Raw genomic sequence first — 72,089 nt, forward strand, 5'->3', positions numbered from 1 at the left:
TCCTGTTCTGTCTCCTTCCCTCCCTTCCTCCTCACTCCCTTCCTTTCATTCTTCTGCCATCCCTCCCTCCCTCCCTCCCTCCCTTTCTCCTTTTTCTCTTCCCTCCCTCCCTCTTTCCTCCCCCCCTTTCCTCCCTTTCTTTCTTCCTCCCTCCCTCTGACCCTCCATTTCTCCTTTGCTTTCTCCCTCCTTCTCTCTCTTGCTGTCCTCTCCCTTCCTTCCTCACTTCCTGTCCTCTCTCCCTGCCTTCCTTCCTCCCTACCTTGCTGAGACTCCTCTGGAAGCGAGGTGAAGCTCTTTGAGCCCAGTCTTGGCCAGAGCTCGTCATGACAGAAGCTGACCTTTAAAGCCATGCTGTTTTCAACGGGTGTATTATCAACACAGTTTTCATCACAAATTCAAAACATAGCACCATACCAACTACTATGAAGAAAATTAACTCTATCCCAGCCAAAACCAGTATAAGAAGGAAGATTCAGAAATTACAATATGCCTATGAAGACATTTCCTTTTATTTTCTTGTAGGCTGGTTGAATCAGTGTTGGTAGCCATATGCTTTGTAGGCTGCTCTTGGTGAATACGTGTCTCGCTGCACAGGGCAGCATGCAACTGGCCCATCACTGGATGAGAACAAACACTGTGCCTCTGAGAGGCATTGTCACCTCTTTGCCTCCTTCCTTCCCAGGGAAGCATCAGGAGGGTAGTGAGTAGGAGTGATGTTAGGACACTCAACAATTAACCATAATGTAAAGCCCTGGTCCCTGACCTTTACTTTCACCACTGTACAGGTACACTGACTTCCTTGTTCTGCACAGTCCAGTCTGGGGAGCTGAAGAGGAGCCACCCTCCAAAATGCTTGTGGGAGAAGAGTTGAGTGGGACTTCTACCTTTTAATGTGTGAACTATAATAGCACAATATTTTAAGTGTTAATAAAACCAAACCCTGTAAGATGTACAAGACATTACCAAGATAATGCATATACCACTTTCCATCTGAGGAAATAATGAACTACGTACATTAGATGTTAGTCATACCATTTAATGTACACTGCATTAAGGTACTATGCTGCTGCAGTGATGAAAGTGCCATAAGAACCTCTATAGGTTATTGCTCAAATGATGCAATGCATTTATATTTTATCGTCCAATCTAGTTGTGAGACTAAGTGCCAGAATCCCAATTTCCTAGGATGTCTTTAAGCCATCTCACATCTTCCATTTAGCTGTTGGCAGGACGACGTTTCTACACAGATCTACCAAGACTAGAGAGAAAAAACTGTGGGAACAGACATGTAAAACAGTCTTAGCAAAATACTTAATATTCTTCTTTTCTGTATATGAAATAATAAAAAGTTACAGAAAGCAAACTTCCTAATCAAAATGGTATATCTGCATTTGTTTATAATAGTCTTTGATTTTTCCTATTAATTTCTTTAATCACTTTTTTAACCTAATTGTATTTTAGGCATCTCTTTAGGCAATATCTTGTGGCAATGAGTTCCATAGTTAAATTGTGTGTTGCAAAAAAGGTAGTTCCTCTTGCTAGTTTTAAATGTATGTCATGGTTTAACCCGAGCCAGCAACTAAGCACCACACAGCCACTCGCTCACACTCCCCCTACCCCGATGGGATGGGGGAGAGAATCGGAGGAGTAAGAGTGAGAAACACTCCTGGGCTGAGATAAGAACAGTTTAATAATTGAAATAAGGTAAAATAGTAATGATAATAATAACAAAATAATAATAATCATATACAAAGCAAGTGATGCACAATGCAATTGCTCACCACCTGCCGACTGATACCCAGACAGCTCCCGAGCAGCGATCGCTCCTCCCCGGCCAACCCCCCCCCAGTTTATATACTGAGCATGACGTCATATGGTATGGAATAGCCCTTTGGTCAGTTTGGATCAACTATTCTGGCTGTGCCCCCTCCCAGTTTGTTGTGCACCTGGCAGAGCATGGGAAGCTGAAAAGTCCTTGACTAGCATAAGCAGTACTTAGCAACAACTAAACCATCAGTGTGTTATCAGCATTATTCTCATAGTAAATCCAAAACACAGCACTGTGCCCACTACTAGGAAGAAAATTAACTCTGTCCCAGCTGAAACCAGGACACGTATTATTTGAAAATTTCATAAGGTTTTCCTGGTTCTTGTATAATGAGAAATAATACATAATCATACTTTAGATACATTGTCCATGCATTAATTTTATCAAACTCTATAATAATGTCCTGTCTCCTGCATCTTTTCAAAAATGGCCTAATTTATTTTTGTTGTCTCATGAGGACACATCTCACATCTTTGATCACCTTTACCATCCTTCTCTGTGTCATTTCCAATTCTACTATCTGCTTCCAAGGACCAGAACCACTCTCTGTATTCAACATGTGACCTTGCCATGGATTTATAAAAATGTTTTCTATTTTCTATTCATTTCCTAATATTCCCAACATTTTATTTGCTTATTTCATTCATGCAGAGCACTGAATTGACATTTTCAGAGAATTACCCAGAATGACACTGAGTGTTAACAGTCAATTCAGAGGTCATCACTATGTAAGAGCTCATCACTGTGCCCATCATTCTTTATTTCAGATGGAAAGACTTAAAAAACTAAAAGTGGTCACAAATATTTGGAAATTTTGTACTAAAATGATCAATGCCCCTGAAAATGATGGCAATTAGAAAGTTAAGACTTTAATTTAAAATTATTCTCTGCTACTAAAAGCAATTTAAAATATTTTTCTTGGAGTAATCAAAAGGTTGTTACACTGAAAAAGTACAAGCTAACAAGCTTATAATCTATTTTACACGGAGGTTGTTTTTAATTTCATGACTGGAAATGAAGTGCTAAATTTGTGTTGACAGTGTTAACTCAGGCAAAAAAAATCTTTATTCAGGTGTGTATCTTTCTTTTCACTTGTTCTTCTCAGGAGCAACAACATTTTGGCTTTTCCTATGTCAGGATTAATATTACTGTTAAAGAACATCAGGCATATTTTTGGTAAGGAGAGATAAACTGCTGATTTAAGCAGAATCTAATGCACCACATCAATATGAAAGAACATGCCAATATGCATTGCAGGCTGTCCTCCACATCTGGTCTTAAATTATTTATCAGATATTTGTCTCTGTTTTTTTCCTCTCAGTCCCAGCAGGAAGATCTCTAGAAAGTTCCTTGCTGTCTACAGTATATTTTTCCAGATAAATGATCACATAAAAAGTCACACAAGGGACTGTGTTTTTCCTCTGCCCAGTACCCTCTTGACTGGGACTTCTGGAGATTGCTATGATGGAAAGTCCCAATCCTGCAGAGGTTGTAGGAATAGTATAGTTAATTTCAGTGGGCTAACTTGGCAGAAGTGAACTTATGCACATGCACCAAGTTGTTGTTGGACTGGGGCCTGCATACTAAAGAACAAAAGACAGTGTGGACCAGAAAGCTGTAGAGGTGTTAAAACCTGAAAATATTCATTTCTTCCCTTGTGAAAAAATCAATTTGCATGAATCTTTCCACACAATCTTGTTGCTCTGCTCTGTGATCCAAATCATGTTGTCAGCTGGCCTATTTAATGCAACACAAGCTTAAACACATTTGACTACGTATGTATCTCTTGCATTTAGCCATAGCAAATGAAAATTCAGCATATGGTAAGACCAAAACTAAAAATAAAATTATTAAAGAAAGAATATGATAAATTCAAAGAAATATGATGGATACATAAATTGAAGCTATACTACAATTAAAATATGTGTAGCAGATTAAACCTTATCTGGCAATTACTATTATATGACATCCAAAGGAATTTAATTGTGGGCTTGACTGTCTAGACTTTGACTCAGGCTATAGTTTGGGGATTTGGGGCAAATTCTTCTAACATTACAGGAAAAAAAGTTCTGAGAAAATCAGAATGTTCAGTGATTCTGTGAAATGGCATCTAAAGAACAAATTGCCTCCTTTGTCTGAAGCCTGCTTGATCACAGTGGGGGGTCTTGATCTGAAAAAAACTGAAAATGTCAGGCTATATAAAAAGTCAGGAAAAAATAAGTTTCATAAAGGTTCCCACTCTGAAAAATTATATGCTACTTTCAAAATGCTTTGCCATATTTAAAATTGTAGTTATACTCTTCTCCTTAATGATTTACACAGCATATGTTTACACATTTTAGCTGACATATGACAGTACACAGAACATCGTACATTTGGTAATGACAGCTAAAAAACGATGGCAACAACATCTGAACTTGACTGTTAACATTGCCCAAGTATTTTAGAATACAAAGTGCACCTTGTGCCAGTGGTGGTCCCCTCCCTTTCTCCATATAATAAATTAAATTGGCTTTTTTTTTCCTCTAGTCTGCAATCTCAATTAGTTCAGCCCTCCTGATTTTTTTCTTTTTTTTTTTTTGTTGTTGTTTTGTTTTACTTGTCATTTTCCCTAGATATTTTCTTAATGGGGGGGACAATCTTATTAGTAGAAATGTTGTATACATATTGTAGGTTGAGTTTCAGCCCAGAGTGTCTTTTAATAGTTTGGTTTTAAAGAACTGTAATGGAACAGAGGTTTAGCAACAAGATTATGGAGCCTTTCAACCTTAGGCCTGTGGCTGAATATGAGACCACATCTGTAGTGGCTGAAATTTATTATACTTTAATAGCTGTTTTATGAGTATATAAAATGATGTGGTGGCCACAGCCTGCCTGTCAGTGACCAAACATCACTGCCTCCTTGGCAGTTTCAAGGAGTAATTCAAGACCTGAATGTAAATGGAAAGGATTTGTCCTTTTTGATCTTTTAAGATCAAGGCAGACATGAGGGAAACACATTCATGGATTACTAACAAGTTGTTGTCAAGTTGTTCTGCCCAAAAAGTGAATGAAAGCAAGTTTTCAGCACGCTGCTGAGGAGCACAGGCACAACAAATGCAGAGCATTGTCTAAGCCACCGCTGCCAAGAAGCTTTTAAGATGCAAACATAAGTGGAACGGGACACTCATTTGATACTTTGTGAAAAAGACACTAAACAAATATAGGACCATATGGTCTCTCACCCTCTGGGCCTCCAGGGTTAGGAGACCTACTGAGAAAGGGAGTTTAATGTCCTGAGGGAGAAATTGCTTAACGGCTGTTCCTCTGGCATTTCTGAAGAACGCACTAGAGAAAGTAAAAAAAAAAAAAAAAAAAAAAAAAAAAATCTCGTGAAAAGTTTTGGTCTTGCTGAAGTGACATTACTGACAAAAAATGTTGTACAGAAATATTTATGATCATCTCTGCTGCTGATACACATGTTCACTAGACCATCTTCTCCAGCTAACATTCTCCCAACAGAAGAACTTCTGTTTCTTATTGACAATTCACACACATGGGCAGTTGCTTAGAACCAAAGAAGCAAATAATTACCTAAACTGACAAAGCTGACAGTGCACATCTAAGTATAAGTAAGACAGGACATTAGTTTAACTGGCAGAATCAATGCACTTACTTTCTTATGCATAGTTGTTACACAGTGTTCTTTTAAAGGTTAGTTATAAAGTTTTGATATCTTCTATCCCCCAACCATGGATTCTGTCCTTTCTTTATAATGTCCACCCTAATGAAATGCAAAACCCTTTGTTTCCTAATGATAATTCAAATCTCATGAAAGACAAAGACCTATTAAGAGATAACCTGGCACAAATTCCTTCAGGATATAAGTATTCTCCAGCAAACTATGAGGACACAGCCATGCAATGATTCCCCTTTCATCAGTGTAATTGTCAGGAAATATTCAACCCAGGAACACAAAAAGATAATTTGGTGCCTCAGGAAACAGGGTTAGATCCAGAGTTGGTGTGGGGTTGTATAGCTCCACTGAAATAAATCAGAAAGAATACTCTTCAGGATAACTTGTTAAAACAAAATTATATATCATTTATACTAGCTTTTGCATAAGCAATATAGCATCAGTGAAGTTGCCTCTCATAGCCCTTTGAGAACAGAAAACCAGGAAGTGTGGATAGGAGTAACAGAAAAAGTGATTATTTGCTTGGACAAACCAATCAATCAGTAGAATGCATTTAACTCCTTTCTAAGGTAGAACTGGGAAGTTTTGCATTCTCAGTTTTCAGTGGCCACAAACTATTCCAGAACAGCCTTCTGGGGTCAATCTTATTTTGTTTACTGTCCATGCCATGCAAGAAGTCAAACAAAATTAATGCTGCCCACTAACAACATTCCACTGCTCAGAGAACAGGGATTCTCTAAGATATGTTAATTTGTCTATGGTTTTCACTAACCTTAGTGGAGTTAAAGCAGTAGAGTATCTATTTTAATATCTCTGATCAGCTCATAGATAATTAAAAATGCCCATGAGAAAATTACCTTTTCCTTTCAACATGAGTATCCATCTGAAGCAGTAAATGGGAAAAAAAATCACAAATAAGGTCCAGTTTAGTTAGAAAGAATCAGAATTCATTTTATTGCAGCATGTGCCTCAGTTAGTGCACATCTTTAGATGACAAGGTAATTTCCTATGAAAGATGCTTTATTATAAGAATTCTTCAGTTGTAGAAAAGAATTTGGGTTATTTTATACTTTTTATACTCTTGGTATTGTATTTTTAAAGCACTTTAAAACACACTGATTTAGAAATAATATTGTTGTGGATATGTAGGTAAATGGGAGAAGTATAATTCATATGGAGCTCTTAAAATAAAATGAGTAACAGGTAGACAGTATTTAGGATTTTCTCCAGGGCATACTGAAAATACTACATGAGATCAGTTTGCATATGAGATAGTGGCCTGGCCTTCTTTTGTGTTTTTCTGACACCTTGCATCGCTTTAGCAATGCAGTAATGCAAACAGCAAACTCAGGTCCATTCCTGTGCTGCTCTATTGGCCTATTTAGTTGGTACCCAGCAAGCTCTCCATGTCTAAGATAAAGATAAGGACAGCTGATGCTTGATTTATCATGGATCAGAAATGTCAAATTCCAGTCGCTTAATGGTATGGGTTTGTTTTTTGCCTAGGTATTTAGTATTTAACCAATATTTGACTTAATCTAGACAGATTCAAAAGAATTTAACTGTGGATGAAGCTGTTTGTCATGGCATTCTGAGACATTTCTATGTGCTAAAAGAACACACTGGCTATGCTACAGGTAGAGGGTTAGATCCTATTTTAGGGATCTCAGTACAAGGCCAAAAAACGCAAATCCACATGACACAGTGCTGAATCAGTGCAAACTCCCTCTGTTCCTTTAATCTCATTTGAAATATTTTTGAAGGGGTGATTTTCTCCTACTAGACTTTAGGGTAACTTCAGTATCATCTGTCTTGCCCTCGCTAGCATATAAAACTGGAATAAACACCAGAGTGTGCTCTTGCAAAAGCGACAGGAATGTGAGCATGTGTTCACATTAATGCAGGTCAGATCTGTTCCACAGAGAGATTGGTAGCACACAGGTGCAGCACTAATGATCATGGAAAAAGGGCCTCATCTCATCTCATCTTAGCATAGTTTTCATGAGACATTTGCAAGTCAGCTTTAGAAGAGCATACAAGCATGCTGAAAGCAATAATTAACACTCCCCAACACAATTGATTTAATGTACACTTTACTACTTCGGTTTAAAGAACACAGTCAAGATTTTTAAAGAGATTCCCTTGAAGAACTAATATGGTCTTTCTCCTCTGTGAGGACAAGGTTCTGAGATTTCGGTCTTTTCCACCACAAATGCCTGTCACTCTCCAGCAAGCATTGGAAAACATCACACCCTATCATATTACATATAAGATGATTCTTCACACCCTTATTCCATTAGTTCTGAATATTTCTCTTCTATTGCATTCATTTTCAGATGTTTTAAAACCTGAGCTTTCACATCAGACAGTTCCATCCGGAGTATCTAGTGAAGAGGAGCTTTCCTCCCCTGCACCTACCATCCCTTTTGGCACAGTCTCTTCCTTTTATATCAAGAGCTGGTAGGGGAAGAAATTAAGTGGAAGAATAGAGACCATAGCTATATAGAACAATGTCAAAGGAAGGCTTGTCCTATAACAACACTTTAATAATCACAATAATCTGTGAAAATGTCATCTATACAAGTATCCCTTTCTCAGTTTTTTTTGTTGGTTTTGTTTTTTTAATGGTGTGATGAGCATCTATTAATGCTCAGGCAAACCTCAGCCATCTGAAGCCAGATACATATATAGACAGATATTTATATCTATCTATCTCTATATATGTATATTTACAATTCACATTCAGACATCTAAAAATACGTCTGATATTCCCAGGTGATGAACACTACATCTGTGGGAGCTGAAGTTACTTAGTATCTCTGAAATCCAGGTCACTTACTGGGCTGCCTAAATATTGATTTATATGCTTTGCTTTAGATACTCAAGTTTGAACAACTTTGTCCTTAACTGGTTCTTTCTTCTCTATACATCCAGTGCTAAATACGTCAGTAAGAATAATCTTTTGCTTTATTTTTCTCCCTCTTAACTTCCTCCTCAACTAGTTTCTCATGTTTCCCTTATGTCCTATTTCCTTCGCACTCTCACTTATCAGTTTCCACTCTGCAGCATATTGTTGTAAATATCAAATGAAGATTATCCCTCATTTGAAGTGTTTATGGTTCCCCAAACCAAATACATTTTCCCTATGTTAACCCCAGCCGGCAACCAAGCAACACACAGCCTCTCGCTCACCCTCCCCCGCCCCCCAGTGGGATGGGGGAGAGAATCGGAAGGGCAAAAGTAAGAAAACTCGTGGGTTGAGATAACAACAGTTTAATAATTGAAATAAAATAAAAAAAATAATGATGATAATGATAATAAAAGATTGTAGTGAAAAGGAAAACAACAACAGAAAAGGAAAAAAACCCAGGACAAACAAGCAATGTAACCACTCACCACCCGCTGACTGACGCCCAGCCAGTCCCCAAGCAGTGGTCACTGCCCCCCTGGCCAACCCCCCCCAGTTTATATACTGAGCATGACGTCATATGGTATGGAATAGCCCTTTGGCCAGTTTGGGTCAGATGTCTTGGCTGTGCCCCCTCCCAGCTTCTTGTACACCTGGCAGAGCATGGGAAGCTGAAAAGTCCTTGACTAGCATAAGCAGTACTGAGCAACAACTAAACCATCAGTGTGTTATCAGCATTCTTCTCCTACTAAATCCAAAACACAGCACTGGGCCTGCTACTAGGAAGAAAATTAACTCTATCCCAGCCGAAACCAGGACACAGCTGTAGAGACTGGAATTTCAAGATGAACTTTGAATCACAGCAGCACTGTCATTGCCATGTAAATGAAGCAAAAAGCTTTTCTGTGTGCAACTGATTAGTCATGTGTTGTGCACCAAGAATAAGCCTGAAATAAACGCAAGATGAAGAGTGATCAGACTGTTAATATAGCTCTTATGATTTTGTAGCATGTCAAAATTATTCTCCATATCCTTTATTAGATATAGCCTTTTAATAGTCACACTAGATCTCTCAAACTGCAGGCTGCATATATCCTATTTATGTTACACTCAAAGGGAATTTGTCTTGTCAGTAAATAGACATCGCCAAAGCTGAAATTCATTGTATTGCAGAGAATCTGTTACAAGTTTCTCCCTGCCAAGCTCCTTTTCTCTACAAAATAGTGCTGAGTGACCCTTTTCCTCTATGTTTGATTCATTGTATTTGCTTTGCATTATACTTACTCCTCTAAATTTTAAGATTTTTTTGCATCTCTTTTTTTTTTTTTTAAATCAAGTTTTGGTACACGTGGCACAGATCTACCAAAAATGCTGGGTGCTGAGTAAGTGCCAAAAGTGCTCCTGTGTATGTGAATCATTGTGTCGGCTCTACATGCAGGCTTTATGAACTAGGCAATAGCAATATGTGTAATGATGAATCTACAGTTGATGTCTTATTCCAGATACCAATATTTCATCTGTGGGATTTTCACAGTCTACAAACTGAAGTAATCCTCTTTTATGGCCACTGTATGCTTTGAAAATGGCATAAAGGCTTGCTGATAATTTAATAAAAGATTTAATAAAATATTATCATTCACAAACATTTCTAGATGTCCAGGGGGAAAAAACAGACATGGTCAAGCATTGACCACTTCAACAGTATTATGTGAGCTGGGTATGCTACAATCTCACTTGTTTTGCAAATGATAAAATAAGCCATATTATCTTCCTGTCATATAAAAGTATTCTATAGTCTTTCATAGTCACAGGGTTCCATAAAGTTATGCTAGTCTCTCATATTTGATGTAGAAACAGCAAATATAAGACAGAATATAAACAAATGCATTGGAGAATTAAAATTTGCAGCATTTGAGACTTAAAAAATGCTTATTCAAGATACTAGAAAAGGAGCTGAATTTTTGCATACACTTTTTGTGATTGACAAGATACTGACACTAATATTGCATTTTATAATAGTTTTTTCTGTATTTCTTTCATTTCTTCATTGGTATATATAGGAGCCAAACTCATCAGCAATAAAGAATTCTTTTTTTTACTTTTTAATACCTATCCACACAGTTCAGTAATATTTAAATATATTAAGCCTGTAATATATATAATAGCCTTGTAAAAACATATATTTTAGGGTATTTGGGTCTTGGAGAAAGCCATTTTGCTGTATTTCTTTTATTCACATTCAGTAATTGCCAGCGTAGCACTTCTGACAATATTCTGACCACATTGCACATTGTGAAGGCTATTTAGTTAATTTTGTCTCATTAAAGCATTAAAAATCGAGACTTGGAATTTTTACTGTAGTATTTTGCGTTTTCTCTTTGACTAGATTTCTTATTTTTATTTAAAATGTCCTATATTTTATAATTGTGACTATAACCTGTGGCCAAACTCCCAACCCTGCTGCTCTCTCACTACCCCTCCTCAACAGGATGGGGCAGAAATAGGATTTACAGGGATACCGCTTACCAGTTACCATCACGGGCAAAACAGACTTGACTTGGGGAAAATTAACTTATTGCCAATTAAGATAGATTTGGCTAGTGAGAAACAAAGACAAAAATTAAAACATTGCCTTCCCCACCACCACCTTTTCCCAGACTCAGCTTCACTCCTTCACTCCCAACACCTCTACTAAGGGGGGCTTCATCTGTTACAGTAAACAAACTCACATGACTCACTGAGGATTCTGCAATACTGCTTGAACTTTCTCAAGCTTATGGTTATATAGGAAATTGGAAAACAAGGACTTCAGTGATTAACTGTAGCGTATATATGGTTGATGGAATTTAAAAAACACTAAGAGAAACATCCTGATGTGTCTGCTCAAAAAGTCATATTTTTCAAAACTGTAGCCAAGGACAAGCACACTTTCACAACAGGAGCATGTAAAGACAAAATCACATTTGCCTGCCTCAGAAAAAAGTAGTGTGGCAGTGTGCTAGTTAACCTTGGCTGGCTGCCAGACACCCACCAAGCCACTCTCTCACTCCCCCTCCTCAATAGGAAGGGGGATAAAATAAGACGGACAAGCTTGCGGGTTGAGATAAGGACAGGGAGATCACTTACCAATTACTGTCATGGGCAAAACAGACCAGAATTAACAGAATTAAATTAACAGAAACTAATTTAATTTCTTGGTAATTAAAAATAGAGTATGATAGTGAAAAACAAAACCAAAACTAAAAACACCTTTCCCCCACCCTTCTTCCCAGGCTCACCTTCACTCCTGACTCCCCCCCACACTGAGCAGCCCAGGGGAATGGGGAACGGGGAATGGGGGCTGCAGTCAGTTCGTAACACTTCCTCTCTGCTGCTCCTTCCTCACACTGTTCCCCTGCTCCAGCATGGGGTCCCTCTCACGGGATACAGTCCTTCATGAACTGCTCCAGCATGGGTCCTTTCCACGGGGTACAGTCCTTCAGGAATGGACTGTTCCAGCATGGGTGCCCCACGAGGTCACAGAACCTGACAGAAAACCTGCTCCTGCATGGGCTCTTCTCCACGGGCTGCAGTTCCTGCCAGGAGTCTGCTCCAGCATGGACTCTCCATGGGCTGCAGCTTCCTTCAGGGCACATCCACCTTCTCAGGTGTGGGGTCCTCCACAGGCTGCAGCGTGGCTATCTGCTCTGGGACCTCCATGTGGACCTCCATGGGCCGCAGGGGAACAACCTGCTTCACTATGGTCTTCTCCACAGGCTGCATGGAAATCTCTGATCTTGAATCTGGAGCGCTTCCCCCCTCCTTCATTGACCTTGGTGTCTGCAGGATTGTTTCTATCACATTTTTCTCATTCCTCTCTCTCAGAGCTGCTGCTGGTTTTTACCCTTTCTTAAATATGTTATCACAGAGGCACTACCAGCTTTACTGATTGTCTCAGCTTTGGCTAGTGGTAGGTCTGTTTTGGAGCCAGCTGGAACTGCCTCTGTCCAACATGGGGGCAGCCCCTGTTCTCTCCTTACAGAGGCCTTCCCTGTATCACCCCCCCGCTACCAAAACCTTGCCACGTAAACCCAAAACAAATATTTTCTATGTTGGCCAGTTTTCAAAAACAGTTGCTCAACTGTCCGGGATAGAGTTAATTTTCTTCCTAGTAGCAGGCATAGTGCTGTGTTTTGGATTTAGTAGGAGAAGAATGTTGATAACACACTGATGCTTTAGTTGTTGCTAAGTACTGCTTATGCTAGTCAAGGACTTTTCAGCTTCCCATGCTCTGCCAGGTGCACAACAAACTGGGAGGGGGCACAGCCAGAATAGTTGATCCAAACTGACCAAAGGGCTATTCCATACAATGTGACGTCATGCTCAGTATATAAACTGGGGGGGGTTGGCCGGGGAGCAGTGATCGCGGCTCGGGAACTGTCTGGGTATCGGTCGGTGGGTGGTGAGCAATTGCATTGTGCATCACTTGCTTTGTATATTAGTATTATTATTATTTTGTAATTATTATCATTACTATTTTACTTTATTTCAATTATTAAACTGTTGTTATCTCAACCGAGGAGTGTTTCTCACTCTTACTCCTCCGATTCCCTCCCCCATCCCATCGGGGTAGGGGGAGTGAGCGAGCGGCTGCATCGTGCTTAGTTGCTGGCTGGGACTAAACCACGACATCAACCAATAGGTTTTTCCCTTTTTTCTGTATTAGCATGGATAGTTTGATATTTCAGAGTTTCATAAATGTTCAGAAACATGTCCACTGCAAACAAAAAAATACAGCCTTTAAATTGATAATCTACATTAATGCAGGTCATAAAAAGAATGTGTTTTTTCGCCCACTAAGAGCAAAGTCCAATCACTATCTCTATTTAGAAATCCTATCTACTGCTTAAGTAACAATAAATAATGAATAGCAGCATACATTTATTTTAAATATTAATATGTAAATGTGTGAGGAGTTCAGTATCAACTGAACAGTGTAACCGTTACAGTATGCCTGTTAGATATATTATTCTGTGCATATTTGCAGCATGGCTGAAGTTTTCTCTGAACGCAGTTTGTACTCCTGTCTAGGCAGTATAGATGTATACAGATATATGGAGGAAATGTATCCATCGAGAAAACATGTATCCTGAGTTTTGTTGAAATACCTACATTGGCACATGGGGATTCACATATATATTTGTATTACAACTACTAACAATTAGGACTGCAATCCCAATGTACTAGATACTAAACAGAATTCCTGAAAAAAAAAAAGAAATCCACTCCTAAACTATTGATTGCTGTCTATCCACATAGGTTATAAAGTAGATCCGGACTTCCAGAGGGCAGACTTTGGCCTGTTCAGGACACTGGTTGGGAAAGTCCCTTGGGAGGCAGTCCTGAAGGGCAAAGGGGTCCAGGAAGGCTGGGCCTTCTTCAAGAAGGAAGTCTTAAGGGTGCAGGAGTGGACTGTCCCCGTGTGCTGTAAGACCAACCGGCGGGGAAAATGACCAGCCTGGCTGAACAGGGAGCTTTGCTGAGACTCAGGGAAAAAAGGAGAGTCTACCGCCTTTGGAAGAAGCGGCAGGCAACTCAGGAAGAGTACAGGGATATTGTCAGGTCATGCAGTGAGGAAATTAGAAAACCAAAAGCCCAGCAAGAACTCAATCTGGCCACTGTTGTAAAAGATAATAAATAATTGTCGTGGATTAGTCCCAGCCAGCAACTAAGCACCACGCAGCCGCTCGTTCACTCCCCCTACCCCGATGGGATGGGGGAGAGAATTGGAGGAGTAAGAGTGAGAAACACTCCTGGGTTGAGAGAAGAACAGTTTAATAATTGAAATAAAGTAAAATAGTAATGCTAATAGTAACAGTATAATAATTATAATAATAATAATGATATACGAAGCAAGCGATGCACAATGCAATTGCTCACCACCCGCCGACCGATACCCAGACAGTTCCCGAGCAGCGATCGCTGCTCCCTGGCCACCCCCCCCCAGTTTATATACTGAGCATGACGTCATATGGTATGGAATAGCCCTTTGGTCAGTTTGGATCAACTATTCTGGCTGTGCCCCCTCCCAGTTTCTTGTGCGCCTGGCAGAGCATGGGAAGCTGAAAAAGTCCTTGACTGGCATAAGCAGTACTCAGCAACAACTAAAAACATCAGCATGTTATCAACATTCTTCTCCTACTAAATCCAAAACACAGCACTATGCCTGCTGCTAGGAAGAAAATTAACTCTATCCCAGCCGAAACCAGGACAGTATCCACCCCTTATTCTATACCATCTACATCATGCACAGGCCCTCCCCTTTCCAATGTGTTCCAATTAATCACCACCCCTTTCCCTATCTTGATATACACACAGATATCATTCCCTTCGTCTATGGCCCATCCCTCTAAAATGTCCATTGAGTTCATTTAGCCCATGACTTTGGGTTCCATCTGTCATCACAGTCTTTCAGAGCAGGAGAGGTGGTGTGCGGTGTTGGACGGTTGCATGCTGAAGTCAGTTCTCATTCCAACATGGTTTCATCAAAGTTCATTTTCATTAAGCTGGGCAATTCTTACTGCAATACCATTGATGCGGCATATAGCAATCATAATATACAGCATTATATACTTAATATTAACCTACTATATTATTATATTAACATGCAGTTAAGAGATAACATACAGTTAAGAGATAACATACAGTATTATAAAGCAATTAATATACAATTCAGTTCATTGGCTATTTTCACCCAAAATCAAATTCCCTTGAGGTACACATTGGGCTTCCCCATCCTTTCGCATCACCCACCAAGTGCACCCAGGTCCTTGAGCAAAATCAATCCCACGAATGGGTTTGCCTTTGCCAGAGGGGGAAGTAACCCAGACTGTCTTCCCCAGCATATTTTTCATGTGCACTACAGGAACTTTATCTCCTTCTACAGTACGTAGAAGTTTTGATTGGGCAGGGCCAGCTCGATTGGCAGATCCCCTGGTGTTGACTAACCAGGTGGCTTTTGCTAAATGCGTATCCCAATGTTTAAATGTCCCACCACCCATTGCTCTCAGGGTAGTCTTTAACAATCCATCGTATCGCTCAATTTTCCCGGAGGCTGGTGCATGGTAAGGGATGTGATACACCCACTCAATGCCATGCTCTTTGGCCCAGGTGTCTATGAGGTTGTTTCGGAAATGAGTCCCGTTGTCTGACTCAATTCTTTCTGGGGTGCCATGTCGCCACAGGACTTGCTTTTCAAGGCCCAGGATGGTGTTCCGGGCGGTGGCATGGGGCACGGGATATGTTTCCAGCCATCCAGTGGTTGCTTCCACCATGGTGAGCACATAGTGCTTGCCTTGGCGGGTCTGTGGGAGCGTGATGTAATCAATCTGCCAGGCCTCCCCATATTTATATTTCAGCCATCGTTCACTATACCTGAGGGGCTTGAACTGCATGGCTTGCTTGATTGCAGCGCATGTTTCACACTCATGAATAACCTGTGCAATACTGTCCATAGTTAAGTCCACCCCTCGATCACGAGCCCATTTATACGTTGCATCCCTTCCTTGATGGCCTGAGGCGTCATGGGCCCACCGAGCTATAAATAATTCACCCTTATGATGCCAGTCCAAATCCACCTGATCCACTTCAATCTTAGCAGCCTGATCTACTTGCTGGTTGTTTTGATGTTCTTCAGTGGCCCGACTCTTAGGTACATGAGCATCTACATGACGAACTTTTACAACCAGGTTCTCTACCCGGGCAGCAATATCTTGCCACAATGCGGCAGCCCAGATGGGTTTCCCTCTGCGCTGCCAGTTGCTCTGCTTCCATTACTGCAGCCACCCCCACAGGGCATTTGCCACCATCCATGAGTCAGTATAGAGATAAAGGACTGGCCACTTTTCTCTTTCAGCAATATCTAAAGCCAGCTGGATGGCTTTCACCTCTGCAAACTGACTCGACTCCCCTTCTCCTTCAGCACTTTCTGCGACTTGTCCTATAGGACTCCATACAGCAGCTTTCCACCTCCGATGCTTTCCCACAAGACGACAGGACCCATCAGTGAACAGGGCATAGTGCTTCTCATTTTCTGGCAATTTATTATACAGTGGGGCCTCTTCAGCACGTGTCACCTCCTCCTCTGGTGATATTCTGAAGTTTTTTCCTTCTGGCCAGTCCATGATCACTTCCAAGATTCCTGGGTGACTGGGGTTTCCTATTCGAGCCCGTTGTGTGATCAATGAAACCCACTTACTCCATGTAGCATCAGTTGCATGATGTGTAGAGGGGACCCTCCCTTTGAACATCCAGCCCAACACCGGCAGTCGGGGTGCCAGCAGGAGCTGGGCTTCAGGACCAACCACTTCTGAAGCAGCTCGAACCCCTTCATATGCTGCCAGTATCTCTTTCTCAGTTGGAAGACAGCGGGCTTCGGATCCTCTGTATCCCCGACTCCAAAACCCTAGGGGTCGACCTCAAGTCTCCCCTGCTGCTTTCTGCCAGAGGCTCCAGGTAGGGCCATTCTCCCCGGCTGCGGTGTAGAGCACATTTTTAATATCCTGCCCTGCCCGGACTGGCCCAAGGGCTACTGCATGAACTATCTCCCGTTTAATTTGTTCAAAGGCTTGTTGTTGCTCAGGGCCCCATTTGAATTCGTTCTTCTTCTGGGTCACTTGATAGAGAGGGCTTACGATCTGGCTGTAATTTGGAATATGCATTATGCAAAACCCCACAACGCCTAAGAAAGCTTGTGTTGCCTTTTTGCTATTTGGTGGGGACATAGCTGTTATTTTGTTGATCACATCCATTGGGATCTGACGACGTCCATCTTGCCATTTTATTCCTAAAAACTGGATCTCCTGTGCAGGTCCCTTGACCTTACTCTGTTGTTATCTCAAACCCTTCGTGCCCCACGTTGGGCACCAAAAAGGACTGTCATGGTTTAACCCCAGCCAGCAAGTAAGCACCACGCAGCCACTCGCTCACTCCCCCTACCCCGATGGGATGGGGGAGAGAATTGGAGGAGTAAGAGTGAGAAACACTCCTGGGTTGAGAGAAGAACAGTTTAATAATTGAAATAAAGTAAAATAGTAATGATAATAGTAACAGTATAATAATTATAATAATAATAATGATATACGAAGCAAGCGATGCACAATGCAATTGCTCACCACCCGCCGACCGATACCCAGACAGTTCCCGAGCAGCGATCGCTGCTCCCTGGCCACCCCCCCCCAGTTTATATACTGAGCATGACGTCATATGGTATGGAATAGCCCTTTGGTCAGTTTGGATCAACTATTCTGGCTGTGCCCCCTCCCAGTTTCTTGTGCGCCTGGCAGAGCATGGGAAGCTGAAAAAGTCCTTGACTGGCATAAGCAGTACTCAGCAACAACTAAAAACATCAGCATGTTATCAACATTCTTCTCCTACTAAATCCAAAATACAGCACTATGCCTGCTGCTAGGAAGAAAATTAACTCTATCCCAGCCGAAACCAGGACAATAATGTTTTTACAGATACGTTAACAACAAAAAGAGAGCCAAGGAGAATCCTTTGCTGGATGTGGGGCGGAACATTGTCACCGAGGACAAGGAAAAGGCTGAGGTATTTAACGCCTTCTTTGCCTCAGTCTTTAATAACCAGACCAGTCATCCCCAGGGTACTCAGGCCCCTGAGCTGGAAGACAGGGACGGGGAGCAGAATGGAGCCCTCATAGTCCAGGAGGAAGCAGTTAATGACCTGCTACGCCACCTGGATGCTCACAAGTCTATGGGGCCAGATGGGATCCACCCGAGAGTACTGAGGGAGCTGGCAGAGGAGCTTGCCAAGCCACTTTCCATCATCTATCAGCAGTCCTGGTTAACAGGGGAGGTCCCTGATGACTGGAGGTTTGCCAATGTAATGCCCATCTACAAGAAGGGTTGGAAGGAGGGCCTGGGGAACTACAGGCCTGTCAGCCTGACCTCGGTGCCGGGAAAGATTATGGAGCGTTTCATATTGAGTGAACTCAACAGGCAAGTGCAGGTCAACCAGGGGATCAGGCCCAGCCAGCATGGGTTCATGAAAGGCAGGTCCTGCCTGACCAACCTGATCTCCTTCTATGACCTGGTGACCCACCTAGTGGATGAAGGAAAGACTGTACATGTCATCTGTCTGGACTTTAGCAAAGCCTTTGACACAGTCTCCCAGAGCATTCTACTTGGGAAGCTGGCAGCTCATGGCTTGGACGGGCGTACTCTTCGCTGGGTAAAAAACTGGTTGGGTGGCTGAGCCCAGAGAGTAGTGGTTGTGGAGTAATTGCTGGAGGTGACTTAGACATCAGTCTTAGATTTATGATTTCAAGAAAGGCACAGCACTGAAGAAGCTTTCCGGGTGGAATGCAGCTAGATGCAAGGAATCTATCCCACAGGAAGTTCCCTAAGCCTGCAACCTTGGGTGTCAGCAACATCAGGGGAGCCTGGTGTGCTGACTCTAAGGAGAGTTGTCCAGAGGAAGGAGTGGTGTGGAGATACCACGGCCCAGCTCTGAGATAAGGAACTCAGAAGAGCACCATGGCACTGATAAGCTGCATAATTGATGCCCTGAGCCAACAAGCTGTCATGATTTTGACAAAATGCTCTCCTTTTCGTAAATTTTGCTCATTATAATGTCATTATAATACTAGAACACACTCCCATCTCAAAACCTACCCGCCTCCAAGGTGAGACCACTCCTCACTGAGCCTGCGCTCTGAATTTTTCTGAGCATGTACCTTTAAAACAAAGCGAGAAAGTTTTACACCAATCGTAACAAAAGTATGTATGACTAGAGTCCCTCAAGCTCCACCTGAAAGGTAAAAGTACTATAAATTGGCCTAAGAGAGAGGGGATGTTAGGGAAGATACCATCGTGTACTACTCTGACCTCTGGGATCAGTCGACGGGCTGAGCCTCTCTTCCCCCTAATCGGGACGCCTTTGGGTAAGAATCTAACAGTTCGTTATACCAAGTGCACACCCCCCCCCATCATCGTGCGAAACTTAGAAACCTCTATAGAGTCACTTTTAGGTCCTTTGATGCATCTGTGTTATCCAAAGCTTTGGTATTTGCATGTGCCTTGAAGTCAGTGAAATTATCACCAGTAATCCAAAGAACCTGTGTGTCTGTTGCTTTAATAAATTTCTTTGATTTATTGGTCTAGCGTGATAGTGGTCACTGAATGCGACCAGAAACTTTAAGTGTGGCTGTGATAGTTCATGCAGCACGACTAGATGAAAGGTGCCTACGTTATTTGTGAATCCGTAATCGTGATAGTTCAGTGCACTGAACGTGACCGGACTTATAACGATAAATTGGGTACCTTCCAAAGCCTCTCTTGACGCAACAGAAAATTGGCGTATTCGGCAGGATTACCATGGATAAACTGCTGCAAAGATTTAAATGTGCCCCTTCCCAGGCTGGGAAGGAGTGGGCTCAGAAATTTTGGAAGGATGAAGAGAAAGTGGTAGAACGTATTGAACAGTGTCAGGCGGCGCAGAAGTTTGGAGTGAAAAGGGGTAAAGGTGTGATTTGTGCAGTGTTAGGAGCTTGTTTGTCTTATTCTCAGCAAGAGGCTAAAGAAACCCCTGCTCCCAAACTCGTTTCCAATGTAGAATATACAACCTTAAAATCAGAAAATGAGGTGTTGAAGTCATCATTGGTTTTTGAGAGGGAGACAGGAAAAATGCTAGGAACCCGAGTTGATAAACTCGTGAAAGAGAATAATCATCTCAAACAATTGCTGGAAAGGGTTAATCGGCTGTTAGATCAACCTTCCGCTACGGTTAAGCAGATCCGCAGATTGATGCATAGTGCAAGCTCTGAAACTTGGGATGGTGATATTTGGTTTGACAGTGATGATGATGAGGTCGAAGGGACCTCCGACCCTGAGCCTCAGTTGGTTTCTTTACAACCTTTGGTTAAAAATGAGACCACTGTTGGTGATGATGATGAAACCCACACTACTGTGCGAACAATCCCATGGTCACCAACAGAGCTGATGAAAATACAAGAGAAATTCTCAAGGCGGTCAGGAGAATCGGAAGTCGAGTATGTGTGTCGAGTTTCTCTAGAATGAGGAGATCGGATTATGTTAAGTGAAGAAGAAGCAGGAGGCTTTTGGGGACCAGGAGTATTTTTAACTACCATGCCGGGGGAGCATAATTACTCCTTAACAGCATGGGCTGCATACTGGGCTGGTGGCATAGATCCGCAGGAGAGAGGGGAACCCCTGGAGATTAAAGCCACAGGCTATTCTGACCTGGCTGCAGCAGTACAGAAAGCAGCCTGCATACAAGCAATATATGAAAGAGATGGGTTAAGGAAATCTCCGATGTCAGCCCCCATTGACCCGGCAAGATTAACTCCTCTTATTCGTGGTCTCCCTGATTGTCTCAAAATGTTTGTAGCAAATACCCAAGATCGTATGCAAGCAGCTTATAGAGATAGTAGTCACGGCCGTAGACTAAATCAACACACCCCCACACCTACCTGGAGCGAATTCTTACAAGACATAGATAAATACGGACGCCGAATGGGCTGGATTAGTTCGTCCAGTATGAAGCCCCCAGATCACGCCCGGCGAGTCTGCCAAGTCCACGCACAGAATCCTAAATTTAATGGGAGGTTCAAACCTAATAAGGAACGGGGTGAGTTGTGGCGCAAAGCCCTAGATTTGGGTATACCTCGACAAATTTTGCGTGGCGTCTCTACAGAGGACCTCCGTACATTGATCCAATCTCTGGGTAAAAGGAATAACTCAGCCTGGGAGAACTGCCCAACTGGGAAACCTCCAGCCCATAAAGAAAGTGCCCCCCCTGCACCAAGCTTGATTGATGAGGGGAGATCCCAGCAAAAAAACTTCCATCCCCGGGGAGAGCAGTGAGCCACCCTGCCCGGCGGGTATTAGCAATTCAGTGGCTCTCAAATGAATATGCTGATCCTATTATTGCTATTCCTGTTGGACCCTGAAAAATATTAGTAGATTTTCTCATTGACACCGGGGCCCAAATGTCAGTAATCACAAATGAAACAGCACGAACCCTGGGCATAAGACCTGGCCGACATAGGGTTAAATTCACCAGAATTAATGGTGTGGAACAGGAATGCGCTACTGCAAAGATTTCACTCTGGCTGCCAGAGGAACAAAGATTAACCAGAGCAGAGGTGTTAGTTGGTGCCTCAAATACTAACATTCTAGGATTTGATATATTGTGTGGACGTATGTGGAGACTCCCTGACGGAACTGTGTGGAGTTTTGCAAGAAATGAATAGGAATCAGTCATAGTGAAATTGAGTCTGTTGCAAACATCCATACCCCTACCCCCCTCTAAAATCACTAATGTTCGGCAATATCCGCTGCCAGCAGCAGCACTTATGGGGATTGACGGGGTGGTAACGGACTTAGAAAAAAGAGGCATTATTAAAAGGACTCATTTGCCTTACAATTCCCCGGTGTGGCCAGTAAAAAAACCAACCGGGCAATGGCGTTTTACAGTGGATTACCGACAGTTAAATGCCAATACTGCCCCTTTGACTGCCGCAGTCCCAAACCTAGCAGAAATAGTAACACTGATACAAGGAGCCGCCCATCCTTGGATGGCTGCCTTAGATGTTAAAGATATGTTATTTATGATTCTTTTCCTTGAACAGGATAAAGCACAGTTTGCTTTCACATGGAAAGGGATCCAATACACCTTTAACAGGCTGCCACAAGGATATAAACATTCCCCCACTATTGCTCACAATGCTCTGGCTAAGATCTTAGCAGAGATTCCTATCTCATCTGATAGTACCGTATATCAGTATATTGATGACATCTTGATGGGGGGAAGAGCCAAGACAGTGTAAGAGACGCAATGGAAAGCATTCGGGGAGCACTGCTCGACTTAGGACTGGAAATCCCAGACTCAAAGTGCCAGGGACCTGCACAGGAAGTTAAATTCCTGGGAGTCTGGTGGGTTAAAGGAGCCACTTCTGTTCCTCCGGACACCCTAGAAACAATAGAGCATGGACAAAAGCCATCTAGCGTAAAGGAATTACAACAAGTCCTGGGCGCTTTAAGTTACTGGCGCAAACATATTCCCGGCTTTGCTATTATTGCACGTCCCCTGTACAATTTGTTAAGAAAAGGAAAATCCTGGGAATGGACCGAACAGCATACAAGTGCATTAGAATTATTAATAAAAGAACTGAGGATATTCCAGCAACTTGGTCCTATACATCCAACTGACCCTATCCATGTGGAATGGGGGTTCAGTGAACATGGTTCCCATTGTAACCTGTGGCAAAGGGGGCCAGAGGGACCGGAAAGACCATTGGAATTTAGCTCCCACTCTTTTAATGATACTGAAAGGAGATATTCGGATCTTGAGAAGGGTTTGCTGTCCCTGGTGCGAGCAGTGAAGCAGACAGAACAAATAAGGAGAAAACAGAATGTGGTCATTCGAGGACCTTTCCGCCTCCTGGATATAGTCCGTAAGGGAACAATACCGCCTGCCGGCATTGCCCAGAAGCCCACAGTTCGTAAGTGGTATGCCTATCTAGAGGGCATTAATGAAATTATGCCAATTACTGAGGGTAACATTAAAGTATCTAAACTGCAAAAAGACATAGATAGTACTCTCTTGTTTCAGGCCCCACCAAACAAACCATCCCCAATTCGGGAAGCACCCCCTTTAAAGGAAGGTGGTGGTCTTACAGGAGTATGGTTTACTGATGCATCATCCTATAGGGAGAACAATGAGTGGAAATACAAAGCCGTAGCACTAGAAGTAGCAACAGGAGAAAAACTGATTGAAACTGGTGAAGGTAGTGCACAGGTAGGGGAACTTGGAGCAGTCCTTTTAGCCGCGCAACAGGGTGCTAGCCACATCTACACTGACTCATATGCCGTCTTTAAAGGAGCTACTGAATGGATAGGTCACTGGGCAGCAAATGATTGGCAAGTGAACAGGGTTTCAGTCTGGCAAACCGACAGCTGGAAGCAATTGTTAGAGATAGGAGAGCAGTGAATGCTACATGTTGGATGGGTAAAAGGACATGATCAATCAAATTCTATCTCTGCTCAGTTCAATCAACAGGTAGACAGCCTTACGCGGCTGCGACAGATTGATGTTGTAAATGATAACCGAGAATGGGAGCGTTTACTCAAATGGCTGCATGTTAAGCGTGGTCACACCGGACGGGCCGACTTATATCGGGAAGGGATAGCCCGAGGATGGCCCGTATCAGTTAAACTATGTGAACAAGTAGTAACTGCCTGTTCGCAGTGCCATTTACGACTTAACAAAGACCATCCGAGTAAAGCGCCGCCCCTGCATATTCGGGACAGGAAAACATTGTGGCACTCTTGGCAGATTGACTATATCGGCCCATTGCGACCTTCAGGTGGGAAAAGATATGTCCTGGTGGGAGTAGAAATTATATCTGGTCTCACCATGGCTGCTGACTTCCCATCAGCTACTGGGGAAAACACTGTGAAGGGCCTTAAAGGATGGTTCAGTACACTTCCCCTACCAGAAGAGATTCAAAGTGATAATGGCTCACACTTTACAGCTACGGTGGTACAAGACTGGGCCAAGGAAGAAGGGATTCGGTGGGTATTTCACACCCCCTACTATCCTCAGGCGAATGGCATTGTGGAACTCACCAATGGATTGGTTAAGCGTTTCGCAAACACTCATAAGCCTGGGTGGCATTTGCGGTTGTATGATGCCATCTACCAGTTAAATAACCGATGGAGCGGAGATGGTTGCCCCAAAATGAAAGCCTTTTGTGCATCTGCTAATACAATCACCCCAAGAGTTCATACTAAACCAGAGGGACCTTCTACAGAATTTTACTCTGGACAACCTGTACTAGTGAAAATGCCTCAGATTGGAATGGTACCAATGGTATTAACTACCCCTAAAAACCCCTATGCATGGGAAGCTAAAGATTGTTCTGGAAAAGTACACCGGATTAGCATCCGGTGGATCTCACCCTCTTTTTAACCCTGCCGGTTAAATACAACCAAGCACGCTTTGTTTCTTCTTGTGTTCACAGGAATCTCAAAGAAGACTCCGACTGAAGTAGATGCCCTGGCGACTGAAGTAGATGCCCTGGCGTACTGCTGAATCATTGTATATTATGATTGTTGATTTTGTCAATGTGTGAATATATGATGTGGGGTTTCATTTTGATTCTAATACAACTCCCTTTGATGTGTAGCCAAAAAGACCCAGGATGGCCGTGGTCCCAAGCCCATATCCAATACACTGGAATTATGGGAACACGTGCCACCAAAGAAAATTTAAACATAGCTACTGTAGTTATGCATGGAGCTGAGGTATTCTCAAAGCACGAGTGGGGCTGGGACAGTAGATGGCTTCCACTCCTGAAAGGAAAAGCAGGAAGAAAAATCCAAGTAGGGTGTAGAATGATCAACGGATCAGCCCATGAAAAGGTCACATCCATGATAATATCCGACACTTCTGGAGACCCAATAACAGAAAAATCTTGTGCCACTGACAAGTGGGATTGCTGGTACAATTTTACTCTGGTGGAGCCCACTGTTGTGGCTTGTATATGGCAACAATACTGTAAAGGGCCAAGGCTGTCAAAACAACACTGTACAGGGATGTCATTCCAGTTCAAAATAGACATGATTGAAAATGATGATCCTTGGAGCCATGCATTGTCACAATATAGTGTAAGCTTTGGAACACTACAAAACAGAAGGAATTTAAATTTATCCACTCTAGTTATACATGGAAATGAGGTATATTCCAGAGATGAGTGGAGTTGGGATGACTCTCTTCAGATGGCTAAACTTCAGGCCATCCCAGGACAGACAATACAAATTGGCTGCCGAGTGACTAATGGATCTACTTATCGTCGGCCGACCAAAATTAGAACAATCTACACTGACTCTTCCAGACTGAAAAATTATAATACCGAGTGTTACAAAATAACTGAACCCAATTCGGATTGTTGGTATAATCTCACCTATACCAAACCTATAATTGTGTACTGTCTTTGGGGTTTCAGAGGCACTGAATTACTCTTTGAATTTATGATTGACACGAAGTCTCTGCCCCCACAAATGTCTGGAAATGCACCGACTTGGCCTCCCATTAGTCTAACTCCTTTCATCTTCAACGCAGGCCCCTACATAATTAAAAAAACAGGTCAGCAACAAATGCTGTTTAATCCATCATACTCCCTCAAACGAGTGGAATTAGCAGTGCAGACTAATATTTCTGCAATTAAACCTACCTGCTCACCATTCCTGAATACATCTTATGCAGGATGGTCAGCATGGTTACGCAAACGGACTCCCATCTCTCCAACACAATCAAGGAGAGATGTGACCGGTGCCTTGGGAACAGGACTAGGAGTCTTAAACAGCATAGATGCTGAAATATTTGCTAATAAATTAGCCACAGTAACCAGTGACTTAAGTGCATTGAAACACCCGTTACAATCTTCCCTTTCAGCTCTGGGAACTAACCAATTGCTCTTATCAGACATGCTGCCTCAGTGGGGAGAGGTAAATAAGAAAGACCACCAGTTGATTGCAAATGCACTCGGCGCTGCCCAAAATAATGTTTCTCTAGCTCTTAGTTGTATCCAAGCCCAACTGTGGATGCAATCAATAGTAGCTGCAATAATACGGGAAGGTGAGGCAGGCACCTTGCCCACTGAAATCCGAAAAGTCATTTGGGATAATGCAACTGAATTTGAGAGAAAATTCCAGTCCTGGTGGCATCCAGTTAATTTCACTTATAACCCCACTGACGGCAGAGTCACCGCTTTTGTTTTAACAATACACAATGCTTCGGTATACACCATATACCCAATCATCGCGTTAGGGTTGAATCACAATGGTACCATACTCTATCCTTTAGAGCATAGAGTATGGGCCCAACGAAATGGGAACAAATGGCAAACTGTTGATGTCAATGCATGCATTGTACGAGAACAGCAAGGATTCATTTGTGAGAGTAATACTATCAAGGCTCAAGACATTTGTCTTGACACTGAACGAAATGTTTGTCATTTTGAAATACAACCCAATGAAGCCCCTGAAACCGTACTAGTATATATTGGGAAAGGATGTGTTTGTATGAGAACCCTCTGTGATTTTTTATTAGTAGATGACATTATTGTAGATATGAGCAATTACTCAAATATTTGTGTTTGTAACTTCACTAAAATTGTAGGATGTGACTTCAATTATTCAGCTCCTGTTACGTCTTATGAACTGCTACGATCTAACTATACATTGTATCAAGATTTACTACCTACTCGTATTGGAATGAATCTCACATTGGTGAGGAAACTGTTGCAACACGATGACCTGGACCAACTGCTAAAACACATCTGAAGAAATGGACACAGAACTCTCATCAGTGTTCATCATGATGCTGAGGAGATCTACCATGTTTTGGAAAGAGTGAAGAAAGACGGAGAGAGAACACCATTGGTGGGACACCCTATTTGGATGGTCACCAACAGCAACAGGAGTTCTATATAGGATGCTTCACCCTGTAGTTGTTTTACTAATGCTTGCTGTATCGTGTCTTATTTTAACCATTGTTTATATTTTAAGCTTTGGATTATGATGAGAAATTTGTCTCATCTAGTATCCCCACAAGATATGTGTATACTCGACGATCCTCATTACCAAAAACATATGTGATGCACCCAACACATTGCAAATATCGTGAAGCTTGAGTGACTATAGTCACGAGGTGGATTATGTGGAGTAATTGCTGGAGGTGACTTAGACATTAGACTTAGATTTACGATTTCAAGAAAGGCACAGCACTGAAGAAGCTTTCCGGGTGGAATGCAGCTAGATGCAAGGAATCTATCCCACAGGAAGTTCCCTAAGCCTGCAACCTTGGATGTCGGCAACATCAGGGGAGCCTGGTGCGCTGACTCTAAGGAGAGTTGTCCAGAGGAAGGAGTGGTGTGGAGATACCACGGCCCAGCTCTGAGATAAGGAACTCAGAAGAGCACCATGGCACTGATAAGCTGCATAATTGATGCCCTGAGCCAACAAGCTGTCATGATTTTGACAAAATGCTCTCCTTTTCGTAAATTTTGCTCATTATAATGTCATTATAATACTAGAACACACTCCCATCTCAAAACCTACCCGCCTCCAAGGTGAGACCACTCCTCACTGAGCCTGCGCTCTGAATTTTTCTGAGCATGTACCTTTAAAACAAAGCGAGAAAGTTTTACACCAATCGTAACAAAAGTATGTATGACTAGAGTCCCTCAAGCTCCACCTGAAAGGTAAAAGTACTATAAATTGGCCTAAGAGAGAGGGGATGTTAGGGAAGATACCATCGTGTACTACTCTGACCTCTGGGATCAGTCGACGGGCTGAGCCTCTCTTCCCCCTAATCGGGACACCTTTGGGTAAGAATCTAACAGTTCGTTATACCAAGTGCACACCCCCCCCCATCATCGTGCGAAACTTAGAAACCTCTATAGAGTCACTTTTAGGTCCTTTGATGCATCTGTGTTATCCAAAGCTTTGGTATTTGCATGTGCCTTGAAGTCAGTGAAATTATCACCAGTAATCCAAAGAACCTGTGTGTCTGTTGCTTTAATAAATTTCTTTGATTTATTGGTCTAGCGTGATAGTGGTCACTGAATGCGACCAGAAACTTTAAGTGTGGCCGTGATAGTTCATGCAGCACGACTAGATGAAAGGTGCCTACGTTATTTGTGAATCCGTAATCGTGATAGTTCAGTGCACTGAACGCGACCGCACCACGCAGCCGCTCGCTCACTCCCCCCTACCCCGATGGGATGGGGGAGAGAACCAGAGGAGTAAGAGTGGAAGAAAAAAAAAAAACCACTCCTGGGTTGAGATAAAAACAGTTTAAGAATTGAAATAAGGTAAAATGATAATAATATAATAATGATAATAATAATAACAATATATAAAGCAAGTGATGCACAATGCAATTTCTCACCATCAGCCAACCGATACCCAGACAGTTCCCGAGCAGCGATCGCTGCTCCCCAGCCAACCCCCCCCAGTTTCAGCTGGATGGCTTTCACCTCTGCAAACTGACTCGACTCCCCTTCTCCTTCAGCACTTTCTGCGACTTGTCCTATAGGACTCCATACAGCAGCTTTCCACCTCCAATGCTTTCCCACAAGACGACAGGACCCATCAGTGAACAGGGCATATTGCTTCTCATTTTCTGGCAATTTATTATACAGTGGGGCCTCTTCAGCACGTGTCACCTCCTCCTCTGGTGATATTCTGAAGTTTTTCCCTTCTAGCCAGTCCATGATCACTTCCAAGATTCCTGGGCGACTGGGGTTTCTTATTCGAGCCCGTTGTGTGATCAATGCAACCCACTTACTCCACGTAGCATCAGTTGCATGATGTGTAGAGGGGACCCTCCCTTTGAACATCCAGCCCAGCACTGGCAGTCAGGGTGCAAGCAGGAGCTGGGCTTCATGACCAACCACTTCTGAAGCAGCTAGAAAGCCTTCATATGCTGCCAATATCTCTTTCTCAGTTGGAAGACAGCGGGCTTCGGATCCTCTGTATCCCCGACTCCAAAACCCTAGGGGTCGACCTCAAGTCTCCCCTGGTACTTTCTGCCAGAGGCTCCAGGTAGGGCCATTCTCCCCGGCTGCGGTGTAGGGCACATTTTTAATATCCTGCCCTGTCCGGACTGGCCCAAGGGCTACTGCATGAACTATCTCCCGTTTAATTTGTTCAAAGGCTTGTTGTTGCTCAGGGCCCCATTTGAATTCGTTCTTCTTCTGGGTCACTTGGTAGAGAGGGCTTATGATCTGACTGTAATTTGGAATATGCATTCTCCAAAAACCCACAACGCCTAAGAAAGCTTGTGTTGCCTTTTTGCTATTTGGTGGGGACATAGCTGTTATTTTGTTGATCACATCCATTGGGATCGGACGACGTCCATCTTGCCATTTTATTCCTTAAAACTGGATCTCCTGTGCAGGTCCCTTGACCTTACTCTGTTTTATGGCAAAACCAGCCTTCAGAAGGATTTGGACTATTTTCTTTCCCTTCTCAAAAACGTCTTCTGCTGTGTTGCCCCACACAATGATGTCATCAATGTACTGCAGATGTTCTGGAGCTTCACCCTGTTCCAGTGCCATCTGGGTCAGTCCATGGCAAATGGTGGGGCTGTGCTTCCACCCCTGGGGCAGTCGGTTCCAGGTGTACTGAACACCCCTCCAGGTAAAAGCAAACTGGGGCCTGCACTCTGCTGCCAAAGGGATGGAGAAAAATGCATTAGCAATGTCACTTGTGGCATACCACTTGGCTGCCTTTGACTCCAGTTCATATTGAAGTTCTAGCATGTCTGGCACGGCAGCACTCAGCGGCGGTGTAACTTCGTTCAGGCCACGATAGTCCACTGTTAGTCTCCACTCCCCATTAGACTTTCGCACTGGCCATATGGGACTGTTAAAGGGTGAGCGAGTCTTGCTGATCACTCCCTGGCTCTCCAGTCGACGAATCAGGTTATGGATGGGAATCAGGGAGTCTCGGTTGGTGCGATATTGCTGCCGGTGCACTGTTGTGGTAGCGATTGGCACCTGTTGTTCCTCAACCTTCAGCAACCCTACAATCGAAGGGTCCTCCGAGAGACCGGGCAAGGTGGACAACTGTTTAATTTCCTCCGTCTCCAAGGCAGCTATACCAAAAGCCCACCGGTACCCTTTTGGGTCCTTGAAATACCCTCTCCTGAGGTAGTCTATGCCAAGGATGCACGGAGCGTCTGGGCCAGTCACAATGGGGTGCTTCTGCCACTCATTCCTGGTTAGGCTCACTTCAGCTTCCAGTACAGTTAGCTGTTGGGATCCCCCTGTCACTCCAGACATACAGATGGGTTCTGCCCCTCTATAATTTGATGGCATTAGGGTACACTGTGCACCAGTGTCCACCAGAGCCTTCTACTCCTGTGGGTCTGACGTTCCAGGCCATCGAATCCACACAGTCCACTAAACCCGATTGTCCCTTTCCTCCACCTGGCTGGAGGCAGGGTCCCTCTAGTCCTGGTCATAGAATTCGTTGTTCACTTCCTGTAAATGTGAATCAAAAGTCCCTTGATTAAGATCGGAAGTAAACTTAGCCCTCTTACTCTGTCTGGGGAACTGCTCACTGGAAACTGGAGCTGCAATTTTCCTGGGAGAACTGCCTTTTGTAATAGTTTTTCCTTGCAACTCATACACCCGTGCCTCTAGGGTCGAGGTGGGTTTTCCATCCCACTTCCTCATGTCCTCTCCATAATCACGCAGGTAAAACCACACGGTGCCCCGTGGTGTGTACCCTCTCCATCCTCTCTCTTGAGCATAAGGACGTTGACTCCTAATGGCTGAGACACTGGTCCGTACAGGTGGGGAGTAGGACAGATCCTCTCTGAGTTGCTGGAACTCTCGGCACAGTTTTTCAGACAGTTTTTCCACAGCCGAGACACAGGCCCGTAGGGAGGAAGAGATACTTTCCTCATATTCCCGGAGTCAGCCAGCCACTTCATCCACCGTTGGTGCCTCGTCATCTTTCCAGGCCAGTATTGCCAACGAGTTGGAATATGATGCTGGTGCGCTCCGTACCACCTTCCGCCACATGGGTCGTGTGCACCTCACTTCATCTGGGTCTTTGGGTAACTGCTCATTGTTCAGGCCACTATAAATCACCTCCAGCACACCTAATTCCCTCAGGTACTGGATACCTTTCTCTACGGTGGTCCATTTGCCTGGGCGATATATAACATCTTCCTTGAAGGGATACCTTTCCTTCACACTTGACAGAAGTCGCCTCCAGAGGCTGAGCGTTTTTGCCCCTTTTCCAGTTGTTTGTCAATGCCCCCTTCCCTGGAAAGGGATCCCAGCTGCTTGGCTTCCTTACCCTCTAAATCCAGGCTACTGGCCCCGTTATCCCAGCATCGGAGCAGCCAGGTGATGATGTGCTCGCCTGGATGACGACCGAAATCTTTTCGCATATCTCGCAGCTCACTCAGGGATAGGGATCGGGTGGTTACCATCTCATTTATGGGTTCTTCCTCCTCTGTTTCTCGTGATGGCCCTGATTCATCTTCATCCCTTACTAAACGAGCCGATTTTCTCCTGTTTTTTTTCTTCTGTATAGGGGCAACTGATACCGGCGCAGGTTGATTCTCTGGTTTAGCCACGGTGCCTGTCACTGGGGTTGGAGTGGCTGCAGTACCTGTGGTGGGGGGTTGAGTAGCCGCAGTGTCTGTAGCTGTGGTTGGAGTAGCCGCAGTGCCCGTGGCTGTGGTTGGAGTAGCCGCAGTGCCTGTTGTTTTGTCTTCAGATCCAGAGACCCTCTCTTTCCCTTGACGGTACTGAATAGTGTTGAACAGGGCTCTATAAGCATGGGCCAGTCCCCAGCATGTTGCAATGAGTTGTGTCTCTCTGGAGTTGCCAGGGTGACAACATGCTCTTTCCAAATACTTTACTAGTTCTTCAGGATTCTGCACTTGTTCAGGGGTGAAGTTCCAAAACATGGGAGGTGCCCACTGCCCTAGGTACTTGCCCATACTATCCCACACACCCTGCCACTCATAACTCTCCAGCCTTGGGGCAGATCTCTGGATGATATTCTTAAATTGCTTACTAACCTTTGTCAAAACCAAAACAATATTCCCAAGAAGTATCAGTAGAAGTATCTTAACTGCCCAGGGATGTTCAAAATACTGAAAACTTTCTGTAATGAGGGAGGAAACATTATAGAAGAAGGTAGTGAAGGTGCCATTCTGTATTTCCTCCACAACAAACGTCTCCGAGGAAAAGATATAATTGCTAACACTCTCCATGAGGTGGTACCCGAAGTACAGTGAGGACTTGTGTATGAAACCCAGATACAAAACAATGCTCAAGGTCAGGATTTTGATAAGGAACCTCCCAAGCAAAACATCCTTAATCACTGCAGAGCATAGCACAATGCACAGACCAACACCAAGCTTTAACATGCACAGCCAAGAAAAGAACATGGTACAGATCAGATGAACTAATATCATGACCAGCAACTGTTAACAGATTCCTTAATACACTCTAGTTAATCTGTTATTATCTCAAACCCTTTGAGCCCCACGTTGGGCGCCAAAAAAGACTGTCATGGTTCAACCCCAGCCAGCAACTAAGCACCACGCAGCCGCTCGCTCACTCCCCCCTACCCTGATGGGATGGGGGAGAGAATCGTAGGAGTAAGATTGGAAGAAAAAAAAAACCACTCCTGGGTTGAGATAAGAACAGTTTAAGAATTGAAATAAGGTAAAATGATAATAATATAATAATGATAATAATAATAATAATATACAAAGCAAGTGATGCACAATGCAATTGCTCACCACCCGCCAACCGATACCCAGACAGTTCCCGAGCAGCAATCGCTCCCCCCGGCCAACTCCCTCCAGCTTATATACTGAGCATGACATCATATGGTATGGAATAGCCCTTTGGTCAGTTTGGATCAACTATTCTGGCTGTGCCCCCTCCCAGTTCCTTGTGTACCTGGCAGAGCATGGGAAGCTGAAAAGTCCTTGACTAACATAAGCAGTACTTAGCAACAGCTAAAAACATCAGTGTGTTATCAACATTCTTCTCCTACTAAATCCAAACCACAGCACTGTGCCTGCTACTAGGAAGAAAATTAACTCTATTCCAGCTGAAACCAGGACAATCCCTCTGCAAGGCCTCTTGTCCTTCAAGAGAGTCAGCAGCACTTCCCAGTTTAGTATCGTCAGCAAACTTGCTAATGGTGCATTCAACTCCTGCATCCAGATCATTGATAAAAATATTGAGCAGAACTGGCTCTAGATTTGAGCCCTGAGGAACACCACTGGTGACCAGTTGCCAGCCAGATGTAGCCCCATTCACTACACATCTTTGAGCTCTGCCCTTCAGCCAGTTCTTCACCCAGTGTACCATGAACCTGCTCATCTCACGATTGGACAACTTGTCCAGAAGGATACTGTGAGGGACAGTATCAAAAGCCTTACTAAAATGACCAATGCCTGGGAAATTGAAATCTCCCATAAGGACAAGGGCTACTGATCTAGAGATTTCTCCTAATTGCCTATAGAATAACTCATCAGTACTAACATCCTGGCTGGGCGATCGGTAGCAGACACCCACTACAACATCTCCTTTGTTTTCCATCCCCCTAATCCTCACCCAGAGGCTCTCAACCACACAGCTCTAACCTCTCCCTTACATATAGTACAGCTCCTCCACCTCGCCTGCCCTGCCTGTCCCTCCTGAACAACCTGTAGCCCCCCATCCCAGCATTCCAGTCATGGGACATTTCACCAAGTCTCACTAATACCAAAGACATCATAGCTCTGGGAACTGACCAACGCTTCCAGTTCATCCTGTTTGTTTCTCATACTGTGTGCATTGGTGTACAAGCATTTCTGATGTATTCCTAAACCCTCAGTGCTCCCTGGAGCAGCATAAATGCTCCCATTAGCATTGCCACCCTCAGGCGGTGCCATGCCAACCCTTAGCTTACCTTCAGCTCTTCTGATGGTATCCCCTTCCCCCATCAATCCTAGTTTAAAGCCCTCTCAATCAGTCATGCCAGTTTACAAGCAAAGTGTTTCCCCCATCAGGACAGGTGGATCCCATCAGGCCCCCAGATGTCTCTCCCAGTCCCCACGTTTTAGGCTGTTTTGCCTGGGGCTCAGTGTACCTGTGTGATTGCGCTGTGCATCCCTCTGAGCTCTTTCGGGGCTGCAGGCACTGCTTCATGGGCACTTTCTGCTCACCTCTATGTGCACTGGGCCTGCGCTTTTGGGTGGCTGCAGGCCCCTCTGGTCTCTCTCCCTGGTTTCGTTGAACTTCTCCGCACTTGGATGTGTGCCTTTCCCCAGCTGGCATCGCAGCCAGGCTTTTTCCCTGGGTGTGCACCTTCCCTTCCAGGCTGACTGTGTCCAGCAGTCTCAGGTTGCCTGTGGCACCCACCTCCCCAGGGAGCAGCTTGCCAGGGGACCCAGCACCCCGCCCGCCCTGCTACCCCGATTCCCTGGGCAGCCTCCTGAGCATCTGCACATGCTGCTGAGGGGGCTAGGAGGCCGGTCCCGGCTGCAGCCCCCGCATGTCTGTGCCATGGCACGGCATCCCGTCCTTCCCGCCCACCATTTTCTCTATTCTCAGGTGAGGTGAAGTGAGGAGCCGTGAGGCAAAGCAGTGGGCAGCTGCCTCTATCCCCCTCCCCTTCTCAGATGCCCTTTGCTGCCACTGCTGCACGGTTATTATTATAGTATATGGCTGCTACCTCCCCCCGCGCCGCTCACTGCTCCGCGGCTGTGCAGCGCCTTGGCCCCACTCTGCGCCTGGCCGCCGTCCAAGTCCCTGCTGTGAGGGCGGCACCAGGCCCCGCCCGCGCGGGGGGACACTAACGGCCAGCGCACCAACAGACGGGCACGCCAACGACTTCCCCTCCGCCCCTCAGCCTTCGGGGGCGCTAACGCCCCCCGGCCTCGGCCCTGCCCGCGGCTGCGGCGGCTGGCGGATCATGGCCCGCCGCTGGGCGGGCGCTGCCCTAGCTCCCAGACAGCTGGGGAACGTGGGGCTGCGGATTATTGCAGACTAAGCAGTCTGGCTCAGCAGCAGCGGGCGGGGGGAAGCAGGCGGGCGGGCAAGTAGGGGGAGTGTGTATGTGTAAGGAGGGGATGGGAGAAGGGGGTGAGCTGACAGCCAGCCAGCTACCATCAGAATTAGCTCATTGTTCAATATAACCAGCACTGGCAGCCAAAACCCATCCTGAGAGAGAGGGTGACTTTCCCTCAGTCACCCCCACCCCTTTTTCTTTTTTTTCTTGAAGGCTGCACTCTGGAAGAGGTGCAGTCATTCTTCCCACACCCCCTACCCTCTCTCCACTCCCCCAACTATAAATTCCATTCTGTAGCATGCTGCCCTTTTTTTAATCCACATTTGTGTTTCAGATCATGTAGAAAGGACAGAAAGTAAGCAGGGAGCTGGGGCTTTTGTCTGTAAGTATATGCAATTCCAATCCACAGTTGTGTTTGGGGTTTTTTTGTTTGTGGTTTGTTGTTTTTTTTTTAATTAATTCTCTCTTTCTTTGTTTCTTTTCCTTTTGCCCTTAGCTGGACTTTGCTGCAGCTTGACTTCCCCCCCCCCCCCCCCCCCCCTTTCAGTGCGCATTTTCAAATAGGCTTTCTTAAAGAAGATTAGAAACGTACAGTATATATATTTAACTTTGTCTTTATCCTTTAAGGCTGGATTTCTAGGCTGGGGATTTTTCTGCACGCATTCAAGGAAAGATGTGAAGTGGTTTTCTAAATCTGTTGGGATTTTTTTTTTCCACTCTTGCAATTCAAAAACCAAACACCAAAATGCATTTTTTAACATAATGCACTTTGCTTTTTTAGCATGCATGAAAGGCCTCAGATTGGTTTTCCATCTCTTTTCTTCTCCTTTGTAAAATGAATCTCCCTCTTCTCCACCCTGTCACTGGATTTCTCTCAGGCTGCTGGGGCTTATGTTTAGAAAGCTGTCATTCTTGCAACAGCCTTCTGCATTTTTGCATATGCAGCAGTTAAATTTTGGGTGTTTTTTTTTTTTTAAAAAAAAAAAAAAAAGCATTTTGGTGTACATTTAGCAATGTGCTTTCTTCCATGTTCCTGTGTACACCTATAGATATAAGTTTGCAATTTTATATCTAATCTGTATGTATGTGTTTGTATGTAAATATATGACTCATACCTAATAACATTTCATACATACACACTATAGGTAAGAAATATATAATCAGTAGAAGAGAACTTTAATTTTTGTCACTATATGAAAACTGATAAAGGAGTTATGCTACAAATACAGTCAGTTAAGAGAGTAGTAATTTAAGGTGCCATTTAAATGAGATAGCACCTACTCTTTTTTTCCCCCTCCCTGTTTAAAGTAGGAGTGTGTATTAGTGGAATAAAGGGAGAGAAAACTGTAGGTTATGTAATGCAGTGTAATTTCCAAAAATGCCTGCTCTCTGGGCCATCGTATTGTGAAAGCCTGAAACTCTTGTACTTGTTTCTTAATTGTGAAACCCCCAACACTTTGTAGTATGCCTGGGAACAATGGATCACCTTTATGGTAAGCATAGGATGATGAATTTTTGTCCACTTAGGTGATTTTTAAGTGTGTTAACCATTAGGTACAGTGCTCTTCAGGGAGGTATGAACTGCTAAGAATAACATAAGGGTTTGTAAATCCAGGTACCAGGGATTCCTTTGTCCTATATTTAAGCCTACAGACCACTGAAGTGCAGATAAGCATGACAGAAGATCTGGTTAGAATAATTTGCATGACTTTAATCTTAATCACTGAAGCTTATACTTGGCTCAGTCACTATTATACTGGCAAAAAGCCTTTAAAATGCGACACGTGGAATTACATGGTTTTTTTCTTTTTTTTTTTTTTAATTATTTTCAGATTGTTCTTGTGCTACTTGAGAGAAACTGCAATCCAAAGACTTAACAGAATCTAAAAATGGTAAGAGTTAGTTGCTTTAACAAAGAATCAGTAATTTTTTATATAGATACAAACCTTCTTTCCCCATTCCCAACACCCATTTATAAATATGACCCACATAAAACATACTTTTTGAGATTACAGGGAGTTGCTATACAATGATTGATGTACTTTGAAAACCTCTGTATATTGGATCTTTGATTTTCATGAGGTTTTTGAATAAAAAGCTGGAATCCTTTGTGCAGTAAGGCTTATTTAATTAGCTTATTTAAAAAATGAAAAGTATTTAGCAAAGTATGAAAAATACACATAACACATGTAGGAATACATACAGACAAAGCAATATCCAATAATTTCACCTCCACCTTCCCCCCCCCCCCCCCAAAAAAAAAAAAAAAAAAGAAGAAATAAGTCATTCCATTTAGTAAATGAAAAAGATTTAATGATATTCTGTCAGGGAAGTAAATAATATGCCAACTAATTTTTCTTATTATTTAATAAATTTTCCAGAAGGATAGCCTTTCTTTGTGGTAGGAATCTGTTCCAGAAAAAAAGGATAGGCCTCAGCCTAACTGAATTTATAAACACTTAGTTGGAATGTATTTATTGAACAGTACTGCAGCAGTTATTAATTTCCTTCACTAGTAATTATGTTTATATTTTTACCAGTTTGCTGGCCCATTTTTTTATACTGTGAACTGCTACTGCTGTTGAATACCTAATTTTAATGATGAAACATTATACATCTAAACATTCTCTATATGAGGTATTCTTCGAGAATGGTTATATGTCTCAGTCAGCAGAACAAAGAAAATAATTTTTTACGAAAAGGGTATGTAAGGTAAGCAGAATTAGGTAGATTAGATGCTCTGTAGTCATATAACGTTCTTGATTGAAGATGCAACTATTACTGAAGTATGTCTGAATACATATATTGACATAAATGTGATATATTTTGGGTGCTACATCATACTACTTTCATAGTCAAAAATCTGCTAATTTCTACAGGGACAACAGTTCGTCTGAAGTAGCATTGCATAGGGTGTGCATTAGCACAAAATATTTTCCAAAGTGTGAGGCTCTCAAGGACATAGTCTTATAAAAGTGGGGTTAAATTAATTGCATAAATTATTATAATTGTCTCAGTCTTTGGAGTTGTTTTGACTTGGGGGAGGGGGATGAAGCAAAGAATGTTTAAAATAAAAAAATATGTAATCTATTATATAGCTTTTTTCCTGTTTGGCTCCTTGTTTTATAGCATTCCTATCTGCAAAAATAAACTTGCAAATTCTGGAGTTTTAGTCTATTTTGGAATCTACTTTTACCAAAATGCTTTGCTCATCCATATATAAATGAATAGTTGGGGGTGGGGAATTAAAAGGGAAATGATTCACTTAAATTTTCTATTCTGATTTTCTGATTGTGTTTTTCTATTCACTGTGAATAGGAAATCATGTTAAAATATATTCTGTTCACACAACTGTGGAATACTGGATAAGGAAACTTTTCCTACCAACACCAAAGTGACAATGAGCCCTCATTTTGAGATGGTATGCAGGCTGTTATGTGAAATATATGACAATCTATGGAATTAAGTATTATTTCAAGTTTTGTTAGGCATAAAATAGACATTGATTTTTACCAGCAGATGGTTCATAGATTGAAAATCTGATCAACAATCACAAAAAAAGTGGAATTAGGGATTTTCACAACAAATAGAAAACTTCAAAACCAGCCAAATGAAATTTTAATTTATGTTACACTGCAGAACTAACAATAGGAAAACTGAATAAATTGGTAATTACATTTGATTTTCTGCATTTGGATAGTTTTAAGTTGCATTTTATGTTCTGGCCTGGAGGCTGGCTTTACAAAACTTATTTCACTGACTGCTACAGGAACCTTGCTTTTGTAAATGTGATTGTTGATCAGAATTTCAATCTAAGACAGACTAGATTTTTGCCCCAGTTTGCAAGGTTGCTTAAAATATGAGACTTGGTAGACTCTCTTCTCCTACCACCATTTTTGGCACAATAATACTAAATATAATGAAGTCAGACCACTGACATACTTTCTTTGCAGTAGTGGACACACTTGTCTTTGGCATAGTTCTTGTATTTATTCCAAGTGTCTCCTTAGCCATTCTAATTTGCAGGAAAAATTCTTCTTTGCATATTTAAGTAATCAACACTTTCTACACTGAAATACATAATTGTCGAAGTTTTTACTTTTTTAAAATATAACAACATATGCAAAGGCTGTATTCTGCTTTCACTGGTCATTGAGAATTTAGCTGTTGCATTGCACCAGGCTGAACTAAACTTTATAAAGGAAAAAAATCAAGCTAATCAAACTATTTCCTTTGCTAAACTGAAGGTTCATTAATTATTTAGTTACACTTATAGTAAAATTAAAAGTGGCTAGAATAAGCTTGTTGAGTGAGAACAAATTAATATTTGGTTTAACTCCACTGTTTTAACTTCTCGGTTTCTTAATGTTTTTATTCCATAAAGTATTTCTTAAACTCCTTACAAGTAAAAATGAGCACCATAGAAGGTTAGTTTTCAATGCTGCTTTTCTTTTTCCTAGACTTAGAATTATGATTTGCTCATACCTGGTTAATAAATCTTTCTTGGAGCTGTATAATATTAACATAATCAATAATTTAAAGACAAATAAAAAGGTAAAAGAGTGTACTGACAATTTTAACTCATGGATATTTTGAGCCATCTTACACAAGAACATCTGACATTTAAGGATCTGTCCTTAATTGTGTAAAACTTATTTGCTTACAAAGTGACCCCAAAGAAAGAAGGATCCTTTTATATTTCTTTGCAATCTATAAAGTCCTGAGATTATTTTTTTAAAACTTTTTTTTTATTATTATTTAAAATGATAGAATTTCAGTATACCACCTTTCTGGAAAGTGTTCTATATCATAATGTACAAAGTTTTCTGTGACCTCCAGTCAGTTTTCTGTCCATTTTTCTGTGACCTCTAAGAACACTTTTAGCAAAACCAGGAAAGACTTTTTTTAAGGTAAACACTTTGTGAACTGTATAAAAGGCCTGTTTGATTTCTTTCTTTAAAAACAAAGTGATTTGTTTATTTTCTTTTAAAACACTCCAGTGTGTCCTTTTCCTCCTGTTCCCATTGCAGTTCATTTCTGGGCTTCAAGTTTAATACTGAGAGTTTGCAGTGCAGGTGCTAAGAAATTTAAACGGCAGATTTATCACTAATAAAATCATGTATCAGTAAATAGATGCATCCCTTATAATTTAATTTTGACCTACCTGAAAATAAAGAAAAAAATACTCTAGAGCTCATTATTTTACTTCTGACTTACCATGATTAGATGGCTTTCTTCTAAAGCACTAGTGCTGTGGAATCTCAGAGACTAGGTAGTGTACAGTATAGCTACATCATCCTAAAGCAAAAGACCCTAAAGGGAGGTCATTTGGGCTGAACATTTCCTGTAGTGTATCCTTGTCTGAACTGGATCAGTTATGATGTTATTTTATCATTTGCATTCTTTGCATTTTATAATCTTACTTGGAAAAAAAAGAGAAAAATGGGATGGTGGCCTCTTGGAGAGAAAGACAATTGGGGGAAAGCTTTTTTTTTTTTTCATTAAGTCAGAAAAAGAAATGACAATCTGCATTTGGATAAAGGGAAAAAATCATCATCCTATTTCTTTTTTGTAGTTCATAAGGAAATGTATAACATCATTTAAGTTAATTGAAGATATGTATATGAGAAAGCTTATATTTAAGATTTCATCCCAACTTACCCATTTAAGAACCTTTTTCCAGTGGGTTATCTGCAGATACTTTTACACATTCTGTAATTTTCTGTGTCTATAAAATGACTTCATTTTCATTGGAACAACTGTTCATAGCTTTAGGATAATCTATGGAAACTGGAGCCTGGGATTGGTCTGACAGAGGCAAACATTGTTATGTAACTTTTATATGTTCTGAGGAATAAGAAGAATGCGATACTAGGATGAGGCATTAAGTCCAACCTAATACTAGATAAACACCAGACAAATGTAACTCCTGGTTCTGGCATGAGAAAACTTATACTACTTTGTTGATTATTGCTGAGTCTGGAACTGGAACTGAATTCTCCTTTATGGTAGTTCAGAACTGCATAGGAGGTTTAGGAATATATCAGATCCTTTTCTGTTTATATGTAGCCATGGGCAGAATTTGGTCAAGAGAAGTTACTGAGAGGTATGACAGTTAAGCAGTTTTGGCCATCTGAATGTGTATGCTGTGCTTTTTTAGTGTGCTTGAAGAAAACATTTGATGTAATTTATCCTACAATACTTGATTACTGAGAACTTAGGGAGAATTAAGGCCTTCCCAACTTACAAAATAAGTAAGCAGAAATAAAAGCTCACTTTTTGTAATACTTTTGTTAATTCAGCTGTTCAGTTGTGTAGAAAAAACACCTTTACTTGAATATGGCTAGAACAATTTGAAGTAGAGTTTAAAAAAAAATCATTGTCCAAAGCAGATACTATGGGTATTTCTGTGGTAGAATTTATATGCATATTTAAAAGCAAAGTAGCTATATATATGGGAGTCTACACAGTCACAAACATGCACACTCCAGATGCTAACATTTTATGGTTGTGCACCAGAATACTGTATCTGAACAAGACAGTGTTGACACAAGGAATTGGAGATTTAAATAATACTTTGTCTTCTTCCAGGACAAACCTTTATTGAACCTTTTTCACAAAGGCTGAAATCTTGAAAAATCAGAAATAAGAATTCATATACAACTTGTAATAGTATATAGTCATGACACTGCTTTTCAAGTGTTGGGAGCAAAAGCTTTCACCAATAAATAATTTTTTTGCGTCATAATACTGCTGCCCCACACCTGAGCTCTGAGCATTGTGTGTATGCCTAAAGAAAGAGAGACTACACCTAACAGTCCTAGAACAACCTCATAAAAATAATTCAGTTAGTATCATTGACTGGGACAGGATATTTTAATAAAATATTTTTAAATATTTGTATTTTCCTTTTATTTCAAAGATTTTTTTTTTCACTCTCATGCTTTATTAAACCATATTGGTTGAGGGTGCAATCTGTAAAGGTGCAAAAATGTTCTTTTAAAATGTTTAATGTGGAATGATACTATGAATCATTGTTTGAATATTACATAAAATTCTATTTAGGCTTCTGTTCTGGTAAATTCACTGTAGCACTACTGAATGAATTCCTGTGTAGATGTTCCTGTGTGGGTTGCTGATGTTTCCTTCTGTAAATACCACATTAAAAAAAACCTTCAAAATATGTAACATTTTTTCATCCTGCAAGAAGAAATGTTTCTCGATTAATTTTGTTAACTGTAACCTTCTTGTCTGTCTACTTGCATAGCACACCTTTGTGGGATATATGTTTAAAAAAAGTTCAAAGAAATTTGTGTATTCTCACTGAAGGTAGTATAAGCCTTGGCTTAATATGCACATTATCAGAAAGAATTCTTAAATTCTTAAAATGTTGATGTTTAGAAAGCACACATTGTCATCATACAGCTACTCAAAAAGATTAAGTTAGAGAGGAACAAATCTTTCTTTATTTTGACAAGAATATATCTGTGACAAATCTTCCAACATTAAAGGGTACAAGTAAATAACTCTATTACTGCTGACAGAAAAAAATCCTCTGGAAATATTGGTAAATTTTCTTACCCTTAATTTCTCAGCTAAGTCATTAAATAAAGCAACAAGAACAAAACCAAAATAATACTTGCTAGGCAAAGTTATTTTCCTTTATGTCACCTGATTAGAGAAATTCCAGAATCCTTAAGTATTTTATTATTTACAACATACATAATATATATGATACCATTTAGATTGTGCTTTTATGTTTTGAGTAACAGTAAAGCAGTATGCATTAAATGATAGTAGATGATAGTAATATGGTGACTGTGCAAGTAAATGTGCCATAATGCTTTCAAGCACCTGTTACAATATCATAAGCTGTGGCCTTTTAATGTGGTAAGCACTGGCTATGGTTCTGTCTCTCATTTCCAAGAGTACCACTGGGGCCTTTAATACTTGCCTGAAATATGCTGATTGGGCAAAAGGTTGGTATCCCATGAGGGGTAAGACTAACTGCTGGGCTCTGCAGGAAAGTAGTCATCAGAGGCAGTGTGCTGCCTCAGGAAACCCTTTTTTACTGTTTTACAGGTTGCCCAGGGAGGTTGTGGAGTCTCCCTCCTTGGAGATATTAAAAAACTGTCTAGACACAGTCCTGGGCAACTGGCTCTAGGTGGCCCTGCTTGAGCAGGGGGGTTTGTCAAGATGACCTCCAGAGGTCCCTTCTAACCTCATCTATTCTGTGATTCTTTGATTCTGTTTTATTGGTTAATGGAACTTTTCATATAATATACATTTCTATCTTATTATTTTGGAAAAATATTTGCAATTTTTTTCCTTCCAAGGAGTGTGATACTCTAGTAATGGGTGTCTTTGTTAAATTCATGAATTCAGTCAGAAGTTGGATGAGCATTTATGACAGTGTTCACAATGTACCACTTGATTTCTTTTTCTTCATATGCATGTTAATATTTAACAATGCTTTGCAATGGTTTTTGCATGCTTAATGTAGAAAATGAGCAGCTTGAGACCACTTGTAGCACACAAGCTATATTCATCCTGACTAGTACAGAAAAATGAAAATTGATCTCTGCCAGAAAATTGCATTACACCCAGGTGGTGTGGGGAGGGAGGATTTCTGTCCAGGGAAGAACAAAGTGTTATCTATAACTAGCCTCATTTAGTCATGTATGCCAGAAGACAACTGAAGTTTCTGCTGAGGAGTTCTTACCAGCTGAAGAATTTGGCAGGAATGTGCTGACTATACTCGAGCTAGATTAGGTTGTGTATTTGCCCTCCTCAATACCATACTTGTTCACTTTTGGAGGCCACTTAAGACACCTCTTGGTGGAAAAGCATGCCTACTCTGAGCACTTAGTCTCTACCGGTATCCTTTCCTGCAGCAAGGGGCTCTGCAACATTAAAACGCATGTCTTAAACCAGTAATTTTAGTCAATTTTGTTCAGTTACTCAGATAACTTTCTTATACATGTGATATGAAGCTGTAAATACATATATAAAAGGTGCAAACTATAAATTATATTATGGATGAAAACAAGAGTGAGTACTTTGAAGAAGCTGATGTAGATGAGCCAAGGTAGGAGACTACATGGAAGCAGACACTTCAATTTCACCTGAAGAATACAAGCTTTAAGAAAGGAGAAAGAAACTATGGAAGAAGATGGATTTATATGAAACAATTTGTATTTTAAACCTGAGAAAATTACTTCTAAATTTACTTTCTTATGTCGTGTAGAGAAGAAGCAGATGACATCCTATTCTGTGAAATTGACAAAAACTGAGGATGTGATGAACAAGGACTGCAAAAAAACCCCAATGAATAAACTTGCTAATTCATCTAGAGTGTAGAGAGGGGAATGCAAGAAAAACCTTACTTGTCTCATTTAGGCTTTTTCATGTTTATGTGTTTGTGAGTTTGGGTCATCAGATGGGGAGGAATAAAAAGCAGCAGTAATATCTTGCCCATGAAAAGGCAGAACCAACAAATCATGCTGATGCACAGAAGTCAAAGGGAGTACTGTGTCCAGTTCTAGGCTCCCCAGTACGAGAGACATGGACATACTGGAGAGAGTCCAATAAAGCGCCATGAAGATGATTAAGGGACTGGAGCATCTCTCCTATGAGGAAAGGCTGAGAGAGCTGGGACTGTTTAGCCTGGAGAAGAGAAGGCTCGGGGGGGATCTCATCAATGTATACAAATACCTGAAGGCAGGGTACAAAGACGACTGAGCCAGGCTCTTTTCAGTGCTGTCTGATGACAGGACCAGAGGCAATGGGCACAAACGGAAACACAGGAGGTTCAGTCTGAACATAAACAGGTTGCCCAGAGAGGTTGTGGAGTCTCCCTCCTTGGAGATATTCAAAACTGTCTGGACATAGTCCTGGACAACTGGCTCTATGGCCCTGCTTGAGCAGGGGGCGTGGACCAGATGACCTCCAGAGGTCCCTTCCAACCTCAACCATTCTTTGTGATTCTTTGATTCTGTGGAAGTTCAGGTGTGCAATTGTCCTGCCATGTCCTGCCAATATACTGCCATGCATTAATTCTTACTGTAATGGCAGGTATAGTCTAGCCAAAAAGGTAGGCTACTTGAACCAATCCCAGAAAGGAAGAGAACAATTGTATTATTGTTCATCAATTCTCTCAAACCATTTATCTACATCTATTGGCTGTGTGGAAGAAACCAAGTGCTAAATTATTTTCTCCACTAATTTTTTTATGTTCTTGGCACTAATCTGGAAAGTAGGATTACTAGAGCTACCCTGACAGTATGTTTAAAATGTGAAGACAGGTTATTTTGAGATAACTTGCTGTATCTCAAGCAGAGGCTCAGACTTGTGATGCAGAGCCACACAAAAAAAGCAATCAAGTTGGCAGAGTCAGGAGACCTCACACCTGCTAAACCAGTTGTTCACATGTCTTAAATGGTTAATTAAGTTTGCATTTTAACTTGGGGAAACTTGTGGTTTCTGTTAGTTTAATAGGGAAAGCCTCCTCACTGAGCCTGTTTCTAAATCAGCCTTTCAAGATAGCAACATCCCACATGATTGTGACTACAGCTTCTGAAATATAATAAAGAATCAAAACTTCAGTGACTTAGTCTTTGAAATAAGGAGTAACGATGAGCACTCTTGATGTTATACTGGTGTTTCTCTCTCCAGAAGATTCAGAAGGCAAAAGCTGATTGAGAGCAGACTGCCATCCAACTAAACTCTGAGAAGCAGCAACTATTCAGCTGACAGTTGCTATATGTATTAAATCTTGCACATTAGGTTTGGAACATGGTGGATGTTAATCATATGCTTTCATAATGTTCCTCTCACAATATTAAAAATAAACTACTGTAGATGGAAGCACTAGTTTACCTCTTTCACTGAAGTTAATGATAAAACATGCATTGATCCTAGCACAAGTTTTTCTTCCAATTTTGTTTAAAATGAATTAGTTTTTTAACAGAATGATTTATCTGATATTCAAGTAGCAGTGAAACAAGATTTTTAGTGAAGGCACTGTTTGTGCATCTGGATGGTGATGGTGGGCACTTGGTTTTAAATAGAACTTTTTACTGTAGTAGGACACATTTGGGGGATTGAAAAGTGGGTGGTACTATATGCTGGGAAAAGTCATTGCAGCTCAAACCAGCTGGTAACTAAGAAATTTAAGATACTGCAAAGAAAAAGCTGTTTCCACCTAGCAGGCAACTATGTTATAATTTTAGCACAAGAAAATTCATCAGGACTCAACTTAACTGGGAAAGAAAATCTGCTAGACACCTTCAGTGATGCTGAGACGAGCCAAAAAGGAAAAAAATCGACAACCTTTTCTCTAGGAGCTTTAATACCATTGATTTGTGTCATTGCAACACAGAGGAACAGTGATGAAAAAATCTCTTAACTACTTGAAAGGAATGTAGATATGGAAATGAGGAGCGGTATTCCTTTCCGGTTATATGGTTTGTCCCCACAGGAGCATGGTATGAGGACAACATCTCTCTATTCTGGATTATGTGCTGCTACAGAAGCACAGGGTCCTCAGTTCTCAGAACTGCATCAGTGAAGTTTTAGTGTACTGCAGAGGGGAAGAGCATGCCATGAAAGAAGTGTAATGCCACTTTCTTTCCTTCTCTTCAACACATACATGTATTATTTTACTCCTCTGTTCCTCAGCACATAGCCATTTGTGTCTGCTGTTAAGCTACTAATCCATCTAGCTCAAAAAGGAAGAATAGAATCATAGAATCATAGAATGTCTCAAGTTGGAAGGGACCCATAAGGATCATTGAATCCAACTCCCTGTTCCTCGCAGGACTACCTAAAACTAAATCATATGACTAAGAGCGTCGTCCAGATGCTCCTTGAACTCTGATAGGCTTGGTGCTGTGACTGCTTCCCTGGGGAGCCTGTTCCAGTGACCAACCACCCTCTCAGTGAAGAACCTTTTCCTAAGGTCCAACCTGAACTTCCCCTGATGCAGCTTCATTCCATTTCCTCATGTCCTGTCGCTGGTCACCTGAGAGAGGAGATCAGCACCTCCCCCTCCACTGCCCCTCTTGAGGAAGTTGTAGACTGTGATAGGTGTTAGGGTTTTGAAATGCTGATTAAACAGAGCCCTTGCAATAGCAAAAAGAGGATTCTCAGTTTGTTGAACAAAGAAAAGAAGACCCTACTCTCAGTAATCCTTCTGATTTTGAACAAAGTAGCAGTAAGTAGTTTTGCAGTCCTGATGCTGTAATAGCCGGTAAATCAATTGGGCTTTTATTTTCTTCTACCTTTGCTTTTTCTGATTTTTTATTCTTAATTTGGATTTTTTTTAGACTTTTAAGAAAATGGAGGCTAAAAAAGTTAAAACCATCTTCCCTATTTGAAGTTGGCCTCAATTTCTCAGGCAGAACTGTTTTGTTGTTGCAGAACAGTCTCACACAAGCACTTACCAGATCAGTAGGTTTCTTTCCCCCGACTTATTAAAATGGGAGTGAATGTTTTTGTGTATCACATGTTCTGCCAGAAAATAATGCTTCCAAGGCATATAATGTTGTTAGTCAGATGTTTAGGAGTGATCCACTCCAATAGCTTATGGATGAAATTTACTAACTTGTTTTTTTACTAATAATTATCAAACACTGAGGCTATCAGTTTAAGTCAGCATACTGCTCTTATACATTATCTAGACTTGCAGGTACTTTAGTTTTCAGTCCATCTGTCCAATTCTTTTTTGAATCCTGATTATTTTTGTTATTTATTGTTATTTTCCAATATTGTTATTTTTGTTAATTGTTATTATCCAAGCCTGTACTCTTATAGTAATCATGCAGGAAATACTAAGAAATGAGAATATGGTGTGTATCAATGAAAGCATTTATATAGAAGTGTTTGCTTCATGCTAACAGCTGGAATATTTTAAGCCTTACATCCTACTCTGTAATGGAACATTGCTTTGCAATTTTTTGCTCCATGTGGCTCATCATGAAACATCGATATCAGTTGTTTTGAGCTGCTGTAATTGACTAAAAGTTCTCACTGTGTCTTTATAACACCCTAGTAACAAGCATATCTGAACATTTAAGTAGTTTCTGTATTTTAAAGAGGATGTAGCATGGCAAGACATGTCTTTTTTTTATTTTTCCTTATGGACTGTAGTAAGTCCTGAGTGGACTTTTCTACACTGGCATCTTTTTTCCATTCCAGAATCTTCCTTCATTTAGCCAAAATCCAAGCTATGATTACCTAGCCTTTCAGTGTTGTATAAAAGGCAGGTAATTACAGTCCTTTGCCTGCCCGGTTAAGGACTTTGATACAGATATAGCACAGCAGTTACTACACCTGGAGTAGTTCCATGCGATTATTATCTCCCAATGGTGGACACAGTAAATGTTTTTGAGGAAGGTATTAAAGAAGTAGGACATTAACTGAATATTTTGTCCATAGAGGAAATTAATGTGAAAGATAATTTGTTTTTTTTTTCTTTTGTTTATTTTGTTTAACCCTGGATGTGGAGTAATTGCTGGAGGTGATTTAGAGATTAAACTTAGATTCACAATTTTAGGAAAGGCACAGCACTGAAGAAGCCTCCAGGGTGGAGTGCAGCTGGCATGCAAGGAATCCATTTCACGGAAGTTCCCTAGGCCTGCAACCTTAGACGTCGGCAACACCAGGGGAACTTGGTGTGTTGGCTCTAAGAGGAACTGCCCGGAGGGTGGAGCGGTGTGGAGACACCGTGGCCAGGCTCTGTGTGGCACCCCAGATGGGACTGCTGTGAAGCATTCTGCCCAGCCGGGGCAGCTCCTGTGCCCTTGGATTCCCCAGTACACTCCGTCAAGCCCAGAGACTTGGTCTATCTACAGACATGAAAAGACAAAGCATTTGTCACCTTATTGCTGCTGCTTTTAGTCCCTGTCTAGTCCTGACTGTGCCAGAACATGGCAAACAGTTTATTGTAGATGTACTTACCAAAGGAACAGAGTGCAGTATAATGGAACACTGCGACAACTTGGGCAAACGATGGATGAATGAAGAAGGACAATAGGAAAGGGTATAATATGAGACCCTGGGCCAACAACCTGTCATGGTTTTGACAAAATGCTGCCCTTTGGTAAACTTTGCTCATTATAATATCATTATAATACCAAAACACACCTCCATCCCAAAATCTACCCACCTCTAAGGTGCGACCACTCCTCACTGAGCTTGCGCTTTGAATTTTTCCTAGCCTATACCTTTAAAGCGAAGCGAGAAAGTTTTACACCAATCATAATAAAAGTATGTATGACTAGAGTCCCTCAAGCTCCACCTGAAAGGTAAAAAATAGTATAAATTAGCCTAAGAGAGAGGGGATGCTAGGGAAGATACCATCGCGTACCACTCTGACTTCTGGGATCAGTCGACGGGCTGAGCCTCTCTTCCCCCTAATCGGGACGCCTTTGGGTAAGATTTGAACACTTGGTTATACCAAGTGCCTCCCTGGGAAACTTAGAAACCTCTATATAGAGTCACTTTATGTCTTTTGATGCATCTGTGTTACCCATGCTTTGGTATTTGCATGTGCCTTGCAGTCAGTGAATTTATCGCCGGTAATCCAAAGAACCTGTGTGTCTGTTGCTTTAATAAATTTCTTTGATTTATTGGTCTAGCCGTGATAGTGGTCATTGAACGCGACCAGACGCTTTAAGTGTGGCCGTGGTAATTCATGCAGCACGACTAGACAGAAGGTGCCTACGTTATTTGTGCATCCGTAATCGTGATAGTTCAGTGCACTGAACGCGACCGGACTTATAACGATAAATTGGGTACCTTCCAAAGCCCTCTTGACGCAACACCTGGATCATAGTTTTTAGTATATCTTACAGTTTACACCTTTTCCTTGCCCCACCCCAAAAACCCATTTTCAAACTGTAGTCCCTCTAAGTTCTTACGAAGGTCTATAAGATAACTTGAATCAATCTCAGACTTCACAGATGTCATGGTTTAGCCCCAGCCAGCAACTAAGCACCACCCAGCCGCTCGCTCACTCCCCCTGCCCCAATGGGATGCGGGAGAGAATCGGAGGAGTAAGAGTGAGAAACACTCCTGGGTTGAGATAAGAACAGTTTAATAATTGAAATAAAGTAAAATAGTAATGATAATAATAACAATATAATAATGATAATAATAATATACAAAGCAAGTGATGCACAGTGCAATTGCTCACCACCCGCCAACCAATACCCAGACAGTTCCTGAGCAGCGATCACTGCTCCCCAGCCAACTCCCTGCCAGTTTATATACTGAGCATGACGTCATATGGTATGGAATAGCCCTTTGGTCAATTTGGATCAACTATTCTGGCTGTGCCCCCTCCCAGCTTCTTGTGCACCTGGCAGAGCATGGGAAGCTGAAAAAGTCCTTGACTAGCATAAGCAGTACTTAGCAACAGCTAAAACATCAGTGTGTTATCAACATTCTTCTCCTACTAAATCCAAAACACAGCACTATGCCAGCTACTAGGAAGAAAATTAACTCTATTCCAGCCAAAACCAGGACAACAGAAAATATAGCAGCTCATATTCATTAGAATGAGTAATACTGTATTCTGTTGCGAATTCATTCCTTCAATAGGAAAATATGCATTTTGGTATACTCGCAGGTTTGAGTATGTCCTGTGGTAGAGCTGAACCATTATTGCTGATTCATATCATGCATTTCCATAAAAAGTGTATGACTAAACAACAAAATCAAGGCATAATTTCAGGATGGGTAATCAGTGATTATAAATAATGGGAGAGCTTAGGGGTTACTTGGTATCTTCCATTTGAGGTTCTCAACGATTCAATGTGAACATTAACTGATGAATTCACAGAGTACCCTGTGTAGTTATCCCTATGTCAGCCATACCCAGAGAGCTTAACTGACTTGCCTGAGATCATATAGTAAGCTACAATATAAAATAAAATTTGATGCTTTAATCAGTAGACAGCGCTGCATTTTGTACTGTGGAAAATCATAGGAGAGTTTATCAGCATAGGCACTGCCTTAGGATCTGTGTTTTAAATTTCTCTCCTCTGTTTCCTACTTTACAGTAGAGTTGAGGATTTTCCTTGGAAATATGATTTAAATAATCCTCTAATAATTTCTCCAAGATGCATCTAGTCCAGTTGTGAGTAGTAATTGTCAACATGCAACTCCACAAAAATGAAATAATTTCTCTGGTTTCAATGTAGATACAATGGCAAGCAGGTGAATAAAAGCCAATTCACCAGGAATTTAAGTGACAAGGTAAATTTTGAGTCCAAAAGTACAAACAAGTCTCAAGGGTGTAACTTATGAAGTAGTTCAGCTTCAAACAGTTTGACATTCAGCCACTGTGCAGAAAGAGTTTAATTCACAAACCAAAGGCCCAGTAGGCAGACCCAGCAGGAAAATAAATTTAAAATCTTCAGTGTCATATACAACTTGTACCTGAGCACTTCAGCGTTTAATGAGAGCAAGATGGAGAAATGCTCCAGTCCCCATCCTGAAGCTGAGAAACTGAAGCACAGGAGGTCTGCACCTCAGATTCATCGTAATTGGCATTTATTCACTCTAGGTTCCCACTGTAGTCAGTGGCCTGCTTTGGATATTAACCATTTTTCTGATGGGTGAGTGTCTCTTGATTGCAGAGCAGACCTAGGGAAAGTAGGCTCTTTCCTTAGTGTCTCAGGTAGAATGTATCAGCCCAGATCATCTCTCCTGTGGTTGCATAGTACGTTTTGTCACAGAGCAGTTGTAGGCCAGTACCATAACCATTAAATCCTGCTGCCAGCTATTTTATCATGTCCTTTATAATGTTTTGGAATTCCTTTAATGTCTAAAGAAATAAGGTACTAACACAGGATTATAGCTATGTTCAGTGACCTCAGAAAGTAGTAAGTTCCAGTTCATAGTTCACTGTGAAAGGATTATCAAAGGTGTGTTCCCCTTGTCTCTTGCAGTCTTCAGCAAAGTTAATAATCTTCATTAGTCTTGCCAGTGAATTATGGCTGCTAGTGGTGCTGTGCGCAGCTGTAATTCAGGAGTGTATTGTGGGAGTTGTTCATCTTGTTTTTTTGTCCTTTACCAGGGATGTTGTATAACAGGAGTTGGAGGCAGAAGAGAGTGGGCATATATGTGGTCTCACAAAATCCTAAATAAGTTTAATAGTAACAGACATCTTTTTATATGTGTAAATCCTGCCATATTACAGATTTTCTTAAAGAGATTCTAAAATCCATATTACAAAATCATAGAATCATAGAATCAAAATGATACATCCTATACTCTTTAAAAAAGCCTGTTGAATGCAGATTGTCATATACAATATAGTTGAAATAATCTAGGGACAGATCTTGTTGTCATGGGTACTCAAAAAATGTATACTGAGCATAAAACACAACTCTAGGTCTCTGGGCCGAACTCAACTGACATTAGACTTTTGGTTTCAGTAATGTGATCTGTCACATGAACACCATTTTAGTAATGTGATCTGTCACATGAACACCATTTGATTGATTTGATTTGATGGATATCTTTATTAAGAAACTATATGTATTTATGTCACTACAGGTTTATCAACCAAGATTAATGATTTGGGTTAGCCAGAAACTCTTTCCAACCAGCCCGGGGAATGGGAAATTTCCAAAGGTAAAGTTCTTTATTTAATTTCTTTCATCTAACAAACACTTTATTAAGATGAAAGTTTTCTCTAAAAAAAACCCACTGTGAAAGTTCACTATATTTTATTTTATAACTGCTTCAAGAGAGTAGCCACCTCTCATGATTTCATCATGAGTTTCATGATATTATGTTTTTTCTTAAAGCCTTGACAGTTAAGTGAGGACTTCAGCTTTCATGTTAAAATGATGTTTTTAGCCTTCAGGCTTGCAGAAAATATGGACTCTTTCTGGCTTACATACCAAAAAGAAAACATACTAGTTTTCGGAAGCTCATGTTTCTTAAGCCTGTCTCATGATTTTAAACAGCTTGACATCTGAGTTTTGAATGCTTGATTTTAGTAATTCTCACATAGCAATATAGATAATAACAATATAATGATAATGATAATGATAATGATAATGATAATGATAATGATAATGATAATAATAATAATAATAATAATAATATACAAAGCAAGTGATGCACAATGCAATTGCTCACCACCCGCCAACTGATACCCAGACAGTTCCCGAGCAGCGATCGCTGCCCCCTGGCCAACCCCCCCCCAGTTTATATACTGAGCATGACGTCATATGGTATGGAATAGCCCTTTGGTCAGTTTGGATCAACTATTCTGGCTGGTCCCCCTCCCAGTTTCTTGTGCACCTGGCAGAGCATGGGAAGCTGAAAAGTCCTTGACTAGCATAAGCAGTACTTAGCAACAGCTAAAACATCAGTGTGTTATCAACATTCTTCTCCTACTAAATCCAAAACACAGCACTGTGCCAGCTACTAGGAAGAAAATTAACTCTATCCCAGCCGAAACCAGGACAGTTTACTAGGTGTTTACTTCTAAACTACAGTTAGAGGACTATAAAAATTAAGGATGTGAAAAAGGAAGGAGGAGCCCATCAGACAGATTTTGTAGAAGCATAGCTAATATTGTTTTTCCTCTCTGCAGGGATATCTTCCTATCTCAAAGGAAGTAAATTGCAAGAAGAGAAGTGAGGCTGAAGTGGCATTCCTGACTCCAGTAAATGGCTATGGACATGATTTCACCAAAATCAATTACTTCTACTGTTTTCAATCATAACTCTTCCATTTGTATTACGTATGATTCTATGGGTTTTATGAGGTCATGGTGTCATATATCAGGAATTGTTTCTGTGTAAATCATCAAGTGTAAGAAGAAACTATGGGACTCTAAGCCTTGCTTTAGAGAATAATAGTGGAATAAATGTGTATCATAAAAATAGTTTTTAACATTCTGACTCAAGTGAAAGCTCTCAGAATTTCACACTGTGAATCCATGTTTACAAACATTACAGGTGGGCCTTCAGGCCTGGTTCTACCACAGCAACGTCTTCCACTACTCAAACGCCACAGCTCACATGCAACTAGTAAACTGCTCGCCCTCTCCATTTCCACCATCCCTAACTGCTTCCTGCAGAGGCTGAGAGTCATCCCCCCTTTTTTTTTTTCATTTACATGTAACAATCCTAGTCGTTTATTTTCATCAATTGTCTGCATATCTCTATATTTTATCCATGTACTCTTTTGATGTATAGAAGTATTGTGAAACTCATGGTTTCCTTGTGGTAAGTGATTGTGATGCTGCCACAGGATTTGACACACTGATGAATGGTGCTATTTTGGACTTTAAATATGCTCCTTGGCAAGGTAGCTCTGATGGTATTATTTTTTTATTTCCATGTTCTGAGAAGGTGTTGGTACTTTGTTTTTCTGAATGTTTTTCTTTAGACTGGACAGATTTGTTTACTTGTGTCTTCAGTGTGGCTTTCTTATTCAGTGCAGTAGGTGAGTAACCACTTAAAGTGTACAAGCAAGGAACTGATTCCCTATCAGGGTACACTCAAAAACATTCAGTTATAGTGGGAGCAATCACAAAACTGTAATTTACTTAAAATTTCCTTTCTGATTCCTATCCACCTAACTTGGAGAAAGGCAAGCAATAATTTTTCATCACTTTCAAAATTTCTTTTAGTTTTTTTTTGTCTTTTTTTAAAGCCTTTTTGAAAGAACAAGTTTTAATGTCTTTCCATAAAGTAGAGGATAATAGGGGGAAAGGGTACATTTCCAAAGTACTGTCAACATGTGGATTTTACTTTTTTGTTCTTGCTCCCAAAGAACTAACAATACAAAACACTACAAAACACAAAGCTAAACAGTATCATCTACTCATGGAATGTCATTGTGCTAGACACAGTCTGAAAGCCCACCTTAATTTTTTAGATAACTTGTCTTTTATCTCTTCCTTTTACAGGGCAAGCTTTGTTCTGGTTTAGTTTCTGACTGTTAAATACCAATGCATGCACTGCACTTCCTTGATTTCTTTCCTTTTCCCACTTTCTATATCCCTCTTCTTGTATATTTTATTTTCCAATAGTTTAGATACATCTACTGTGCTGTATATAGAACAAGAAATAATATTCAGCATTTGTAGCATTTATGTATAGTTGCAGTTGTATACCGCTGAAAATGCAGGCTTTTGTAACAATGTGGTCTTTAATAACGTACTGCAAGTACCCAGTGTATTTTAGCTATTTTAGTAGGATTTGTTCAATAAATATGCAAGCTCTGAAGGTAGTCATGATGTTTTCTTACTGTAAAAGGAGGGCTCCTTTACTATATCTTTGCACCTATTCTTTACATGACTTCTGAGTTTATTTCAGAAATATCTGGTAATGTAAAAGGTGATTCCTTTTGAATTGTTGTCTCCTAAACAATAGCTATTCAGATAACCTAAATACCAGATCTGGATCTGGGAAATGATAGCTGCCAGAGCTATCTCTTTTAAGATTTGCGAGTAGCTGGGTCAGATGTGACATTTGATGCCACTTTTAGTAATCCTAGGAGGAGACTGTGGGGTTGTATACATGGCAAATACAATACATTTCATTTCCCATCCCTGATAAAAGAAACTGAATTAACAGGCCTTTTTTCTATTATGTGTAAGTTAGTTTTAGAGAATGTTGATATATGCATCTCTCTGAAAAGCAATTTTATCAGTAATATCTGCATTTGTTAGGTTTAGAATATATATTGGTTTCATTTTAGCATAGAACACAAATTTAGCAGCATTTTTTTAAAACACAAGCAGAGATCTACCAATTAACAGCAGATGTAGGTCTGCCCCTGAAGTTTTCCAGTCATGAGACCAAACGAATGTAATTACATATGCCATGAGTGTTTAATCCCACTAAGTGAATTTACACAGGGATTGAGTTTAGCTTGATGACTTTGGTTGTGTCTGTGCTGGTTTTGGCTGGGATAGAGTTAAATTTCTTCATACTAGCTGGTATGTGGCTATGTTTTGGATTTGTGCTGAAAATAGTGTTGATAATACAGGGATGTTTTAGTTATTGCTGAGCAGTGCTTACACAGAGTCAAGGCTGCCTCTGGTTCTCACACCAGCCCACCAGCAAGTAGGCTGGGGGTGCACAAGAAGTTGGGAAGGGACACAGCTGGGACAGCTGACCCCAACTCACCAAAGGGATATTCCATACCATATGACATCATGCTCAGCATATAATGCTGTGGGGAAGAAGAAGGAAGAGGGGGACGTTCAGAGTTATGGCATTTGTCTTCCCAAGTAACCGTTACGCGTGATGGAGCCCTGCTTTCCTGGAGATGGCTCTAAACACCTGCCTGCTGATGGGAAGTAGTGAATGAATTCCTTGTTTTGCTTTGCTTGCGTGCGCAGCTTTTGCTTTACCTATTAAACTGTATTTATCACAACCCATGAGTTTTCTCACTTTTACCCTTCTGATTATCTTCCCCATCCCATTGTGGGGGACAGAGCGAGTGAGTGGATGTGTGGTGCTTAGTTGTTGGCCGCAGTTAAACCACGAGAGTTATAGAGACTGAAATTTGCCAAGGATGATTGATTATGATTGATAGAGGCTTCCTAACCGTTCAAAGGTCACCTATACTGTTGCACCACCAATAGTGGCTGTAGCATGTATGAACAATTAGCTTCATAAGATTTGGGGGGGGGGGGGAAAAAAGGGTTACAGAGGGACCATACCTTAAAAAAACCCCACAGTATGGCAATTTAAAGGAATGCACGTAGGATTTCATATATGTCTTCTTCCTTGTAATGATCTATGAAATAATTATTAGATGTGGTTGCAAAGAAACTGTCCAGTTTGGACTGTCTGGATATTATCTACATGAATCATGTTTGCTCCTGTCTGTTGTACAAAACTGACTCTGGGCTCAAAAGCATCCTGAAGTCCTAGCTGCCCTTTTTTGCAAGGGGCATATAGTCTGTGCTCTGGCATGGGGCCTGGGCCAATGGCACCTTCTTTGCAGCCACTGCAAATGAAGTCCCAAGGGACAGGCCCTTACTGTTGAGTAAAATCAGATGAGTTGAGGGCTTGGAGGTTTAGTGGAGAAGGAAGATCTCCATATGCAAAACTTGCCCATCTCACAGCTTTCCCAAAAGCCTGCCCTGATCATTGCCCCACTCCCTGCAACACAAAATGCCACTGATCTCTCCCAGCTGTATGCCCAATGCAGCTACAGCACAACTGAACTTTGTGGCATCAAGAATGAGAGCAAAAGAAGTTATATTATTCTCATACTTGGAATAGTAACATTTATTTTTCCCTATGCCACAAAAACACCTTGAACTGGATCTGAGAATCAACAGTATAAAAGTTGATCTAGGGAGGTGGTGGTAGGGCAAGGGGGTTGAACAGAGGAGATTAGTGCTCCTCTGATTGTTGAGGAGGCTTCCTGTGGGTGAAAAACTGATGAAAACAATTGAAAAAAAAGCAGTGAATGTGTCTCACAGTTAGTTGATGCAGTACAGTATGACAAACTCTCCTGTCGACCCCCTTGTTAAATAATTATTTGTACAATAGAAAGACTAGTGAGAGTATTTTTAAGGCATTATTAAGTAGATCAGTTCGGGAAACCTTGGTTTTATCTCACAAACCTTCTAATAACGTGTCATGTAGGATCTGCCAAATCAGTCCTTGTCCCTCAGCAAAGCAAATTTAAAAGATCAAATATGCCATCACTGGAAGTTGCTCCCTGACCACCAGAAGTGACCTCCCTGACACCGGAAGTCGATCCCTGTACACCAGAAGTTGCTGTCTGACACCAGAAGTATTCTTCTGCCAACTGGAAATTTCTGTCTGCACACACAAGCAAAGTCAAATAAGGAATTCATTCACTACTTCCCATTGGCAGGCAGGCGTTTAGCCATTTCCAGGAAAGCAGGGCTTCATCATACATAACAGTTACTTGGGAAGACAAACACCATAACCCCAAATGTCCCCCTTCCTCCTTCTTTCCCCCAGCTTTTATTGCTGAGCATGACGACATATGGTATGGAATATTCCTTTGGTCAGTTGGGGTCATCTGTCCTGGCTGTGTCCCTGTTGCGTCAAGAGGGCTTTGGAAGGTACCCAATTTATCGTTATAAGTCCGGTCGCGTTCAGTGCACCGAACTATCACGATTACGGATGCACAAATAACGTAGGCACCTTCTGTCTAGTCGTGCTGCATGAATTACCATGGCCACACTTAAAGCGTCTGGTCGCGTTCAATGACCACTATCACGGCTAGACCAATAAATCAAAGAAATTTATTAAAGCAACAGACACACAGGTTCTTTGGATTACCGGCGATAAATTCACTGACTGCAAGGCACATGCAAATACCAAAGCATGGGTAACACAGATGCATCAAAAGACATAAAGTGACTCTATATAGAGGTTTCTAAGTTTCCCAGGGAGGCACTTGGTATAACCAAGTGTTCAAATCTTACCCAAAGGCGTCCCGATTAGGGGGAAGAGAGGCTCAGCCCGTCGACTGATCCCAGAAGTCAGAGTGGTACGCGATGGTATCTTCCCTAGCATCCCCTCTCTCTTAGGCTAATTTATACTATTTTTTACCTTTCAGGTGGAGCTTGAGGGACTCTAGTCATACATACTTTTATTATGATTGGTGTAAAACTTTCTCGCTTCGCTTTAAAGGTATAGGCTAGGAAAAATTCAAAGCGCAAGCTCAGTGAGGAGTGGTCGCACCTTAGAGGTGGGTAGATTTTGGGATGGAGGTGTGTTTTGGTATTATAATGATATTATAATGAGCAAAGTTTACCAAAGGGCAGCATTTTGTCAAAACCATGACAGGTTGTTGGCCCAGGGTCTCATATTATACCCTTTCCTATTGTCCTTCTTCATTCATCCATCGTTTGCCCAAGTTGTCGCAGTGTTCCATTATACTGCACTCTGTTCCTTTGGTAAGTACATCTACAATAAACTGTTTGCCATGTTCTGGCACAGTCAGGACTAGACAGGGACTAAAAGCAGCAGCAATAAGGTGACAAATGCTTTGTCTTTTCATGTCTGTAGATAGACCAAGTCTCTGGGCTTGACGGAGTGTACTGGGGAATCCAAGGGCACAGGAGCTGCCCCGGCTGGGCAGAATGCTTCACAGCAGTCCCATCTGGGGTGCCACACAGAGCCTGGCCACGGTGTCTCCACACCGCTCCACCCTCCGGGCAGTTCCTCTTAGAGCCAACACACCAAGTTCCCCTGGTGTTGCCGACGTCTAAGGTTGCAGGCCTAGGGAACTTCCGTGAAATGGATTCCTTGCATGCCAGCTGCACTCCACCCTGGAGGCTTCTTCAGTGCTGTGCCTTTCCTAAAATTGTGAATCTAAGTTTAATCTCTAAATCACCTCCAGCAATTACTCCACAGTCCCCTACCAACTTCTCATGCATCCCCAGGCTACTCATTGCCGGGGCAGTCTGAGAAGCAGAGAAGGCCTTGATGCTGTGTAAGCACTGTTCAGCAGTAACTAAAATATCAGTGTGTTATCAACACTGTTTTAATCACAAATCCAAACCATAGCACCATACAAGCTGCTATGAAGAAAATTAACTCTATCCCCGCCTAAACCAGTACACAGCCAGTCAGCCCCCAGAATATATTGGTGTATGGGCTTGTTCCTCCCCAGGTGCAGGACTTTGCACTCCCCCTTCTTGAACTTCATGAGGTTCCTGTCAGACCATTTCTCCAGCCCATCGAGTTCCCTCTGGATGATAGCATGGTCCTCTGGCTTATCAGTCACTCTACCCCGTTTTGTGTCATCAACAAACTTACTGAAGATACACTCTGCCCCATTATCCAGATCATTAATGAAGATGATGACACACCAGAAGGACGAGATGTCATCCAGAGGGACCTGGACAAGCTGGAGAGGTGGGCCTGTGTGAACCTCATGAGGTTCAACAAGGCCAAGTGCAAGGTCCTGCACCTGGGATGGGGCAACCCCCGATATCAATACAGGCTGGGGGATGAAGGGATTCAGAGCAGCCCTGTGGAGAAGGACTTGGGGGTGCTGGTAAATGAAAGGCTGGACATGAGCCAGCAATGTGCACTTGCAGCCCAGAAAGCCAACCAAATCCTGGGCTGCATCAAAAGAAGTGTGGCCAGCAGGTCAAGGGAGGTGATTCTGCTCCTCTACTCTGCTCTGGTAAGACCCCACCTGGAGTACTGTGTCCAGCTCTGGGGCCCTCAGCACAAGAAGGACATGGATCTGCTGGAGTGGGTCCAGAGGAGGGCCACCAAAATGATCCGAGGGCTGGAGCACCTCTCCTATGAGGCCATGCTGAGAGAGTTGGGGTTGTTCAGCTTGGAGAAGAGAAGGCTGCGAGGAGACCTTCCAATACTTAAAGGGGGCCTACAGGAAAGATGGGGAGAATCTTTTTAATAAGTCCTGTTGTGACAGGACAAGGAATAATGTATTTAAACTAAAGAAGAATAGATTTAGACTGGATATAAGGAAGAAATTTTTTGCAACGAGGGTGGTGAAGCACTGGACCAGGTTGCCCAGAGAGGTGGTAGAGGCCCCATCCCTGGCAACATTCAAGGTCAGGTTGGATGGGGCTCTGAGCAACCTGATCTAGTTAAAGCTGTCCCTGCTCACTGCAGGGGGGTTGGGCTAGATGACCTCTAAAGGTCCCTTCCAACCCAAAGCATTCTATGATTCTATGATTCTATGTTGAACAGGATTGGACCCAGTATTGACCACTAGGGTACACTGCTAGTTACTGGCCTGCAACTAGACTTCATACTGCTGATCACCACCCTCTGGGCCTGGCCATTCAGCCAGTTTTCAGTCCACCTCACTTTCTGTTCATCCAGCCGGTACTTCAACAGCTTCTTTATGAGGATCTTATGGGAGACAGGATCAACGTCCTTACTGAACTCTAGGTAGACAATATCCACTGCTCTCCCCTCATCTACCAGGCCAGTCATTTCATCATAGAAAGTTATCAAGTTGGTCAATGGCAACAAAAAGAAAAAAAATCAATATTCCAGATCAGAAGTTCAAACTCAAAAAGCTAATTTAAATAGAATGAAAATGAGCCCATATCTATCTCAACAACATGATGTTCTTGGGGAAAAAAAAAGCAAACATGCTACTGTAATAACCTGGAGTACTGTAATAACCTGGAGTATAGCCAGGAAGCAAAGTGAAGTAATAGTTTAGTGATACTCAGCATTGGCAAGGCTACAGCTGGTATAAGACATTCTATTCGGGCATCCCAGTTCAAAAAAGATACATGCCCGGTGGCGAGGATCCAGGAGAATGTAACAAGTGTGACGCAAATGATGACTGTAGAAAACGTGTTTGGTAGGGAATGACTGAAAGAACTGAGGTTGTTCAGTGAAGAAAATGAGCTGCTCTTTATGGGGGTAGAACAAGATAAAGTAGCCTTCAGTGTCATGAATGTGATTTAGGTAATACTTAGAAATCTGGGAAACACTTTCTAAGGGGAAAGGATAAGAATATGCTGGAGTACATTGCTAAGGGAGAGGCTGTGGCATGTTCATCTTTTGACATCTTTCAGAACAGGTTGGCAAATATATGTTATTATTTGTATTACCTTTTACTCAGAGCCACATCTTCAAGTATTAACATCCTATCATGAAGTAATAATAGACTAGAAGTAAGGATGTCTGCCTTTTTATGGCTTCCTAAAAAATTATCCTTATGTGTGGCCCCATACATACCTAAACTCATCCACACGAGACTTACTTTCCCCACTCACCTTTGGCAAATTCTGTAGACCGAGTCTAAGTGGGTTGCGAGTTATGTGCTAAAGCACTAGACCCCTTCGTGTAGTTGCTTCACATCCTTATTTTCTAAGATTCATTCAAGTTTTGGTGAAGTAAAAGAAAGCAATATAGAAACTTAGATGGGCTTTGCTGCTACAGCGATGAAAACACATGTAACTTACACTCCAGTTGAGAGAAAGGAAAGACCAGGAGAAAAAAAAAAAAAGAGAAAAGAATGTAGCAAATTATTAAGGGGAAATAGGGAATTCAGTAGACATTGTGCCTGTCTGAGCTAGAGCTCAAGAGAGGGAAGGTTTGTAGAGACAGAACCATAGCCAAAGTGTATTACACTGCAATTTGCAATAGATGTTTTCCTTTTTGGACACTGATCTCTGAAATACCTTGCTGAAAACACCCAGAAAGCAAACTTGACCTTAGAGGACAGTCACCAATAGTTTTTCTGCCGGGGAGCAGGGAGCTGCAGGAGGGGAGGTGGGCTGGAGTACTACAGTCCCACTGGGAGAAGGTGTAGCATGAGACTCTTCACTAGCTGTGTGTGAAAGAGGAAGGGCACACCTTGCCTTAGCTGTGCTTGCTTAGACCAGATTGAGCCTCATGATGCTGTATTTGCCTGTGGCTACAGATGTACCTGGATGGCAACATTCACACAATGGCCAGCCACTGTATGACCCTGTGGCTTTAGTTCTAGAACAGACATACTGTAGTTTGCATCCTCCTGAAGAAAGTCTCCAATACTTGGATACTCAAGCAAGCAGTTGTAAAATTAGAATCAAAATCCCTGAAGAAGAAAGTTTACTAGCACTGGCTCTCCTGTACTGTTTGATCCAGGTGAGCCAGAAGAATGTGCTGTTGCTGCCTCTGCTCTGTCCAGCATCACCTTGGCTTCGAGAAGCAGAAAGCCACCAAGCGCTGGCACAGCGGGAAGCCCAGGCTGGGCTACAGTGGGATTCATCAGTACACTGGGGAACATTCCCATGCACCCATGTGCCCCATCTGCGCTACCTGTTGCTATCATCAGCCCAGAAGGAATGCTTTTTAAGAAAAAGGGATAACTGGGGACAATGTTCAACTCCTGAGTATAGAATCCCAGATGGCAGCACTGCTATTGAAGGACATTTGCAGAATTCTTCTATTTTCTCTTCCTTTCTTATTGAGATAATTTCATGTCTAGTAACAGTTAAAGACATTATAGCACATTATCCTTCAAAGTCATAACTACTGATACACCAGCATATAAAGCTGCTTTTGAAACTCTCACTTTAACTTTTCTGTGCCTCATTTTTCCAGATATAAATGGTGATAATATTGATTATTCTGTTTTGTAATATAAGAGGTTGTAGAGTTCTCTGAGGACAAGTTAAAAGTGTGCATTAAAATTAGGCCAAAGACCAGAGCATGACTCTAAAAAATGTGGGGAAACTGGTCAAGTTCACTATTTCTTATGCAAACTAAGACAAGTCACTATGTGTCAGCTCTTAAAAAAAAAAAAAAAAAAAAAAAGTGGGCACCAACTTTTAGGTACTCTGAATATATAACACACACACCCCCGCCAGCTTCATGGCCCATTTTTGCCATAACAACTCTACAAAACACCACTTTCATCCTTCACAGTGGTGCTGCAGGGACACATTAGTGATTGTGAAACGCTAAAACCATGGTGATCTGATGCATGCAATTATGAGATTGATACAGCACTTGCTGTTATTCCTTTCGACATTGTCGTGGTTTAACCCCAGCCAGCAACTAAGCACCACGCAACTGCTCACTTGCTCCCACTGCCCCGGTGGGATGGGGGAGAGAATCGGAGGAGTAAGAGTGAGAAAACTCCTGGGTTCAGATAAGAACAGTTTAATAATTGAAATAAAATAAAGTAAAATAGTAGTAATAATAATAACAATATAATAATAATAGTAATAATAATATACAAAGCAAGTGATGCACAATAAAACTTTGGGACATGGTTTAGTCTAGTCTACCCTTAATTGGTTTAGTGTGGACTTGGTAATGTTAGGTTAATGGCTGGACTGGATGATCTTAAAGGTCTTTTCCAACCTAAATGATTCTATGATTCTATGATTCTATGCTCACCACCTGACAACCGATACCCAGACAGTTCCCGAGCAGCGATCACTGCCCCCTGGCCAACGCCCCCCCAGTTTATATACTTAGCATGACATCATATGGTATGGAATAGCCCTTTGGTCAGTTTGGATCAACTATTCTGGCTGTGCCCCCTCCCAGTTTCTTGTGCACCTGGCAGAGCATGGGAAGCTGAAAAGTCCTTGACTAGCATAAGCAGTACTTAGAAACAACTAAAAACATCAGCATGTTATCAGCATTCTTCTCCTACTAAATCCAAAACACAGCACTACACCAGCTACTAGGAAGAAAATTAACTCTATCCCAGCCGAAACCAGGACAGTATCCACCCCTTATTCTATACCATCTACATCATGCACAGGCCCTCCCCTTTCCAATGTGTTCCAATTAATCACCACCGCTTTCCCTATCTTGATATACACACAGATATCATTCCCTTCGTCTATGGCCCATCCCTCTAAAATGTCCATTGAGTTCATTTAGCCCATGACTTTGGGTTCCATCTGTCATCACAGTCTTTCAGAGCAGGAGAGGTGGTGTGCAGTGTTGGACTGTTGCATGCTGAAGTCAGTTCTCATTCCAACATGGTTTCATCAAATTTCATTTTCATTAAGCTGGGCAATTCTTACTGCAATACCATTGATGTGGCATATAGCAATCATAATACACAGCATTATATACTTAATATTAACCTACTATATTATTATATTAACATGCAGTTAAGAGATAACATACAGTATTATAAAGCAATTAATATCATACAATTCAGTTCATTGGCTATTTTCACCCAAAATCAAATTCCCTTGAGGTACACATTGGGCTTCCCCATCCTTTCGCATCACCCACCAAGTGCACCCAGGTCCTTGAGCAAAAGCAATCCCACAAATGGGTTTGCCTTTGCCAGAGGGGGAAGTAACCCAGACTGTCTTCCCCAGCATATTTTTCATGTGCACTACAGGAACTTTATCTCCTTCTACAGTACGTAGAAGTTTTGATTGGGCAGGGCCAGCTCGATTGGCAGATCCCCTGGTGTTGACTAACCAGGTGGCTTTTGCTAAATGCGTATCCCAATGTTTAAATGTCCCACCACCCATTGCTCTCAGGGTAGTCTTTAACAATCCATCGTATCGCTCAATTTTCCCAGAGGCTGGTGCATGGTAAGGGATGTGATACACCCACTCAATGCCATGCTCTTTGGCCCAGGTGTCTATGAGGTTGTTTTGGAAATGAGTCCCGTTGTCTGACTCAATTCTTTCTGGGGTGCCATGTCGCCACAGGACTTGCTTTTCAAGGCCCAGGATGGTGTTCCGGGCGGTGGCATGGGGCACGGGATATGTTTCCAGCCATCCAGTGGTTGCTTCCACCATGGTGAGCACATAGCACTTGCCTTGGCGGGTCTGTGGGAGTGTGATATAATCAATCTGCCAGGCCTCCCCATATTTATATTTCAGCCATCGTTCACTATACCTGAGGGGCTTGAACTGCTTGGCTTGCTTGATTGCAGCGCATGTTTCACACTCATGAATAACCTGTGCAATACTGTCCATAGTTAAGTCCACCCCTCGATCACGAGCCCATTTATAAGTTGCATCCCTTCCTTGATGGCCTGAGGCGTCATGGGCCCACCGAGCTATAAATAATTCACCCTTATGATGCCAGTCCAAATCCACCTGATCCACTTCAATCTTAGCAGCCTGATCTACTTGCTGGTTGTTTTGATGTTCTTCAGTGGCCTGACTCTTAGGTACATGAGCATCTACATGACGAACTTTTACAACCAGGTTCTCTACCCGGGCAGCAATATCTTGACACAACAGGGCAGCCCAGATTGGCTTGCCTCTGCGCTGCCAGTTGCTCTGCTTCCATTGCTGCAACCATCCCCCACAGGGCATTTGCCACCATCCATGAGTCAGTATAGAGATAAAGGACTGGCCACTTTTCTCTTTCAGCAATATCTAAAGCCAGCTGGATGGCTTTCACCTCTGCAAACTGACTCGACTCCCCTTCTCCTTCAGCAGTTTCTGCAACTTGTCCTATAGGACTCCATACAGCAGCTTTCCACCTCCGATGCTCTGCCACAAGACGACAGGACCCATCAGTGAACAGGGCATATTGCTTCTCATTTTCTGGCAGTTTATAGTACAGTGGGGCCTCCTCAGCACGTGTCACCTCCTCCTCTGGTGATATTCTAAGGTTTTTGCCTTCTGGCCAGTCCATGATCACTTCCAAGATTCCTGGGCGACTGTGGTTTCCTATTCGAGCCCGTTGTGTGATCAATGCAACCCACTTACTCCATGTAGCATCAGTTGCATGATGTGTAGAGGGGACCCTCCCTTTGAACATCCAGCCCAACACCGGCAGTCGGGGTGCCAGCAGGAGCTGTGCTTCAGTACCAACCACTTCTGAAGCAGCTCGAACCCCTTCATATGCTGCCAGTATCTCTTTCTCAGTTGGAGTATAGCGGGCTTCGGATCCTCTGTATCCCCGACTCCAAAACCCTAGGGGTCGACCTCGAGTCTCCCCTGGTGCTTTCTGCCAGAGGCTCCAGGTAGGGCCATTCTCCCCGGCTGCAGTGTAGGGCACATTTGTAATATCCTGCCCTGCCCGGACTGGCCCAAGGGCTACTGCATGAACTATCTCCCGTTTAATTTGTTCAAAGGCTTGTTGTTGCTCAGGGCCCCATTTGAATTCGTTCTTCTTCCGGGTCACTTGATAGAGAGGGCTTACGATCTGGCTGTAATTTGGAATATGCATTCTCCAAAAACCCACAACGCCTAAGAAAGCTTGTGTTTCCTTTTTGCTAGTTGGTGGGGACATAGCTGTTATTTTGTTGATCACATCCATTGGGATCTGACGACGTCCATCTTGCCATTTTATTCCTAAAAACTGGATCTCCTGTGCAGGCCCCTTGACCTTACTTTGTTTTATGGCAAAACCTGCCTTCAGAAGGATTTGGACTATTTTCTTTCCCTTCTCAAAAACTTCTTCTGCTGTATTGCCCCACACAATGATGTCATCAATGTACTGCAGATGTTCTGGAGCTTCACCCTGTTCCAGTGCTGTCTGGATCAGTCCATGGCAAATGGTGGGGCTGTGCTTCCACCCCTGGGGCAGTCGGTTCCAGGTGTACTGAACAACCCTCCAGGTAAAAGCAAACTGGGGCCTGCACTCTGCTGCCAAAGCGATGGAGAAAAATGCATTAGCGATGTCCATTGTGGCATACCACTTGGCTGCCTTTGACTCCAGTTCGTATTGAAGTTCTAGCATGGCTGGCACGGCAGCACTCAGCGGCGGTGTAACTTCGTTCAGGCCACGATAGTCCACTGTCAGTCTCCACTCCCCATTAGACTTTCGCACTGGCCATATGGGACTGTTAAAGGGTGAGCGAGTCTTGCTGATCACTCCCTGGCTCTCTAGTCGACGAATCAGGTTATGGATGGGAATCAGGGAGTCTCGGTTGGTGCGATATTGCCGCCTGTGCACAGTTGTGGTAGCAACCGGCACCTGTTCTTCCTCAACCTTCAGCAACCCTACAATCGAAGGGTCCTCTGAGAGACTGGGCAAGGTGGACAACTGTTTAATTTCCTCCATCTCCAAAGCAGCTATACCAAAAGCCCACCGGTACCCTTTTGGGTCCTTGAAATACCCTCTCCTGAGGTAGTCTATGCCAAGGATGCACGGAGCGTCTGGGCCAGTCACAATGGGGTGCTTTTGCCACTCATTCCCAGTTAGGCTCACTTCAGCTTCCAGTACAGTTAGCTGTTGGGATCCCCCTGTCACTCCAGAAATACAAATGCGTTCTGCCCCTCTATAGTTTGATGGCATTAGTGTGCACTGTGCACCAGTGTCCACCAGAGCCTTCTACTCCTGTGGGTCTGACGTTCCAGGCCATCGAATCCACACAGTCCAGTAAACCCGGTTGTCCCTTTCCTCCACCTGGCTGGAGGCAGGGCCCCTCTAACACTGGTCACAGTATTCGCTGTTCACTTCCTGTAAATGTGAATCAAAAGTCCCCTGATCAAGGTCGGAAGTAAAATTAGCCCTCTTACTCTGTCTCGGGAACTGCTCACTGGAAACTGGAGCTGCAATTTTCCTGGGAGAACCGCCTTTTGTAATAGTTTTTCCTTGCAACTCACGCACCCGTGCCTCTAAGGTTGAGGTGGGTTTTCCATCCCACTTTCTCATGTCCTCTCCATAACCACGCAGGTAAAACCACAGGGTGCCCCGTGGTGTGTATCCTCTATATCCTCTCTCTTGAGCATAGGGACGTTGACTCCTAATGGTTGAGACACTGGTCCGTGCAGGTGGGGAGTAGGACAGATCCTCTCTGAGTTGTTGGAACTCTCGGCACAGTTTTTCAGACAGTTTTTCCACAGCCGAGACACAGGCCCGTAGGCAGGAAGAGACCTTTTCTTCGTAGTCCTGGAGTCGGCCAGCCACTTCATCCACCGTTGGTGCCTCGTCGTCTTTCCAGGCTAGTATTGCCAACGAGTTGGAATACCATGCTGGTGCGCTCCGTACCACCTTCTGCCACATGGATTGTGTGCACCTGACTTCACCTGGGTCTTTGGTTAACTGCTCATCATTCAGGTCACTGTAAATCACCTCCAGCACGCCTAATTCCCTCAGGTACTGGATACCTTTCTCTACGGTGGTCCATTTGCTTGGGCGGTATAAAACATCTTCCTTGAAGGGATACCTTTCCTTCACGCTTGACAGAAGTCGCCTCCAGAGGCTGAGCGGTTTTGCCCCTTTTCCAATTGCTTTGTCAATGCACCCTTCCCTGGAAAGGGATCCCAGCTGCTTGGCTTCCCTACCCTCTAAATCCAGGCTACTGGCCCCGTTATCCCAGCATCGGAGCAGCCAGGTGATGATGTGCTTGCCTGGATGACGACCGAAATCTTTTCGCATATCTCACAGCTCACTCATGGATAGGGATCGGGTGGTCACCATCCCATTTATGGGTTCTTCCTCCTCTGGTTCTCGTGATGGCCCTGGTTCATCTTCATCCCTTACTAAACGAACTGATTTCCTCGTGTATTTTTTCTTCTGTATAGGGGCAACTGATACCGGCGCAGGTTGGTTCTCTGGTTTAGCTGCAGTGTCTGTCACTGGGGTTTGAGTAGCCGCAGTGCCCATGGCTGTGGTTTGAGTAGCCGCAGTGCTCATGGCTGTGGCTGGAGTAGCCACAGTGCCTGGGGCAGGGGTTTGAGTAGCTGCAAGGCCTGTAGTGGGGGTTGGAGTAGCCGCAGGGCCTGTAGTGGGGGTTTGAGTAGCCACAGTGCTTGTTGTTTTGTCATCAGATCCAGAGACCTTCTCTTTCTTTTGAGGGTACTGATTAGCGTTGACCACGGCTCGATAGGCATGGGCCAGTCCCCAGCATGTTGCAATGATTTGTGTCTCTCTGGAGCTACCAGGGTGACAACATACTTCTTCCAAATACTTTACTAATTCTTCAGGATTCTGCACTTGTTCAGGGGTGAAGTTCCAAAACACTGGAGGTCCCCACTGCCCTAGTTACTTGCGCATACGATCCCACACACCCTGCCACTCATAACTCTCCAGCCTTGGGGCAGATCTCTGGATGATATTCTTAAATTGCTTACTGACCTTTATCAAAACGGAAACAACATTCCCAAGAAGTATCAATAGAAGTATCTTAACTGCCCAGGGGTGTTCAAGATACTGGAAAGTTGTTGTAATGAAGGAGGAAACATCATAGAAGAAAGCAGCAAAGGTGCCATTCTGTATTTCCTCCACAACAAGCCTCTCGGAGTAAGAAGTATAATTGCTAACTCTCTCTATGAGGTAGTACCCGAAGTACAGTAGTGACTTCTGTATGAAACCCAAATACCAAAGAATGCTCAAGGTCAGGGCTTTGATAAGGAGCCTCCCAAGCAAAAGATCATGAATCACTGCAGAGCATAGCACACTACACAAACTGACAACAAGCTTTAACGCGTGCTGCAAAAACAAGAACATGGCGCAGATCAGATGAACTAATATCGTGACCGGCAACTGTTAACAGACTCCTTAATACACTCTGGTTAATCTGTTGTTATCTCAAACCCTTCGAGCCCCACGTTGGGCGCCAAAAAGGACTGTCGTGGTTTAGCCCCAGCCAGCAACTAAGCACCACGCAGCCGCTCGCTCACTCCCCCTACCCCGATGGGATGGGGGAGAGAATCGGAGGAGTAAGAGTGAGAAACACTCCTGGGTTGAGATAAGAACAGTTTAATAATTGAAATAAAGTAAAATAGTAATGCTAATAGTAGCAGTATAATAATGATAATAATAATAATGATACACGAAGCAAGTGATGCACAATGCAATTGCTCACCACCCGCCGACCGATACCCAGACAGTTCCCGAGCAGCGATCGCTGCTCCCCGGCCACCCCCCCCCAGTTTATATACTGAGCATGACGTCATATGGTATGGAATAGCCCTTTGGTCAGTTTGGATCAACTATTCTGGCTGTGCCCCCTCCCAGTTTCTTGTGCGCCTGGCAGAGCATGGGAAGCTGAAAAAGTCCTTGACTAGCATAAGCAGTACTCAGCAACAACTAAAAACATCAGCATGTTATCAACATTCTTCTCCTACTAAATCCAAAACACAGCACTATGCCTGCTGCTAGGGAGAAAATTAACTCTATCCCAGCTGAAACCAGGACAACCTGAAATGAAAACTAAATAAAAGTCAAAGGTTTTGCATAATGGGGCTGAAAGAATTGCTTCAGCTTTTGTCAGATATCTAGTGAGTTAGTTTTGAGGCTTACGTGAGTTTGACTGATGAATGATGTGGTGGGTTGACCCCGGCTGGATGCCAAGTGCCCACCAAAGCCGCTCTATCACTCCCCTTCTCAACTGGACAGGGGAGAGAAAAGATAACGGAAAAGCTCATGGGTCGACATGAGGACGGGGAGATCACTCAGCAATTACCGCCACGGGCAAAACAGACTCGACTTGGGGAAAATCAGTTTAATTTATTACCGATCAAAACTGAGTAGGGTAATGAGAAATAAAACCAAGTCTTAAAACACCTTTCCCCCACCCCTCCCTTCTTCCCGGGCTCAACTTCACTCCCAATTTTCTCTACCTCCTCCCCCTAAGCAGTGCAGGGGGACAGGGAATGGGGGTTGCGATCAGTTTATCACGCGTCGTCTCTGCCGCTTCTTCCTCCTCAAGGGAAGGACTCCTCACACTCTTCCCCTGTTCCAGTGTGGGGTCCCTCCTATGGGAGACATTCTTCCATGAACTGCTCCAACGTGGGTCCTTCCCACAAGCTCCAGTTCTTCATGAACTGCTCCAGCGTGGGTCCCTTCCATGGGGTGCAGTCCTTCAGGAGCAGAGTGCTCCAGCATGCGTCCCCTGCGAGGTCACAAGTCCTGCCAGCAAACTGCTCCAGCGTGGACTCCTCTGTCTCCACAGGTCCACAGGTCCTGCCAGAAGCCTGCTCCAGTACAGGCTTCCCACAGGGTCACAGCCTCCTTCGGGTGCATCTACCTGCTCTGGCTTGGGGTCCTCCACAGGCTGCAGGTGGATATCTGCTCCACCGTTAGCCTCCATGGGCTGCAGGGGGACAGCCTGCCTCACCATGGTCTTCACCATGGGCTGCAGGGGAATCTCTGCTCCGATGCCTGGAGCACCTCCTCCCCCTCCTTCTTCACTGACCTTCGTGTCTGTATAGTTGTTCCTCTCACATATTCTCACTCCTCACTCCAGATGCAATTTGTGTCCTTTTGGGTTTGTGGGGTTTTTTTTCCCCTTCTTAAATATGTTATCACAGAGGCGCTACCACTGTCGCTGATTCGCTCGGCCTTGGCCAGCGGCGGGTCCGTCTTGTAAAAACAAACTTGAGTCTCCCCCATCCTGCTGACTACACTTGTGTTTAATGTTTTACTGGTTCAAAGGGCTACTGTATAAACTTTCTGGTTTAATCCAATAAAAAATCAGAAATGTTAAGCTAGAGGAAGTATCACGTTCACTGGCCATAAGTTCAGCTAGCTAACTTGAATCAGTCAGATAACATTATCAAATTAAAATATATTTCTAATTATTGCAGAAAATCAGATGTTTAAATAACAGTGTAGATGAAAAGGTGGTGAAATCTATGTATCAGGATAGTCACCAATTGCCTTTTCTTCAGTATTTCAAGCAGACAATTTCTAT

General features: G+C 42.5%; 2 protein-coding genes across 2 annotated transcripts; both read left to right on the plus strand.

The window, feature by feature from the left end:
* The first annotated feature begins 24,833 nt into the window (after positions 1-24,833).
* Positions 24,834-27,021, plus strand: LOC142596420 (uncharacterized). The gene is given in 2 exon segments (XM_075725523.1): positions 24,834-26,867; positions 26,869-27,021. Coding segments are annotated over 2 exon segments (2,187 nt in total).
* Positions 27,022-44,077: 17,056 nt separating this feature from the next.
* On the plus strand, positions 44,078-53,790 carry LOC142596421 (neuronal regeneration-related protein-like). The gene is made up of 4 exons (XM_075725524.1): positions 44,078-44,130; positions 51,248-51,302; positions 52,608-52,685; positions 53,659-53,790. The coding sequence occupies exons 1-4, from the start codon at positions 44,078-44,080 to the stop codon at positions 53,788-53,790; spliced, it is 318 nt and encodes a 105-aa protein (XP_075581639.1).
* Positions 53,791-72,089: the final 18,299 nt, after the last annotated feature.

Source organism: Pelecanus crispus, chromosome W, assembly GCF_030463565.1.
Source record: "Pelecanus crispus isolate bPelCri1 chromosome W, bPelCri1.pri, whole genome shotgun sequence".
Lineage (NCBI taxonomy): Eukaryota > Metazoa > Chordata > Aves > Pelecaniformes > Pelecanidae > Pelecanus > Pelecanus crispus.

Bases quoted from the DNA above. Each gene is read 5' to 3' on its own strand.
- LOC142596421 (XM_075725524.1), top strand. From the start codon at position 44,078: ATGGATGAAAACAAGAGTGAGTACTTTGAAGAAGCTGATGTAGATGAG. The intron at 51,303-52,607 runs GTAAATTTTGAG...ATGTCACTACAG, and splicing joins CCAGGAATTTAAGTGACAAG to GTTTATCAACCAAGATTAAT. The intron at 52,686-53,658 runs GTAAAGTTCTTT...TCCTCTCTGCAG, and splicing joins GGAATGGGAAATTTCCAAAG to GGATATCTTCCTATCTCAAA.